The 71,753-nt window shown below is 43.8% G+C and overlaps 3 protein-coding genes and 1 pseudogene across 6 annotated transcripts; all 4 read left to right on the top strand.

Moving 5' to 3' along the window:
* Nucleotides 1-20,042: 20,042 nt before the first annotated feature.
* LOC117834502 (disease resistance protein PIK6-NP) lies at nt 20,043-23,099 on the top strand. The gene is made up of 3 exons (XM_072290305.1): nt 20,043-20,153; nt 21,237-22,199; nt 22,308-23,099. Exons 1-3 carry the CDS (start codon nt 20,043-20,045, stop codon nt 23,097-23,099), a joined length of 1,866 nt encoding a protein of 621 aa, XP_072146406.1.
* A 13,808-nt stretch (nt 23,100-36,907) lies between these two features.
* On the top strand, nt 36,908-44,612 carry LOC117833123 (disease resistance protein Pik-2). 4 transcript variants are annotated; one of them, XM_034712519.2, is made up of 5 exons: nt 36,908-37,386; nt 37,533-37,619; nt 37,710-38,748; nt 39,804-40,556; nt 42,341-44,612. In XM_034712519.2, exons 3-5 carry the CDS (start codon nt 37,735-37,737, stop codon nt 44,402-44,404), a joined length of 3,831 nt encoding a protein of 1,276 aa, XP_034568410.1. In that variant the 5' UTR covers nt 36,908-37,386; nt 37,533-37,619; nt 37,710-37,734; the 3' UTR covers nt 44,405-44,612. The 4 variants fall into 4 exon arrangements, with proteins under 4 accessions (XP_034568410.1, XP_034568408.1, XP_034568409.1 ...); XM_034712517.2 differs by having other exon boundaries at nt 36,908-37,433; XM_034712518.2 differs by having other exon boundaries at nt 36,908-37,438.
* A 5,143-nt stretch (nt 44,613-49,755) lies between these two features.
* LOC117833312 (disease resistance protein Pik-2-like) lies at nt 49,756-57,576 on the top strand (annotated as a pseudogene).
* A 5,086-nt stretch (nt 57,577-62,662) lies between these two features.
* Nucleotides 62,663-70,450, top strand: LOC117833313 (disease resistance protein Pik-2). Its single transcript, XM_034712760.2, has 6 exons — nt 62,663-63,149; nt 63,237-63,290; nt 63,382-64,420; nt 65,481-66,233; nt 68,018-70,074; nt 70,168-70,450. Exons 3-5 carry the CDS (start codon nt 63,407-63,409, stop codon nt 70,061-70,063), a joined length of 3,813 nt encoding a protein of 1,270 aa, XP_034568651.1. The 5' UTR covers nt 62,663-63,149; nt 63,237-63,290; nt 63,382-63,406; the 3' UTR covers nt 70,064-70,074; nt 70,168-70,450.
* Nucleotides 70,451-71,753: the final 1,303 nt, after the last annotated feature.

Genomic DNA, 71,753 nt, shown 5'->3' with positions numbered 1-71,753 from the left:
CTCCGAAAAATGGCAGAGTGCCATGCAATCCGAAATAGAGTCCATGGGAGACAATCAAGTTTGGAACTTGGTTGACCCGCCTGATGGTGTTAAAGCCATAGAGTGCAAGTAGATCTATAAGAAGAAAAAGGACATGGATGGAAATGTTCACATCTACAAAGCACGACTTGTCGCAAAAGGTTTTCGACAAGTTCAAGGAGTTGACTACGACGAGACCTTCTCGCCCGTAGTGATGCTTAAGTCCATTCGGATTATTCTAGCTATAGCTGCATATTTCGATTATGAGATATGGCAGATGGATGTCAAGACAGCTTTCCTGAATGGAAACCTAGCTGAGGACGTGTATATGATACAGCCCGAGGGTTTTGTCGATCCGAAAAATGCTGGAAAGGTATGCAAGCTTCAGAGATCCATTTATGGATTGAAGCAAGCATCTAGGAGTTGGAACATTCGTTTTGATGAAGTGGTCAAAGGGTTTGACTTCACCAAGAACGAAGAAGAGTATTGTGTTTACAAGAAGGTTAGTGGGAGCTCTGTAGTATTTCTAATCTTATATGTGGATGACATATTACTGATTGGAAATAACATTCCTATGCTTGAGTCCGTAAAGACTTCACTGAAAAATAGTTTTTCGATGAAGGACTTAGGGGAAGCGGCATATATTCTGGGTATTAAGATCTATAGAGATAGATCGAGAAGGCTTATAGGTTTAAGCCAAGATACTTACATTGACAAAGTGTTAAAGCGGTTCAGCAGTTAGTTCGGTTAACCGAGGGGGAGAATCGAATAAATCGAGAAAAGTTTGGTTTGTGCATATCTGGAAGCGAACTAATACCGATCTTTTCGGTTTTTCGGTTCGGTCCTTGGTCAATTATGCCCAGGCCTACCGTACATGCTACCATGTGAACTTATAGCCCTATGTTGGATGATGCGCTCGGCTAAGGTCGCAGATAAAATGTTATCCCAATGACAAAATGTTTCTGATAAATATTCATTAGGTGGTTCAGTACGGCACCTTTTTTTATTTGTGATCATAATTCATAAACTCCCTCTGATCATTCTAGAAAGATAAAAAAATAAGTGTCGTGCCACATGAAAGTAGAGAATTACACAATTGGAGTCTTCAACAATTATAAGATAATCAAAATTATATGAGAGAACTGTGTCCATAAGAGGAAAAAGTGTACCATGCAACTGCGTCCCATGTGCTGATCACATAGTTGTTGCGTCTTCATAGCTGTTGATTTCTTCAACCAAGTGAACATCTTGTACGACACTGATAGAGTTCTGCACACCAGCTACATGCCCAACAATGTCAGCAGGACCTAAGTAACATATCTGCCCTCTTTGAGAGAGGAATGTGGTCTCAACTACAAACCTCCTGATTTGGTTTACAAGAGTTTGAACTGGTGACAATAAATCCTTTTTCCAGGTTTGAGTACAGGTGGGCTGATGGGGTGCAGATCAAGAAACCTATTGAGGTTTCGATGCCCAAATATGTGGAGTACTTGATGGACTGGATAGAGGCCCAGCTTGATGATGAATCCATCTTCCCTCAGAAAATCGGTACTTCAACAACAAATTTGAATTTGATACTATCTGGTTAAGAAACCATAAGGCAATTCAACTACAGTACCTCATTTATGTGGATCAATTGCCTTCAACCGTTCATGCAGGAACCCCTTTTCCACAAAATTTCAAGGAAGTTGTGAAGACAATATTCAAGCGCCTTTTCCGTGTTTATGCCCATATTTACCACACACACTTTCAGAAGATTGTGAGCTTTAAGGAAAAGGCCCACCTTAACACCTGCTTCAAGCATTTTACGTTTTTCACCTGGGTATGCTGCCTCTTGCTTATCCTCTTAATCCTTCTGCCTTTTTTTGAAGAAAATGTTGGAGCTCTGCCTTTCAATTAAGTAGGAGAGAGTTTTAAAAAACAGGTTTTATTTCTAAGATACAAAAGAGAAAGGTGCTCCCACACACTGGCTGCTCCAACACAGAGCACTCATGGTAAAATATTTTTAGTGAATGATGCGTTTCATTTGTTCAAAAGAAACCTAAAGAATTTCAAAATGATATGCAAGTATAGAAAAGTTATTGAAAACTTTCATTCTTTGAATTTTCGAACCTACCATTTCGTTATGCATGTTGTTTGGCATGTATGCCGTTTTGTCAGTGAGTGACATTTTTCTAACAGAATTGTTCTTGGTGTAAGCCAAAAATGTTGATGGATTGAATTGATCAATTAATTCTTGTCCTTTCCTTTTCTGAATCAGTTCCGTTCTTTGTGCAGGAATTCAAGTTGATCGACAAGGCTGAGCTTGCACCGCCTTTTGATCTAATTGAGTCCATTGTTTCGGTTTGCTGAAAAGGCATCAATGATTGTTTGGATCATTATCGTACGTTCTTTTTTCTTGTTATAGTCAAGTGTGTAGAAAGAGTAAGGGAAACGCCAAAAGATGGCCAACGAAGTTTGGCGCCTGCTCTAAGAGCGAGACCAGACCATGCTTTGTCTTGTGAACTCCTGGACAAACTATTTGAGGCTATCCACTTGGGTGACTCTCTTAATCATGCTGATGTACCCTGTTTGCAACTAGCAGGAATTTCTCTATACTTAAAGAAAGAAAAAAAAAACTTTCCTCGTTCCATGTCTAACTTCAGGGATACATCTCCAACAAAGAATGAGTTATTTCCTCTCATATCAATGTATATCAAGCTGTAGTTCACTGGTAGAGAATTGGCCTTTAGTCCCGGTTGGTAGGGTGCATATCTCTCGGATATCCATCCGGGATAAACCAACAGGGACAAAAGGGGGGTCTTTAGTCCCGGGTCTTTTAACCGGGAGTAAAGGACCCCCTTTAGTCCCGGTTGGTGTCACCAACCGGGACTAAAGGGCCTGCCACGCCAGGCGCGGACAGGCCCTTTAGTCCCGGTTGGTGACACCAACCGGGACTAAAGGGGTCCCCTTTAGTCCCGACTCGATTCCAACCGGGACTAAATGGCGCTTGCATGGCACTGCCGTGACGCCTGAATTTTTCATGCATGCATCACGTATACGTAGTACCGCGGCCCTTTTAATTTGTTAACCTTGTAGTTGAGATTTTTTTAGAACAAAATCAACTAGTATTTAAACGAATGGGATTTATAATTATACAATTACTATATATATACACAATCCTTATACACAATTCATATACACAATTCAACTAGCTTAGTACAAATCGATCATAATTAGCGCGTATTATATATACAAATAAATCAAAGTATCTTCCTACAATCTTCCCGTCGTGGTGTTGCTGATCGGAGTGTCTAATTGTCGTCCATCGTAATAAAATTCTCCTCTTGGATTTACCACCTCGTCCATTATGAATCCAATGAGACCTTCACATATTGCCGCTACTCTTTCTTCCTTCAAGAGTCCTTGTTGAATATTTAACATCTATAATTTGGAAATTTGTGAATGTTACATGAACAAATACATATAAGGAGCTAGAAAATAATTAACTAGTAATATATTTATTTTACGTACTTTAAAGTTGTGCGGCGTCATCTTCGGTCCCTTGGGTCCCAAAAAACTATGCATGTGCTCACAGATGTAGTAGCCACATAGATTATTCCCGGGTTCCTGTCTTAAGCACTTCAGTGTGGAAAAAAATAAGTTATGAAATATTCGTGTTATACAATGTAATAAATGTGCAGACTGCATACGTACCGGGAAGTCTGTGTTCCATGTAAGATTTTCTTTGAATGGACCTTTGTGTGTCCTTATGAATTGTTTCCATGCGCTGCGGATTAGAATAATGAATGACATAGTGTAACAGGGATAAAATTTAGGAAATAAATTTTTGCATAGAGATAAAGGTCCAGAATTATTACAAGCCTAGCATGTCTTGCAGTTCTTGGTAGTCCACCGGATCTTTCCTTAACGAATCAAAGATAGTGACGTGGCTTCTTTCAGGCTCAATTATAATAAGGATCCAGTGGAAGCTGCGTGCGTAAAATGTTCATGCATATTAGAGCTAACTAACATGTAGAGATAAGGAAAAAGACATCGAAAGTAGACGGTATACACACACTTACTTGAAGTTGTATGGAAGTAGTATGAAATCCTTGAATGTTTGTTTGTGTAGGAAATTGTATATTTCCGCAAAGGTTTTTTCCGGCGCTAATTGTATCTGTTGTTGGTTAACTACAGATGGATCCATGAAGCCTACATGTAGGTACGCCTCTCGGCGGCATGTCTGAATTAGCATCCTACATGAAATGGAAGATGAAGTTAGTACGGTGACGCACGCCAAAATTTACATGTAGAGATAATAAACGGACACTTACAGAATCCAAGCGCTGATCAGAGAGACGTCCAGGGCATCATGATGGTACACTTCGTATATATCCTTGAAGTCTAGCCACAGCACTTTCTCCCCTTCACCGTGAAAATCTATCGGTTTTACCTTCATGCCGATTATCTGTTGGAGGTATGCCCTAGAGGCAATCATAGAGATGATGATATTCCATTTGTATCCATGATTTGTATATTGTGTTCATTGAATATCCATTAAAGGCTACTTGAATTGATTTGCAATTATGTGAATTGTATGTGAAACTCTTTACTTGTATGGTTATTCTAAAGTTGTCCCTGGTCGGAGTTCATGTGAGGACACACATGAATATTAGACTAGCACATGTATTAGTTGATGACTATGTTTCACAAGTCATGGACATGGAGATGTTGAACTAATAATGTGGACACATGTGGAGACATGTGTTAGGACTGACCCAACACGAGAAGTAGTTCTCTCTTTAAACAACATATACGCTTTGTCCTTAGACCTGAGATTGTCGCATGTATTCTAGATGTGGATTGACCTACTTAGGGGCTATCAAACGCTACACCGTAACAGGGTAGTTATAAAGGTAGCTTTCGGGTTTGTCAAGAAGCATGCTATGAGACATGGTCAATCAAGATGGGATTTGCCCCTCTCTGATTGAGAGTGATATCTCCGGGCCCCTCGAGTGATCGGATCCGAAAATGCATGGCCATGCTACGTACGGTTAAGAGTTAACCTACAATAGGATTCCGAATCACAGGATCGAGAAAGAGCGGTCGGCTTGAAGCTAGACCAAATATCGTGAGGCAAAGGGAATAGCATGTATATTATGTTGTGATGGTTCGTCTGATATGATCTTCGTATGCGTATAGGAGTTGGCACGTCTTGCTAGAGGCCGCTACCGACTATTGGGCCGAGTAGGAGTACTCGGGCCATGTCTATACGTATCCGAACCCATAGGGTCGCACACTTAAGGGGCTGGAAGCCCAATTCGGATTTGATCCGAGTTGGATTAGGTTTAGGAGTGCTAATGGGCCTCGGATCCAGAGGCCCATCAGGAACCTCTATAAATAGAGGGGTGGGGGCGCCCTAGGGTTTAGACCTTTTGGCTGAACAGACTTGCCGCGCCTCCCACGCCCTCGCCTGTTGCAACTCGCGGATCTAGCAGTCCGGCTTGCGACGCTTCCTCCCTGCACGTGTGGATACCTTGGAGGTGTTGCGCCTGCAGCACTTGGACGAGCCATCGACGAGCCGCCGACGAGCCACGACGAGCCGACGACGAGCCGTGGCACCGGAGGCGATCTTGCTGTGCACGTGGACGAGCTGCTGAGGAGCTGCTGGACGTGATCGACTACGTACGACTACGTTGATCGACTACGTACGACTACGTGATCGTCTTCACTGCACCGACGCATATCTACATCTTCCGCACCAGTAGTGCGTCGAGTGGTAATCCCGTGATCCTTATACGGCAGTTCTTCCTGGTTATACGCGGTAGAAATTTTGATTTGCGCTAGTGTAGCCTACCTCGTATCCCAACATTATCTCCCTCGAGTCGGCGGATGCCATCATGTACCATTGATGGAATTCGTACATCTTTGTTGATAGCTTCCGTACCAATGAAGGCTTTACTAGAGGTTTGCCTAGCTCATAAGGCCACTTCGGGTCAGGGGGCGGTGCAGTTGGCGTCTCAACTTGCCCTATGCATTCATCAAGTCCCAGACCTGTTTCTTCCATGAACTTCAATACATTTGCTTGTTGATCCAAGGGTATTGCTTTTACCCGTTGAGCATCTTTTTTTGATAAATGGCTAAGGTCGGGGACTGGACCGCTGGAGGATGATTTTCCTTTCCTTTTATCCTTTTCATCAGCCTTTACTAGAGCCCGTTCATAGTTTGACAAGAGTGGTATCCTTTTCTTGGCTCCTTCTTCCATCCTGATAAAAAATTTTAAATCTCGCCGACTTACTGGCGGTGGCTCCATCTCCCTTGCCTTTTTTAATTCGGCTTGTTTCTTGAACCACTCACTGGCCTCTCGTTGGATTTTTGCCCACTGTTCTTCATGAGATATTGCCTCCCAGCGTTCCTTACGAGCCACTTCAGGCTCCTTTGTTTTTTTCTTTCTCTGTCTTTGCTTGGGAGGCGGTGCTCGTGACTTCTTTAGTGGTGCTGCAGGTTCCTTCAAGGGGGCCGCTCTTGGTGCCGGCGACGGTGATCGGGGAGGGGTGTTGTTATTGTCATCGTCGCTCCCAGCACCAGGATGTGGTGGAGATGGAGACCTTGATATAGATGGAAGGGACGGTCCTGGAGCAGGAGATGCCGGTCTCAAGGTATGAGGAGAAGGTCGCTGCTGGGGATCTACGGGGAGCGGTCTTGAGGTCTGAGGAGATGGCTCCGTGCCGGGAATAATGATGTAGCGTTTCTTCCATAGAATGATCCCATGAAGCGCATCTGCCAATGTCTTTTCCCCGTCGCCTCCCGGGAAGTCGAGCTCTAGACCTTCATACTGGGGATCAACTATTTGCTCGACGCAGACGCTGGCGTAGCCTGTTGGAATGTCCATGCCATGACTGCTCTGCCCTGCCAGGGTTGCTAACGCACTCCCGTACGCTACCTGTACATATAGCAAAAGTAAACAGGTTGAACTCCGATCTCGAGGCCTGGATCAATTGACAAGATTGCATAAATATTATGTATAAGTATACCTTAATAGTGAGGTTGCCGACCGGTGCATGCAGCTCACATGAGGTCCGTTGCGTGATGGCATCCACGGGGAACCGTTGCTCCTCCACGGGTAACCTGGGCGTCTGCGCATCGGGGACCCCTGTAGAAGCACAACTGCTCCCGAGGCGTTGAGAAGGGCTGGCGGTGTTAGGATTCGGCATTGCTCCAGATTGGGCCAACTCCGCAACTGCGTCGGCCACCCGCCGATTGATTTCATCAATCATTCTTTGTTCTAGCATCTGCCGCCAGCTCTCCTCGATCTGTTCCTTTCTTCGCTTCCGGCTTCTGTAAGAGGCGCTGTCGCCTCGGAAAGCGAACTTCCACGGAACCACCCCGAACCCCCGGCAATATCCTGGGTGCTCTGGATTACCGAGGGCCAATGTGAGCTCATCATTTTCTCGGTCCACCCTCAACCTCCCAGCCTTGGAATCTTCAATGTTCTTCATGAGATGTTCGGCCTTCTCACGTATTGTGTCATTGAAAATCAACGTCCCATCCTCTTGGCTTAGGGAGCCTCCATGAGCGTAGTACCAGTTCTTTGATCGTTCGGGCCATTCAATAGTTGCAGGTACGATTCCCCGTTCGATCAGATCTTGTTCCATCTTCCTCCACTTGGGAATTGCTGAGCCATACCCACCTCGCCCCAAATGATGGTGGTAGCCCTTCTGACTAGCATTTGTTGTGTTGGTCGTGATCTTTTTCACACCTTCTTCACTCCTCTTGTATTCAACAAATGCATCCCAGTGGTCCCTCAACTTTGGCCACACGTTGAAGTCCGGAGTTTTGCCCTTCTTGATGTAGTGGGTATCCAGCATCTTCTTGAATGTCTGGAATTGAGTAGCCATCTTCTTAAGCGTCCACGCTTTGACATCCTTCTCACTATATCCTTCGAGGAATGTGAAATGTCTCTTCACGTCTTCCCACAGCATATTCTTTTCTATCTCTGGAAGGGCGTACGGATTATCACTTCTGCCCTTCCATTCTCTGATGCTGATAGGCACGTTGTCCCGGACGATTGCCCCGATTTGACTCACGTACTTCTTTGCTACTTTCTCGGGAGCAACCGGCCTGCCCTCTTCTGTAACTTCAGTGATGACAAGCCTCCCTTCGATCACCTTTGTACGACCTCGGGTCTTTTGCCCTTGTGTCGATCCGGAGGGCTAACAGTTCAAGATTCGTTAATTAGTACGTAGTAGTAGCGGTGGCGTGAAACAATACAAGAATGGTTGTATATACCTCGCCGGAACCTTCCGCCACGGCAAGTTGTTGCTGCGGCTGTTGCTCTTCATTCCCATCGGCGGACATGTTGAGGAACATGTCCGCCTGGGTGCCCTCTTCATCCGTGTATGATAGTGGAACGTTGTCGCCACTACCATCACCAACGATTATCTGCTCCATGATATACCTTGCGGTCTCATCGTCTGCCATTTCAACTATTGATGGAAACATACATGGAATCATACATGACAGTCATAGAAATCGTCTTACTACAAATTTGTACAAAGTCCTACAAAGTCCGGAATCATACATGTATATAATGAAATCATAAAATAACATGAATCGTACAAAGTCCGGAATATTTATACAAATTTCTATGAATTTTGACGAATTTCTACAAATTTCTACGAATTTCTACGAATTTCTACGAATTTCTACGAATTTCTATGAATTTCTACAAATTTCTACGAATTTCTATGAATTTCTACAAATTTCTACGAATTTCTACGAATTTTGACGAATTTCTACGAATTTCTACGAATTGTGACGAATTTCTACGAATTTTGACGAATTTCTACAAATTTCTACGAATTTCTACGAATTTGTAACAATATCCACGTGCGGTGCCTAGGTTGTGACGGCGGCGATCAGAGCGGCGGAGGCGGGACGGCGGCGGTCAGGGCGGCGGTACGGCGGAGGCAGGGACGGTTCACCGGAACCACGGGCGGAGCCTACTAGGTTGTGTTGGGCGGCGGGACGGCGGCGATCACGGTGGCGATCACGGCGGCTACTCGGCGGAGGGGACGGCGGTGCATCCTACGAATTTCTAACTTCATTTTCTCTGTATCAACTCTAACTTAACAAACTAACTAGAAATCTAACTTAACAAACTAACTAGAAATCTAAAAATCTAACTTAACAAAATTAGAAATCTAAAAATCTAACTTAACAAAATTAGAAATCTATCTAAAAATAAAACTTAATTTTCTAACTTAAAAAGAAAACCCTCCCGGCGCTGCCAGCCAGCGCGGCAGCGGACCTCTCGCGCGCGGGGCGGCGGGACGGCGGCGGCCGGGGCGGCGGGACGGCGGCGGCCAGGCGGCGCGCTGGACGGCGGCGGCCGGGGCGGCGAGGACGGCAGCTGCCGAGGCGACGAGGACGACGGCGGCCGAGGCGACGACGACGACGGCGGCGTAGGCGGGACGGCGACGAGACGACGACGAGGGGCGACGAGGGGCGATGAGGATGGAGCCGGCGACGAGGATGTGGAGCCGGTGGCCGGAGGCGACGAGGTGGCCGGGGGCCGGGCGCGTCGACGGACGAGGAGGGGATCGAGGCGGGCCGGCCGGGGGATGAAGACGGCGCAATGGGGGACGTCAACGGCGCAATGGGGGACGACGACGGCGGCGGCCGGCGAGGGAGGCGGACGGGCAGCGACGGCGGAGAACGCGCGGGACTTGACGAAATTTTAGCTAAGTATGTAACTGGCGGGGGGTAGAAGGGAGTACAGTGCCTTTTAACCCCCCCTTTTATCCCGGTTCGTAATGGGACCCGGGACAAAAGAGCCTTTTATCCCGGGTCCCGTCACCAACCGGGATAAAAGGGGGGCCTTTTATCCCGGTTGCAGTTGGCAACCGGGATAAAAGGGTACGTTCGGGCGGGAGACGAAACGTACCCTTTTATCCCGGTTGACGTTTGCAACCGGGATAAAAGGGGGGCCTTTTGTCCCGGTTGCTGTTACCACCCGAGACAAAAGGTCTTTTTTCCTATTTTTCTTCTCCCACCTATTTTTTGGAAATGGATTTTATTTTACCTTTTCACTGCATTTCTGGATGAAAAACAAAACCTTCACAGATTTTGTACATGCAAAAATATATTTAATTAACGAGTAAATTGACAATAAGTATGAATTAATCATTAATTCTATACCAACTCATTTAGCCTGTAAAATATTTATTTTACTGCATTGCTGTGATCAAGAAATTATTCAATTAAATTATTTCAATGCGCAGAAAAATCCATGTTAGTATGTGGTTAACAATGTTCATGTTTATCTAAAAAATCTTCACCTAACAAATTTAATAACACATGAAATCATACATAGGGTAAATTACAAATTGTATCAATTAATACACAAAGGTCATGTACATTTAACGCATTATAATACAACGTTGTAAAATTTCTTCTTCACGAAAGTTCCTTGATCATGATCGCGGCGTAAGTACGGAGCCTCTTCTTTGGATAGCAGGATGCTTGGATCAACTTCAACGGCGAATGGAGGCATGCCATCAAACTGATCATAATCATCTGATTGGTCTGTTTTATCCTTGACTCCCACGATTTTTCTTTTACCTGGAAGAACTATGTGGCACTTTGGCTCCCATGTGTCTTCTGGATTCCTCTTGGGTTTGCTGCACATGTCCTTCACATAGAACACCTGATGCACATCATTGGCAAGTACGAATGGGTCATCACTGTATCCAGTCTTGCTCAGATCTACTATTGTCATTCCGTACTGATCTTTGGTGACGGCAGTTAGCTTCACCCAATTGCAAAGAAATAGAGGGATGTACAGCGGTCCGTATTCGAGTTCCCATATCTCCTGTATGAAACTATAATACGACTCCTTGCTATTATTTCTGTCCATGGCATCTATGCGGACACCACTATTCTGGTTCGTGCTTTTCTGGTCCTGGACTCTCGTGTAAAATGTGTAACCATTTATCTCATAGCCTTGGAATTTGGCGATTGTGGTAGCAGGTCCCCTGGCTAACCAGGCAAGCTGTGGGTGAATCTCAGAGTTACCCATAAGTTGTTGGCGCACCCAGGAGGGAAAAGTTTCCATGTGATGACGGGTAAGCCAAGCATCGGATTTGGTCGGGTTTTTGGAAGCTACCATCTGCCTGTGCTGCTCGATATACGGAGACACAAAGGATGACTGTTGTAGAACAGTGTAGTGTGCCTTGTTGAACAAATCAGTATCATTGCTCAAACTTGATTTCCTTGCAAGGGTGCCCATTCCTCGGAGCCTCCCCTCGTGGCGTGAAGTTGGAACCCCAATCGAGTCAATTGAATCAATAAAATTAACACAAAACTCGATCACCTCCTCTGTTCCATATCCCGTGGCGATGCTTCCTTCTGGACGGGCACGATTAAGAACATTGTTTTTTAGGACTGCCATGAACCTCTCGAAAGGCCACATATTGTGCAGGTATACATGTCCGAGAATACCAATCTCTTTTACTAGGTGAACCAGTAAGTGCGTCATAATATTGAAGAAGGATGGTGGAAATAACAACTCAAAACTGACAAGACATTGCACCACATCGTTCTGTAGCTTTGATAGCTTGGATGGATCGATTGCCTTCTGCGAAATCGTATTGAGAAACGCGCATAGTTTTACGAGCGGTAACCGGACATTTTCTGGTAGAACACCCCTCAGTGCAACCGGAAGCAACTGGGTCATCAACATGTGGCAGTCATGAGCCTTGAGATTTGTAAACTTCTTTTGTTTCATATTTATTATTCCCTTTATATTCGAGGAGTACCCAGACGGGACCTTCATACTGTTGAAGCATTCAAACATGCTATCCTTCTCTTCCTTGCTGAGAGTGTAACTGGCAGGACGTAAGTAGTGCTGTCCATTATCTCTCTTTTTCGGATGTAGGTCATCTCGTTGCCCCATGGCTTTCAGGTCCTGTCGTGCTTCCAATGTATCTTTTGAGGTTCCATAAACACCCATGAAGCCTAGCACGTTCACGCAAAGATTCTTCGTCAGGTGCATCACGTGTATTGCGTTGCGAACCTCTAGGATTTCCCAATAAGGTAGCTCCCAAAATATTGATTTTTTTTCTTCCACATGGGTGCATGTCCGTTATCGTCGTTCGGAACAGGTTGGCTACCAAGTCCCTTTCCGAAGACTACATATACATCCTTCATCATCTCGAACACACGCTTTCCATTACGGTGTGCAGGTTTTTTACGATGGTCTGGCGCCCCTTTGAAATGCATCCCGCTCTTTCTCAGCTGGTGGTGAGCAGGGAGAAATCGACGATGACCCATATAGACGACCTTCTTACAGTGCTTCAAGTACATGCTGTCTGTGTCATCTAAACAGTGGGTGCATGCCCGATATCCCTTATTTGTCTGTCCTGAAAGGTTACTCAATGCAGGCCAATCGTTGATGGTTACGAACAACAGTGCTCGTAGATTAAAGATCTCTTGTCTATCCTCATCCCACACACGTACACCTTCTTCCTTCTAGAGCTGTAAAAGGTCATCAACCAACGGCCTTAGGTACACGTCAATGTCGTTGCCGGGTTGTTTTGGGCCTTGGATAAGCGCTGGCATCATAATGAACTTCCGCTTCATGCACAGCCAAGGAGGAAGGTTGAACATACAAAGGGTCACAGGCCAAGTACTATGACCACTACTCAACTCATCGAATGGATTGAATCCATCAGTGCTTAAACCAAACCTTATGTTCCTTGCTTCACTTTCAAAGTCTGGGAATGTTCTATCAATTGATCTCCACTGTGCCCCATCTGCGGGGTGTCTCAGCATCTCATCTTCCTTACGGTCTTCTTTGTGCCATCGCATCAACTTAGCATTCACCTTGTTCCTGAACAAGCGCTTCAAGCGTGGTATTATAGGGAAATACCACATCACCTTCGCGGGAACTCTCTTCTTGGGAGACTGCCCCTCGACATCACCAGGATCATCTCGCCTGATCTTATACCGCAGGGCTTCGCAGACGGGACAAGCATCCAATTTCTCGTATTCATCACCACGATAGAGGATACAATCATTAGGGCATGCGTGTATCTTCTGAACATCCAATCCGAGAGGGCAAATAATCTGTTTAGCTTCATATGTTGTGGACGGTAATTCATTATTCTCGGGGAGAATCTTCTTGACAATGTTCAACATCCCCTGAAATGCCTTATCGGACACACCATTTTTTTCCTTCCATTGCACAAATTCTAGTGTCGTACCTAGTTTTTTATGGCCCTGCTGGCAACCTGGGTACAACAATTTTTGGTGATCATCTATCATGCGCTGCAACTTTGCTGCTTCCTTCTCAGTTTCGCAATCTTTGTATGCATGTCGTATCACCTGACCAAGGTCATCAGTAGGGTCATTTTCTGCAAACTCATCTTCATCAGCCTCGCCCATTGTAGTACCTGCAAAAGCTTGGCCTGCAACACAGTCCGGAATGGTGTCATCTTCCTCCTCCTCCTCGCCATCTTCCATTACAACCCCTAGTTCACCGTGCTTGGTCCAAACCAAATAGTTAGGCATGAAACCGTATTTAAACAAGTGGCTGTGAATAGTCCCCTAGGAATCCTTTGAATACTCCTTCCTGTTATTGCATTGGAAGCATGGACAACATATGAACCCATTCTCTGGCTTGTTCGCTTTTGCCACTTCGAGAAAATAATGCAAGCCATCAATAAACGCCTTGCTCTGCCTGTCTGCTTTATACATCCATTGCCGGTCCATCTGCATCGTATTACGCATGAAAATGGATTACACTTGACAATGGATTACGCGTGAAAATCGATTAAAGATCCAAACAACATGGTACAATACAACAACATGAAGATCCAAATACACATATTTAAATTAAAGTCCCAAACAACATGATACAATACAACAAGCCATCCACTGGTTATTATCAAGGAGGACTTTAAGCATCCTTGGACGGTGAAGACGAAGGTTCCGCTGACCCAACCTCATCCTTAGGTTTATTTGTGCCGCCTGAAACGGTAGTACTAAGTGGACGTGAAACACCCGGGACTGAGGGTGGAGCATAACGACCACCAAAAGGAGGTTCCTAACCCGCGGCAACAGCTTCTTCATGACGTTGCTGCAAATAACGAAGCATTGCTTTTTCCAGCGCGCTCTTTTTCTTCGGCTTATGCTGAGGGCCAACTATGATTGGAACCTTGCCATAATAGGAACCACGATCGCCCCCACCATCGCCACTTCCTCCAGTAGCAGAAGCCATCTATTGACAAAAATTATTATCTTAACACTGCATAAGTTGTTCAACTTCAAGACCGTGATCATCTCGCGAGGATGTCCTCAACTGGGTGGCACCGGTATTCGTCATGAAAGAGGTTAGATGCTACGGAAAAGGGGACACGGTCACGATGTCCGTATCCATTCTTTCTCGTAGAATCGAACCTCCTTCTTGACATACGTTGCTGCTCGGCGGAAAACATCCTCGGAGAGATGAACATGGTATGCAAGTTCAACAAGTAGCAGAAGTCATCTATGTACAAAAATTCTTTCCTTACCACTACAGAAGTTGTTGAACTTGAAGACCGTGTTCATTTCGCGAGAATGTCCTCAGCTGGGCGGCACCGCACTTCGTCATGAAAGAGGTTAGATGCTACGGAAAAGGGGACACGGTCACGATGTCCGTATCCACTCTTTCTCGTAGAATCGAACCTCCTTCTTGACATACGTTGCTACTCGGCGGAGAACATCTTAGTAGAAATGAACACGGTATGCAAGTTCAACAAGTAGTAGAAGTCATCTATGTACAAAAATTCTTTCATTGCCACTACAGAAGTTGTTGAACTTGAAGACCGTGTTCATTTCGCGAGGATGTCCTCAGCTGGGCGGCACCGCACTTTGTCATGAAAGAGGTTAAATGCTACGGAAAAGGGGACACGGTCACGATGTCCGTATCCACTCTTTCTCGTAGAATCGAACCTCCTTCTTGACATACGTTGCTGCTCGGCGGAGAACACTCTCGCCGAAATGAACACGTTATGCAAGTTCAACAAGTATATGGATTTAAAAAACCATATTGAATTTGATAAGATAAACAGTCTAGACAAGGTAGCATCATTTTTAAACCACTGAAATAATGCATACTATATATGACACATCAATCTCCCTCACATTCTAGCTCAAAATACCTCTCCATTTTTCTACTTCATCATCACATTGTAGCAAATAATCTTTCCATCTCCAAAGCATAAATCAAAGCATAACACGAGGATGAAGTAGCAAACCTTCGCAACACTTGTGTTGGCTGAGTCAAATTCCCACGAAAATGAGGGAAAAAACTTCGGGCAGCACCTCCCTTGCTTTGGCACCACCGGAGAGTAGGTGAAGCTCAACTCTCTATCAATGTGCTGGACTGGCTCGGGCTGGAGGAAGAAGAAAGTCTCTGTCTCGGGATATAGTGGGGGATGAGTTTTTATCCCGGTTAAAAACTCCAACCGAGACAAAAGGAAACACCTTTTATCCCGGTTGGAAGTTTAGTCCCGGTTGGATCCTCCAACCGGGATAAAAGGTGAACCCTTTTATCCCGGTTGGAGGATCCAACCGGGACTAACCTTTTTATCCCGGTTGGTGCCTCCAACCGGGATAAAAGGGTCCCGCCACCGACGCCCCCCAGCTAGCCGTTGCAACCGGGACTAAAGGGGGGCCTTTAGTCCCGGTTGCAATTACCAACCGGGAGTAATGCTCCCCTCCAATTTTCCCCACCCCGGCGCACCCCCTTTTGTCCCGGGCCAACTTTAAACCGGGATAAAAGGGGTCGGATCGAAAGCCAATTCTCTACTAGTGGTTGGATCTGTATGAACATTAGGGTTGGTAGAACTGCTATTTAGTGTGATATACAATTCCATTTTTTCTGTTCCTATTATTTTACTAAGATATAAGTAATAAAATTTAGTGGAAGGACTAAAATTTGAAGAACCAGGGGATGTCCGTCTAGAACATTTCCTGAAAAAGAGCAATAATGTTCGACATGAATACATTTTATTTGGCAAATAAAAACTAAAAAAAATGTTACCCTCGACTGAACGTTAAGCAGGAAGCACCAAGAGATTTTCCCCAATTTTGACTTCATATCCGGTGTAGCTTTTTTTTAAGGAAAAAAGGACAATGCTTCAACCTTTTGCATCATCCAATGCATATGTAGGTTTGATTACTAACTATGATGGAATGTTGACATATCATGTTGGGGGCTAGATATGATTGGTCCACTACCAACAGCGCCCGGAGGATTCAACCGAGTACTGGTGGCAATCAACAAGTTTATACTAAGTGGATCAAGTGAAGACAATAACCTGCCCCAAGGCAGACAGGGTACTCGACTTCCTCGACAAAATTGTCCATCACTGCAGCTTCCCCAATCACATTATCATAGACCTGGGCTCCAACTTCAACAACCACAAGTTCTAGGAGTACTGTGAGAATAGCGGGATTGACATCAGGTATCTTTGTCACTCATCCACGGCCCAATGGCCAGGTTGAGCACGCCAGCGGGATGTTACCGGAGGCTCTCAAGAAAAGATTACATGATACTGGGAATACCAAAGGGGGCAAGTAGCTTAAGGAGCTACCCAATGTCCTCTGGGAGCTTCGCACTCAGCCGTGCAAGCCTATAGGGCAGTCGTCTTACTTCCTAGTCTATGGATTAGAAGTCGTCCTCCCCGCCAACATCATGTGAAAAATCTCTAGTAGTCAAGCAGTACAAGGAGGGTGTAGCAGAATAAACAAGGCGTCTAGACTTGGACAGCCTTGAAGAAGTTTGCTATGCAGCACTCATCTAGTTGGCAAGGTACCTTGAAAGAATCCGCCGCTATCATGATCACAACATCAAAGAACATTCGTTCAGCGTAGGCGATATGGTCCTCAAGCGTATCCAAGACACCAAGGGACTGCACAAGCTAAATTCGCCATGGGAGGATCCTTTCATCGTCTCCAAGGTCATTGGACCCGGGTCATATAGGCTTCAACCTCTCTAGCAAAGACGTCAACAACTCGTGGAACATTGAGCAACTTTGTCGATTCTATCCTTAGTTTACATATTCATGTAAATTGACCATCGGCCCCAGTTGGATAATTACAATTTAATAAAGCAGATTTATGTTTTGTCGTAAAACGCCTACTTCTGCTTGATTGCGACTTGCTGAGACAAGTTCGCAGAGCTATTCAGCTCCCCGGGTACAATCACCCAACTCGTAGCTTGTAATCACAAGTCTGTACAAGGCTATTCAGCCTTTGGGACAACATCGCCCACTTACGGCTTGTAAAAAGCAAGTCAGCAAAAGTATTTTGTGAGTTGTTCATCTCATTGGACAAGTTTGTCCTCTCGGCGTTCTTCAGAAAAGAAGTCGCTGGCAATTTGGGAGTCATTTAGACTACCCGAGCTAATCCTACCAAGACAAGTTTGTCTAGCTGCAACTTGTAATAACAAGTTTGTAGTTCCAGGTGTTGGGGACCGCCCCACAACGCACCCTGAACGAGGCTAGTAGAAACCTTTTCTCTGGACCGGCTCTAACCTCGTCACTTTCCCCTTTTACGAAGCTAACGGTCAGCCGAAGCTAAATGGTGCGAAGACCCCCATTCTATGATTTTGCAGGTGAAGGTTCCCAAAGTCGAAGCCCTCACGGATGTTCTGGCGGTTTGACTTCGGAGGAGTTCCATAAACAAAACCCGAGGTTAGCTGTCTTCGACTGAAGAAGGCAGAAAGCACACGACGGCTTGCTCGGCCTCGACGAAGCTTACGATTGGGGAAGGAAGTGACCTAGGCAGCCCTGGGACCACCTTACTGTGGGACAATTTTGTAATAAGAGTCTTCAGGAGGGTTAAAAGTGTAATTCCATTATGAAAGTGACATTTTGAGTAGAGGTCAAGTTACTGTCCAGTACGGAATATACTTAGGATGTAGTTGTTGAGTGTGGGTATAACGGGAATGCGGAAATGTAACTTTATGGCCCTATAAAGGGAGGTGAACCGTCCCCCCTAAAATGGTCATTATTCATTGATAGGATAGCTACTAAAACACTTGCTTGAGCAGTAATTGCCTTTGTGTATTGTAACACCCCAACTGTTGTTTAGTCGAGTCCCAACACCACGCTTTCGAGAGCACAGCATCTGAACAACCCAGAGAGGTTGCAAAGATAGGCTCCAGTCAAAGAAATCCTAAAGAGTCTACTTGTCTAAGAAGTATGACTACCCAGATGCCCTGAGTACTCGCACTCCGCAGAAAGGAGTCGCATCCTAAAGTACTCTACATCGCGTATCTGAGGAGGCTCATAAGAGTAGCCTTGTGCGCAGAAACTTACGACTACCACACGAGCAGTCATCAGGGTAGTTCGTGAGATGCACTAAAAACAACAAGTCGACAACAACAAAATTGCAACAAAGACCTTAAATAATTTACATTTCATTCATATCATGTTTATATTACAATGAGTTGATGCTCATTTTTTTACATAAGATTACTCAAGGTTTAACTGACTAGCTACCTCTTTGGCGATAGGAGCCACCTCCTGAAGGTACTGCTCGAACTGCTCATCAGAACAGTCTTCTGCAATCCCTTCCACAATAGGGGCTAGGTCCGCCTACGGGTAAAAGGATTTTACAAAAGCTAGCAACTGACTAGAGACCGACTCGGCTATCTTCTGGATGTAGCCGATAATCTTGGTAGGCACCTCCTTGAGTACCTTTGACAGAGGGTAGGGCTCCACGCCTTCGACAGGGGGCTCTACCATGTCTGCAATGGGCTGACCTGCTTCAGTCAGCTCCTTCAGAGCAAGCTTTGTGGCTGCCAGCTCAGCCTCATGCTCCTGGATGGTCTTCATGGTGTTCACCAAGTCAACTTCTCCATCTGCGCGCATCTTCCTCTCCTTCTCTAGGTGATACTCCAAATTCTCATATAGAGCAGACAATTTGTCGTGTTGGTCCATCACCCGGTAGGAGGAGTTTTGCCAATTAGTGGCTCGGCCTTGGAGATCTTCTTTGGTTTTCTTGAGCACTGCAGGAAAACACAAAAAACAATTCAGTATTGTCAAGCGCAATCAGCACTCGGAGACCAACAAGAGATGCTTCAACGTTTTGTTGCACTTCCGAAGGCAGTCTTTCTCCTCCGCGAACTGTTGTACGACGTTATGGTACTTGGAGGCTTGGCCATCATATTTCATCAGCAGCTAGGAGGAGTACTCCCGCTCCTTGGCAAGATCCTGCTCAAGTGCTTGAGCTCGCATTATGGTGTCTCCATAGCCCTGGAGCATCTCAGACTTTCGGCGGGAGCGTTTGATTAAATACTGCAAAATAGAGCAAGTACTCGCGTCAAGATACGAGTACTAATCTCAAGTTGTGGACGAAGCAGAAGGAAGCTTACCGCTGCGTATTCGCCTACACGGTGGTACATATCTATCATCATGGCCTTCCTCTCTGTGGTGAGTAGTGGGTCGGAAATGAGTTGGATGTCCTCGAGGTTCACCTCCTCAGCTGTCCATGGTTCCTTGTGCTTTATGGCAAAAATGGCTCGGCCTGCCCATCTCGCAGTTGCGAGCGACGGCAGCCGTCCATCGGATCCGATGGCTGAGCACATGGATCAGAGGATCAAAACCTGTAGCTGCCACCCCCTCCCCCGGGAAAACCCTAGCTCGATCTCTCCACTCTCTCCGCCGCTCCCCTTCTCTCCCGACACCGAGCACCCTGCTGCCGCCTCCGGGATCCCACCGTTGCAGCCATAGGCTCCGCCGCGGGCCCTCTGGTCGGAGGATGCGTGCGACTAGGTCCCATATGCCTCCGTCCAAGGGCTCTTCTGGGGTGCTGTAACAGTGGTCGGGCGGGCGCACTGATGCGCGGTGGCAGGTGGCAGCTCTGGCTGATAATGTCGGCAGTAGCCAAGGCTGACGGCTGTTCAAAGTCTGAGGCGGTCTGGGCGCGGCGGATCTGAAGCCGCGGGTGTACGGGATAGTGGCCCGGAGGCACGCTGGTCCGGCTGCGGCATGGCGCGTGCAGCAACTCAAGCCGTGTGTGTCTTGCTAATGCGGCAGCCGGTTGGGGAGCTAGTCATTGTCCACGCGCGGCGAGTTCATGCCTCACATGACGGCAACCAGGTAAGTCCGTTAACCCTAGGGTTAGGGTTCTTCTGATTTGGGATTTGATTCGAATTTGGGGTTTCTTCTTATTTATCCGAGATTCTGTGGATTCCCCCCTTCTACTTGCTTATGCGCATTCAACTTTGCAAATCGAATACTAATTGCGCGAGTTTTGGGTTAACATTGCGAATTTGAGAAGAACCGATGAACACTAACCCTAATTACTCAAATTAGACATTAATAGGGCTTAATTTGGGTCTAACCGGCTAATTTAAACATGTAATTAGGCACACTAAGATCTAATCTGGCACTAAAGTAACTTAACAGATCAAGTAATTGAACAGAAAATTGATCTTTAACTTCGAACCGAACTAGAGTAAGTCCTAATTGCATCGGTAAAACTAATTGCACATCAAAAATTGATCTAAAACAGATTGAGGACTTGAACTGAGGAGCTTATGGTTCATGTTTAGATGCATTAGGCTTAACTGATACCAAATGTAGAAATCTACATTGCTTAAACATGACTTAAAAATACAACTCAGACATGATCTTAACACCTAAAACTTGAACACATCCGAGAACGAGTAAGAAATGACTGAGAACGAGTTAGGGTAATGACCAGCGGCGACAGTAGGTCCGGATATGGTCATCGCAGTGGTCAGTGAAGAAGCAGCCAGAGTGGATGTAGGTCGTAGGTGTTGGCGACGTCCTTCTGGCCTCCACCTTGTCCGTCCCGGTACAACGACGGCTAGGAGGTCGCAGCGGTGGCGGTCTTCCAGTTGCTCCAGCGCTGCCTAGATCAAGTAGGCGTGTGAGGTGTGCGTGGGCGGTTTAGAAGTCTCAGCTTAACCTAAACCGAGCCAGGCACCCCTTTTTATTGTGGCGCGGGCGATCGGGGGGCCGCAACCAAGTCTCGGTTGTACCTCCGATCAAGGCGCGATGGTGGGCGCGAGGATGAGCGGATCATGGGAGTTTTCTCTTTTTATCCGTTCCTTTTATCCCAGCCTTTTGACCACCCAAAATTTCCAACAGTATTTTATACCTAATTAAATTACTTTGGAGTACTGAGAAACTTAAACTGTTCCTTACCAATATCAGGTATTTGGGGAGGCTAGAGGTTTGGTTGACCACAAAAATCCTGAGTTGGTCAAAGAAGCAAAACAAATACTAAAGAAGTGTGGTGGACTTCCCCTTGCAATAGTAGTCATTGGTGGCTTCTTGGCAAACCGACCAAAGACCGGAGCTGAGTGGAGAAAATTGAATGAGAATATCAGTGCCGAGTTGGAGATGAATCCAGAGCTTGGGATGATAAGAACTATCCTTGAAAAAAGTTACGATGGTTTACCCTATGAACTCAAGTCTTGTTTCTTATATCTGTCTTTCTTCCCTGAAGACCACACCATTAGTCAGAGGCGTTTGGTGCGCCGATGGACAGCAGAAGGTTACTCAAGCGAGAGGCATGGGAGGTCTGCCAATGCAATGGCTGAAAACTACATCGCAGAACTCAAAAGCAGGAGCATGATTTTACCATTTCAACAATCAGTTCGCAGTAGAAAATCAATTGACTCTTGCAAGGTCCATGATCTTATCCGTGACATTGCTATCTCAAAGTCAATGGAAGAAAACCTTGTTTCTACACTGGAGGAAGGATGTTCCTTGAGTACCCATGGCACTATTCGTTATCTTGCAATAAGCAGCAACTGGAAAGGAGATCAGGGTGAGTTAGAGAGAATAGTTGATTTGTCACGATTACGATCACTAACCGTGTTTGGGAATTTCAGAGCATTTTACATTTCTGACAAGATGAGGTTTCTACGAGTGCTCGACTTAGAAGGCATGTATCTACATTACCATCAGCTTGATCATATTTGGAAGATTCTTCACCTAAAATACCTTTCTCTACGAGGATGTATTCGTATTGATCTACTGCCAGATTCATTGGGCAACCTGAGACAGCTCCAAGTACTAGACGTCAAAGGTACATACGTAATGGCTCTGCCCAAAACCATCATCAAGCTTCGGAAGCTACAATACATCCATGCTGGTTGGAGATCGGATTATGTAATAGAGAAAAAGGACAGTTTAACGAGGAGGTGTCTTTGGGCGGCGGGTCAATGTGTAACATGTTGCGTACCTCTTCTTTGAGACATTGATGGCCCTCTCCGTAAGGCCCTTACAAGGAGTGATGCATGCACTTTGGCTTGCTGCGTGGCATTCCCTGTTGGCATGACAGGAGTTGATGAAGAAAGAGGCGCTATGGTGCCAAGGGGGACAATAAAACTGAAAGAGTTGCACACATTGCGGGAAGTGAATGTCGGAAGGGGAAATGCTGTTCTACAGGACATCAAAATGCTCACGGGGTTAGGAGTTGGCGGAATCAGCAGGAAAAATGGCCCAGCTTTTCGCGCTGCCATTTCCAATCTCAGCAGGCTGGAATCACTATCTGTGAGTTCGGCAGGGAAGCCAGGTTTGCATGGCTGCTTGGATGATATATCCCCGCCTCCAGAAATCCTGCAGAGCCTCAAGCTCTACGGCAATCTGGAAACGTTGCCGGAATGGATCAAGAAGCTCCCGCATCTCGTGAAGTTGAAACTAGTGAGCACCTGGCTATTGGTGCACGATGCTGCTATGGAATTCCTTGGGAAACTGTCAAAGCTGGAAATTCTAAGCTTGTCTCGTCAATCGTTTCAGGGTGAAGAACTTCGTTTCCGATCTCAGGAGACTGGAAGAGCTTTCGGAAGCCTCAGGGTGCTCATGCTTGCAAACATACGGTACATCAAATCGGTAAAGTTTGAAGAAGGAATAATGCCCAAACTTGAGCTGCTGCAGGTCACAGGGAGAGTAAATAATGAGATTGGATTTTCTGGGCTAGAATTTCTCCAAAGCATCAACGAGGTCCAGCTCAGTGTTTACATTCACTGGGATTTAGTGTATTGTACCATGCATTGGAAGCAGATGTAAATGTCTTCCCACATCCTCCTCAAGGTAAAGATTTTTTCTTATGTTCCTTTTTATATTTGTATGCACAAACTTATCTTATTTTACATATGTGTAGGCAAGTACTATGTTGTAGATGCAGGCTATCCTAATCGTCCGGGGTATCTGGCTCCATACAAGGGTGAAAGGTACCACTTACCCGAGTGGCATCGAGGTATGGAACCAAATACTCCAAAAGAGAAGTTCAACCATATACACTCATCTGTTCGTAATGTTATTGAGCGGTCATTTGGAGTATTAAAAATCAAATGGCAAATCCTTTACAAGATGCCCGGTTATTCCATGGTCACACAAAAGAAGATTGTTGCTGCTGCTATGGTTCTACACAATTTCATACGTGAACATGCTAGCGTTGATGTGGACTTTGCTAATTTTGATAGAGATCCTACCTACATGCCTACTATTCCGGAAAGATACAACAAGTATGCCGTGTCTCAACATGCCTCCGATGGATCAACTTCGGAATCAAGCTTTGTGACTATGGACACCTTTCGTGATAGTATGGCTACATCAATTGCCCTAACGTGGAATTAGTGCAATGATTATTGTAACGACCTTAATTTGGAACTATGAATTTATTTCGAAATTTTAATTTTTTGGAACATGTAATTTATTATTATTTTGGACATGTACTTTCATTTTATATTTGTGATAAGTAGTTCAAGTCGAACCAGGGGCAAGAAAGACAATCTACCCTCAAACTCCTCCTTTTTGGAGCTAGGGACACCCTCCCAGCCAAACACCCTCACCAGACAGCTCCAACTCCACCCAGAGCTGGCTCCACCTGGAGTTCTGGAGTGGAGCAGCTCCACCCAGAGTTAGAGTCATGCCAAATAGGACCTTAGAAAGGAAAATAGCTGCTCTAGATTCTAAGACGATGGATAAGATACGGGAGGAAGAAACACAGGAAGAAAGGCGCAAGAAAGGTGAACTGAAGAAGAAAATCCAGGAACAGCTTGCTCGGAATAGAAACGAACCAATTGTGAAGGTGTACTGAGTCTCGTACAAGTTTGCACTTTTGCCATTTCGGGCGACTCTGATCTGTAACCTCTTTGTAGAATTAATGACTCATTCAAACTTATTATAAATATACTTGCTAATTTAACATATTTTTCATGTTCGAAATATGTAAAGTTTTTATTTTTTCTTTAACAAAACTAGTTGAAAACTTATATAAATTTGTGTGTTTGTGTGTTTAAATTAGTTAAGGTGAAGATTTTTTTATCAATATGAACAATGTTAACCACATACATCAATTGAATTTTTCGCGCGTTGAAATTATTTAATTGAATAATTTTTTGATGATAGTGATGCAGCAAAATAATTATTTTAGTAACTAAAAAAACTAGTATAGAATTAATGACTCATTCAAACTTATTGTAAATATACTTACTAATTTAATATATTTTTACATGTTCGAAATATGTAAAGTTCTTATTTTTTCCTTCCTAAAATCCAATAAAAATATATATAAAATCTATTTGCAAAAAAACAGGTGGGAGACGAAAAATGGAAAAATGACCTTTTGTTGCCCTGGTGCCGTTGTCGCCCTGGTGCCGTCGTCGCCCGCCGTCTCCGACGCCTGCCGCCTCCACCGTCAACCTCCGCCCCGACTGTTCGTCGTCCACCGAGCGCCACCCCGCATTGCCGCTGTCGAACTCCGCCGCCCCGCCGTCACCCGCCCCGCCACCCACCGGACTCAGTACAGGCGCCGCGCGCGGCGCGCCCGCTTCCGGCCGGGGCCCTTGCTGTCGCAAGCCCCCTGCTTGCTGATGCAAGGGCCCCTTTTTATTTTTTAGTTAGAAAAATTATTAGGAAATTACTTTGATTAGAAGAAATTAGTAGAAAATTAGAGGAAATTACTATGATTAGTAGAAAATCAATACAATATCAGTAGGAAATTACTATGATTAGTAGAAAATCAGTAGAAATTACTATAATTTACTTCACATGCTTAGATGCTGAGTATAATTTTGTATACATTTTGTATACTTTTGAAAAATTACTATGTTTTAGTATAAATGTTTTGAAAATTAGTGGAAATTTGTAGAAATGCTTACTTATTTAGTACAAATTCTTAGTATAATTTTGTATACATTTAGTATAATTTTTAGTACATTGCTATGATTTAGTACAAATGCTTCGAAAATTAGTTGAAATTAGTAGAAATTTGTAGAAATTTGGTAGAAATTCATCGAAATAGTAGAAATGTGTAGAAATTTGGCAAAAATGCTTAGAAATTAGTAGAAATTTGGCAGACAATCTAAGAAATGATTAGAAAGTTGTAGAAACACTTCAAATTAGATAGAAAATCTTAAATTTAGTTGGAATTAGTAGAAATTTGGTATAAAGTCTTAGAAATTAGTAGAAATTTGTAGAAACACTTCAAATTTGGTAGAAATTCTTAGAAATTAGTAGAAATTTGTAGAAGCACTTCAAATTTGGTAGAAATTCTTAGAAATTAGTAGAAATTTTTAGAAACACTTCAAATTAGGTAGAATTAAGTAGGAATTAGTAGAAACTTGTAGAAACACTTCAAATTTTGTAGAATTTTTTGGAATTTAGTAGAAATTTGTAGAAACACTTCATCTAGGTTTCATTCAAGACATTTTGTGTAAGTTTCATCCAAGACTTTCATGTAACTTTCTTGTAAGTTTTCATGTAAGTTTCATTCAAGACATTTAATGTAAGTTTCATTCAAGACATTCATATAAATTTCTTATAAGGTTTCATGTAAGTTTCATTTCGTGTATGGTTTCATGTGTACATTTCAATCAGTTTGTTTTTTTCATGGTTGTTCTATGATTTTATGTATATACCTTAACGTACATATATGTATGATTTCATGTGTGTTTAAAGTAGTTGAGATGGCAGACGACGAGACCGCAAGGTATATAATGGAGCAGATTATTGCTGGTGGTAGTGGCTCCAACCTTCCCGTAACGTACACCGATGAAGAGGGTAGTCAGGAGGACATGTTCCTCACCATGTCCAACGATGGCAATGAAGAGCCCAAGCCTGAGCAAAACCTTACCGTGACGGAAGGTTCTGACGAGGTATATATCATTTCCATTATTTTACCCCATCTATAATGTCTTATTTATTATTACTATGTACTAATTAACGAATTTTGAGCTGTTAGCCCTCTAGATCGATGAATTGTCAGAAGCCCCGAGGTCGTACAAAGGTGGAGGGAAGGCTTATCATCACAGAAGTCACAGAAGAGGGCAAACCAGTTGCTCCCAAAAAGGTGGAAAAAAGTACGTGAGTCAGATCGGGGCAATCGTAAGGGACAACTTGCCCATCAACATTAGGGAACAAAAGGGCAAAAGAAATGATCCATATGCGCTCCCGGATACACAAAAGAATATGCTGTGGGAAGATGTGAAGAAACACTTCACAATTCCGAAGGATGTAATGAAGATGATGTGAAAGTGTGGATGCTGAAGAAGATGGCCACCCAATTTCATACATTCAAGAAGATGTTGGATGCCACCTTCATCAAGAAGGGCCGAACTCCAGATTTCAATGAGTGGCCAAAGTTGAGGGACCACTGGAAGACATTTGTCGAACACAAGATGAGTGAAGACGGTGCAAATAGGGTTCGCACCAACCTTGCAAATGCTAGCAAGAAATACCATCATTGTCTAGGGCGAGGTGGTTACGGCACTGCAATTCCCAGATGGCGCAATATGGAACAAGGCCTGATCGATCAGAGTATCATACCAGCAACTCTTGATTGGCCCGATCAATCAAAAAATTGATATTACGCTCATGGAGGCACCTTGAGCCAAGAGGATGGGACACTGGTCTTCAATGAGACAATACTCAGAATGACGAAAGGCTTATCAAGAACATTGAAGATGCTAAGGCTGGGAGGTTGAAAGTGGATCGAGAGAATGATGAGCTCACATTGGCCCTCGGGAATCCCGAGCACCCAGGACATTGCCGAGGGTACGGGGTCGTTCTGTGGAAGTTCGCTTTTTGAGGTGACATTGACTCGTACAGAACCCGCAAGGGAAGAAAGGAACAGTAACAAAAGAGTTGGCGGCGCATGTTGAAATACAAAGTGCATTCACAAGAAGTAAGAATGCAAGAGGAAATCAATTGTCGAGTGGCCCTGGCAGTTGCCGAGTTGGCCCAATCTGGAGCAATTCTGGATCCTAACATCATCAGCCCTTCTCAACGCCTTAGGAGCAGCTGTGCTTCCACAGGGGTTCCCGATCCGTAGACGCCAAGATTACCTGTGGACGAGCAACGGTTCCCTATGGATGCTATTTTGCAACGCACCTCATGTGAGCTGCATAGACCGTTCGGCAACATGACCATTAAGGTATACTTATACATAATATTTATGCAATCTTCTCAATCCATCCACACATCGGGAGTTTATAACTTCTTTATTTCTGCTATATGTACAGGTGGCGTACGGAAGTGCCTTACCAATCCTGGCAGGACAAACAAGCCATGGCATGGAGATTCCAGCGTCGGCCTAGAGCAGCTCGTTGATAGCCAATATGGAGGCCTAGAGCTCGACCTCCCAGGAGGCGATCGGGAAAGAAAACTAGAAGATGCACTTCACGGGATCATTCTATGGTACAAATGCTACATCATCATCCCCGGCATGAAGGTATCACCGCTCCCCATGGATCCCCAACAGCGACCAACTCCGCAAAGCTCAGGACCGTCATCTCCACCACAGCCTACTCCAGGATCATCATCTCCAGCACAACCTATTCCAGGATCGTCGTCACCACTGGGATCGTCGCTTCCTGCTCGATCACGGTCTCCATCTCTAGCACATCCTGGTGGTGCGAGCGACGATGACAACAACACCCCTTCCCGATCACTATCGTTCGGACTAAGAGCCGCATCAAGCAAGGAACCTGTAGCACCACTGCCTTCCAAGCGAAGACAACGAAAGAAGAAAACAAAGGAGTCTGAAGTGACTCCTAAGGAACGCTGGGCCGAAATCCAAGCAGAATGCAAGTAGTGGTTCAGGAAAAAGGCTAAAAAAAGCAAAGGAGATGGAGCCACCACCAGTAGATCGAAGAGAATTAATTTTTTTTAAAAAGATGCCAGAAGCAGTGAAGAAGACAATGCCACTGCTATCGATCAACGAACGGGCGTTACTCAAGGCTGATGAGAGGCAAAAAAGGAAAGGAAAGTTGTCTTCTAGTGGTACTGTCCCCCACCTCGGGCATCTACTAGAAAAAGGCGTTAAAAGGATAGCAGCAATGCCCTTGGATCAATAAGTACAAGTAGTGAAATTCATGCAAGAAATAGGAATGTCCCTTATTAAATGTTTAGGGCAAGTTGAGATGTCAGCTGCATAGCTAGTTGTACCGAAATGGACCTTTGAGCTAGGCAAGTCTCTGGTAAGGCCTGAGTTGGTATGGAAGCTATCAACGAAGATGTACGAATTGCATGAATGGTACATGAAGTAGTCTGCCGACGAGAGGGAAATGTTCGGGCTTAAGGTAAAATCGATAGATTTTTTCGGCGAAGGCGAGAAAGTTTTGTGGCTGCAATTCAAGGATATATATGAAGTGTACCATCAGGATGCCCTTGATGTTTCTCTCATTAGTGCCTGGGCTTCATAAGTATCCGTTTATCTATATGTAAATTTTGGCTCATATCATTATTTTTTGTGCATGTGTCACCCTACTAACTTCGTCTTCCATTTTATGTAGGATGCTAATTCAAACGTGCTGACGAGAATCATACTTCCATATTGGCTTCATGGATCCTTCCCTAGTTAACCAAAACCAGATACAAGATTTTCCAGAGAAAACGTTGGCGGAAGTATACAATCTCCTCGACAAACAATATTAGAAGAGTTACATACTACTGCCATATAACTTTGAGTAAGTTTGGACATGCTGTCTATTTTTGTTTTCTTTTTCCTTACCTGATTAATGTTAATTAGCTCTAATATGAACATTTAGGTACACATATTCCACTGGATCCTCCAAGTAATTGAGTCTGATAGAAGCCACATCACTGTTTACGATTCGTTGAGGAAAAAACCGACGGAGTACCAAGACATTCAATACATGCTACACTTGTAATAATTCTGGACCTTTATCTCTATGCAAAAGTTTTTTTCCTAATTTTTCACCTAACACTGTATATTTCATTATTTTAATCCGTAGCGTATGGAAACAATTCCTCAAGAAACACAAAGGTCCATTCAAAGAAGAACTTACATGGAACACATAATTTCCGGTACGTATGAAATTTGCACATTTTGTACATTCTATAGCACGAATATTTCATAACTTATTTTTCTTCCCCACTAAAGTGCTTAAGATAGGAACCCGAGAATAATCTATGTGGCTACTACGTCTGTGAGAACATGCACAGTTTTGTGGGACCCAACAAGTGCTGGATGATGACGCATGACTATATAGTACGTAAAATAAAACTATTTATAATTAATTATTTTCTAGCTTCTTATATTAAATTGTTCGTGTAACATTCACATATTTTCAAATTTACAGATGTATAATATTCAACAAAAACTCTTGGAGAAGGAAAGAATACAGGCAATATGTGAAGGTCTCATGGGATTCCTGGTGGACGAGGTGGTAAATCCACAAGGAGAATTTAATTAAGATGGATGAAAATTAGACGCACCGAGCAACACCTCGACGGGAGATCCTAGGAATGATCGGGACAAATTTTTGTGTGTGTATATATATACTAATTGCATAAATATTATAGTTTGATTTGTATAATATATGCTAAGAATTGTATATATACTAAGAGTTGTATATATACTAAGAATTGTATATATAGTAATTCTATAAATACTAGTTTTATTTGTATAAATACTAGTTTGATTCCATTACTAAAAAAATTATTAACTACTAAAGGGTAATTAAAGGGGTACGTGATGCATGAAATTATAGGCGCCATGCATGCCCTTTAGTCCTGGTTGGTAAAACCAACGAGGACTAAAGGGGCCCATCCCGTGCCTACCATGGCAGCCCCTTTAGTCCCGGTTGGACTAAAGGGGGGCTTTAGTCCCAGTTGAACGACCCAGGACTAAAGATCCCCCCTTTGTCTCAAAAAATTTATCCCGAATGGTTTTTCGGTAGATTTGGCCCCTACCAATTGGGATAAAAGATGAGTTTTCTACCAGTGTTAGTTTCTTCCAACAACGACGCAAAATTGACTCCAATTCAAGTAGCAGCAGAACATGAAATCCGGCGAGATTCAAAGTGACTCATCTGCGCTATCGAGTAGATTGATCTTGGAGATTGATGATGATAAGATCCTTCAAGCTCGCCCGATGATCTCGACAATCACCCCTACCTAGCGCACCATATGTTGGTGTTTTATACCCGGCAACCTACCGAGGGGTATCCCGATGTAGTAGATTGGTTGGAGAGGGATCGTCGGATCTGGAACTTGATGGTAAAAGTGAGGACACAAGACACATATTTGTACAGGTTCGGGCTTCCAAAGTAGCATAATACCCTACATCCTGTTTCGGGTGTTGTATATTGCACCCTATACTTGGTTGTCGTTTGGTGTCGAGGATTTGGTCCTCTTAGTTCACGTTGATCCTGAGGTGGTTCTCTATCTGCCGATCTAGGTACCCTTGCCCTCCTTTATATACTCCAGGGGCGGGATTACTAGTCAATTACAAGGTAGGAGTCCTAGTAGAATTACATGGTATGAGTCCTAGTAGGATTGCAGGTGAATTCTAGTAGAATTCTGCCTTCTTCCTTCCTTGCGGGTGCTAGGGATCTATCCTCGACAATTAGTGCTTGGATAGGCCTAGAGAGTGAGTGCAAGGAGTTGCTACCTTGTGATTGGTTCAAGGAGTGAACCACCATTGTAAGCTTGGTGCGCTAGCGCCTTGGTGCCTTGGTGGCTCGCCGGCAAGTCTTCGACCCTTCACCTTGGTGTGGAGCGGCGATGACGATCGTGTTTAGGGGATGAGGAGACCCCTTCCTCCGTGGAGAAGCTCCATAGTGGAGACGACATCAAGGCGACTGGAAGAGAGGGAGTGGTGAGCCTTATCTTTGTGGCGAGCTTCTCATCCGGCTTGGCGAGAGCCTTTGTGGCGAGACCAAGACCTTGACTGGAACAGACTTGGTGACTGGTACCATATCCTTGGTGGAGCTCCAACGTGGACTAGGGATGGCATTTGCCTACCGATACCACGGGATAAATCGTCGTACCGAGTTTGCATCCTTCCTAACCCACTCCTTTATATTTTTACAATTCTTAGTTGTAACTTTAATGACTTTACTTACTAGAGTAGTATCTTCATAGCAAGGGATCTAGGTTGTAACGCTACTAGAAAAATGACCTTTCGTCCCGAGACTCAGTGCTAGTTGCATTTTGGCCAAGTGCTAATATGAGCATTAGTACCGAGCCTAAGGGATAGTCGCCGAGGAGGCCCTCGTAACCACCTTTAGTACCGGGTGGAGCCTCCACCCGGTACTAAAGGCCCTAAGCCACATTAGTACTGGGTAGGGGCTCCGCCCAGTACTAAATCTCCTATCTGGACCCCACCCACCCCCCCACCCCCGCGCGCTGCTCCTTATCCCTTCCTCCTCTTCTCTCCTCTACACTGTCTCCTCCTCCTCCTTCTCTACTGCCTCCCCTCCCCCCTCCACTCGCCCCTCACCGGCGGTGAGTAGCAGCGGCGGGGCGAGGTGAGGTGGCAGTGGCAGGGCGGGGCGGAGGGCGGGTGGGAGGCGGTGGCGGGTGGCGGAGGGGCCGGGGCCCAGTGCGGATTTTTTTAAATTTTTTAATACCCTTTAGTACCGAATTGCCATTACGGGTTGCACAATCGGTACTAAAGGGGTTCCCAACCGGTACTAAAGGCGTTTTCTCTAGTAGTGTAAAACTCTTTGTGGGTGATAAGTGTCACTAGATCAAATATAAATATACATCTAGATAGTATGATCTAGTTTATATTTGGATGCATTTTAGTGGAAGCCATAGTTTAAGATTTCAAGTTTGCCTAATTCACCCCTTCCCCCTCTTAGGCTACGAGCACCGATTCCTTACACTCCACAAGGCAAATTGCATTTAAGTTGTTGTCCAGGACCATATGTAGAGCAGTACAGGGTAGCTGAGCCATCGTTATTCTCTCAGCTCAGTCAAATCTAATTAAGACCCGATGGTGAAGAGCCTAGAGATTGATGCCTGATGCGAATTATTGAGCTAGCTATGGACCCCAGATGCAATATCATCCGGTCTTGCCTGTCTTTCTCCACTTTAAGGGCTATTTTGGGAACCCCAAACCCAGCGGGGATCCGGGCCTTTTCCTCGGGCTGGAAGCCCGCGCGGAAATTTTTCATGGGCTGAAATCCCCTGCTGTTTGGAAGCCTAGGCCACGGGGCTGTGGCGACCCGACCCTCGTGTTTTCCCTAGGCGGTGCTCCACCATCTCGTCACAATGGGAAGCCGTTTTCCGTCTCGTTGTCGTGAGGCTAGCGCTAGTGTCTAGGCGCCGCCGCTCCACCTCCCTGCTCCCTCTTTGATCCCCGTCTAGGTGCCGCTGCTCCGCCTCCCCGTCAAGGCGCCACTGCTCCATCTCCCCGTCAAGGCGCCGCCTGTCCGACTCCCATTACTACCTGCAACGGCACCTCCACCTCCACCTCGGCCGCCTTCTCTGCATCAACCACAGTGCCTCCACCTCATCTTCCTCCTTGGCATATGTGTGTTCTCCCTCATCTCATGATGTGAGTTCTTGTAGTTAACATCTCGATTCACCTATCCAAGATCCAGTCCTACAAGGTACTGAACCCACATAGCAAGGGTCCTTGTGTAAGGAACAAAGAAGTGCTTGAGTTCTTGACACCTTGGTATCTACTTTGTGGTAGATGCTTATGCACTAGAGCATGTAGTACCTGTCGGATTTATAAGCCCGGCAGTCCACCAGGGGGTTACCTAAGTGGTTGATTTGTAGGTGAGGGCGATTGTGAAACCAAGAACTCGAAGGTGATCGCGAGAACACAAAGGGGATGCAAGGGCTTTAGACAGGTTCGGATCTCTGAAGAGTAATACCCTACGTCCTGTATGCGTGGATCGTATTGCTGGTATGAGATCAGGTCATGTACCCTCAGGGGTGCCCTTGGCCGCCTTATATTGGCTGACGACCAAGGATTACAAATCGATTTGAATCTAATCTACTCGGTATTTACATGGAAAGCAATCTGAGTCGGACTACAAAACGTGCCACGATATCCGGGCAGACTTGGACTGTCTATTTGCCTTAACGTATACTCCAAGTAACTTCATGTCCTCGGCCCGCATGCCCTGATCGAACAGGCCCACTTGTCAGGTCCGGCCAGTATCCTAGTCGGTGGGGACCCATGGGTACCCATATCCCTCGCTTCTAGCACACCTCTAGCTGCCTTAATAGCATAGATGATTCCCATGTTCATGTGTGATGCATATAACTTGTGGAAACAGAAAACTGCAATCCGTGAAAATTTGCATAGTTGAATAAACAATAAAAAAGAGAAAATATTGGTTCAGTCAGGAAGGCTAGCAAGTAGAATTTCCAACACCCAGCTCTGTTTTCATGTTTTGATATGTTGCATACCCGACTAAACAAAGAGAAAGGTCAAAATTTGCTAGATATGCAGCTATGTACTAGCAAAAAAATAAAGAAGAAAAAACATTAGAGATTCTCCAGATGTCATATCTCTGGATGCATATTTATGCTTTACCTAAGAAATTTTTTCCGTGCTTCATTATCAGTTCTTTGGTTCCTTTCGAATGGGATGCAAATTGGCTAATACCACCCCTGTTAGTTAGCAGTTAATTACTAGTTTTATATGTAGTGCTGAACATGGAACAAGAGGCTGGTAAAGTGATTATGATATAGTGAACACTTGTTTGGTCGCGCATCATCATTATAGTGAAGAAACATCTGATCCTCAAATCCACCCTTTTATAATGTCAATATTTATACATGTGACATTACGCCATAGGCATATGAAAATGTGTCTGATTTAGTTTTCTCACCACCACGAAGCAGCCTGAGTAGCTCTGTACTGCAGTTCTGAGTGCATCTTTCTGCAGAAATGCTAGCCACCGTTAAACTAGGACCAACACGTTGCATTTCCCACTGCTGATGCTGCCCTGCCTGATCATACCTCAACAGAGTCATATAGCTTCTTGATCGCCCCATAATCTGTTGTAGTGAGAAGTTTAGTTACAAGTATAGTTCAGAATGAAGTGTAGTTCACTCTATACCAATGCATTAGCGATGGCTTACTATTTCAATGAAAGGTAGCTAGTGCTCGTAGCACTCGGGGCTTGTGCATCAGTTACGAGTACTGGTATAAGTTGTCTGCAGAATTGGTGTTTCATTTTTTGCCTACTATTACATTGTGCACAATTGTCATGAGGTTCTATTATTGATATAATTGCAGATATCTTATGGATCACACCAGAGAGGTGCTTCTTGAGGGATTGACTAACTTCTCTCACTACGGGAAACCTTAAATTTGCCGAGTGTATTTTTTTTGCCGAGTGTTTTTTTGCGAGCACTCGGCAAACAAGCTCTTTACCGAGTGCCAAGCCAAAAACACTTGGCAAAAAAAAAACACTCGGCAAATCGAGGCTTTGCCGAGTGTCAAATAAAAAACACTCGGCAAAGCCCCCTCTTTGCCGAGTGTCAAAAAAAACACTCGGCAAACAGGGGGGTTTGCCTAGTGTTTTTTTTGACACTCGGCAAAAAAATAATTTTTTTTCCGTTTTTCGCCATGAAATTTTTTCTACTCCCCACATACAACATGTGGTACTCCATGTTAAAATTTGGTATATTTTTGGATTTATTTGCTATATTTATTTAATTAATTGAATTTCAAGGAAATTTTTGGTATAAGTCAAATTTGAACTGCAAATGATTCAAATTATGGAACAAAATGAGTAGAAAAATGATATTCATATTATTTGGCCCTATTTGAGACCTGACCCATGAAATGACAAGAAATTTTGAACATCTTGTTCAGGAAACACGACCACGAACGTGTGGTAGTGGTATTTTTAAATTATAAAAAAAACAAGCAAAGTCTGAAAATCATGAGATTTGTCAAGATGTGATGATATCATAGGTGGAGGCTATGGAAAAAAATTGAGAATGTTTTGCACATTTCGTCACATACGATGTTTACAAACCGAAGCATCTCAGAAGAAGATTAGTAACGTTGAGAAGGATTGCATAAGATTTGGAGTCAAAATGACGGTCGAGTTTTAATTTGACTACAAAACTTTTTGTATAGTCAATAGAGAATATATATTGGTTCGTGTGAAAATTTGGTATTTTTTTGAAATGGTTGGATATTTTTTAAATTTTTTTCAAAATAAGTTTGCCGAGTGTCCTACGTAGGACACTCGGCAAAGAAACCCTTTACCGAGTGTCCACGCAGGACACTCGGCGAACTTATTTTATTCCCAACCCCGCACCGGCCGCACCTTATCCCCGCACTCGAACTCCTCCCGAACCGCACGCGCGTACTCCTCCCGAACCTTCCTCTCTCCCCCCGCCCCTGGCCCCGCGCCGCCCGCCGCCCCCCGCCCCGCCGCCCGCCGCCCGCCGCCCGGCCGCCCGCCGCCCCGCCGCCCCGCCCGCCGCCCGCCGCCCCGCCGCCCCGCCCGCCGCCCGCCGCCCCGCCGCGCCCCGCCCCGACGCCCGGCCCCTCCTCCCTCTCCGGCCGCCGCCCCGGCCCCTCCTCTCCCTTTCTCCGGCCACCGCCCCGCCCATCTTCTCCGGATCCGGCCGGATCCGGCCACCGCACAGGCCCTCCTCCCCGGATCCGGTGAGCGCGGACTTCGTGGTGGTGGCTCCGGATCCCTCGCCTCCCTCTCCAGGTAACTCCCTCCACTCCTCCGCTCTTCCCCTCTCTCGCAAACGGTTCAGGATGTGGTGGTGGTGGCGGAGCGGTGGCGGTGGTGGCGGCGGCGGAGCTGGCGGTGGTGGCGGCGGCGGAGCTGGCGGTGGTGGCGGCGGCGGAGCAGGATGTGGTGGCGGCGGTGGAGCTGGCGGTGGTGGCGGCGGTGGAGCAGGATGTGGTGGCGGCGGCGCAGCTGGCGGTGGTGGCGGCGGCGGAGCAGGATGTGGTGGCGGCGGCGCAGCTGGCGGTGGTGGCGGCGGCGCAGCTGGCGGTGGTGGCGGCGGCGCAGCTGGCGGTGGTGGCGGCAAAGGATGTTTTTTTTTTTTCAAAAATTTGTTGCCGAGTGTTTTCTCGGCACTCGGCAGAGACTTTGCCGAGTGCCCGACGCAAAACACTCGGCAAATAAGTGTTTGCCGACTGTAAAATTGCCGTGTGCCGTTTGCCGAGTGTTACACTCGGCAAACGGTTCGCCGAGGGTTTTTTGCCCTTCGCCGAGTGACAGGGGCACTCGGCAATTTCACTGTCTCCCGTAGTGTCTAATTAGGTACTGTCCTGTCATCTATCATTACAGTATGCGTTAGTTATGATCCTGTCAGTTACTAACAAAAATATCCTTAATTTATTGAATCATCTGCATTTGTGTGAGACGAATTACATGGTTTTAATACAACTGGTCAGCAGTCTTTTCATCCTTGGCATATATTTGATTTGTAATGTCAGCTTCACTTAGCTCCTTGCCACAATTTCAGTTTTGTTTTATTCCATTGCCGCAGAATATTTTAGATTATCTCCAAACGGCAACGGGTGGTGGAGGAGGCCTGGGAAAGCGCCACCCAGAGAATCCATTGGCCAGTGAAATCCCCTCCGGGGCTTCCCTTCCACGGGCTAGCTGCTGAATTGGCCTTGTGTTGCTCTTTTGCTCTGATATATATGGACCAGTAATCAGGCCGGCTGCAGGATCATCGGCTCTGCCACAAATCCAAGGAGAAATACAGCTAGCTGCAGAGCTAGATTCCTTTGGCCACCCTTTATTATCCATGTAAGGAATGGAGAGGAAATTGGCAGGCGGCTGCTAACCGACCCCAACAAGTGCTCGTGTGCAAAATCCCTACTGACCATTTAAGCACCCTGCAAAGTCCATTAGAGGTATCTAGAGTCCACTGCTCCCAGCCAGCATGGGGTACTTCTGAGGAGTGACTGGTGACTACCAAGCCACCACAGAGTGTGAGCGGCGACAGGCCGACCGGGTGCAAGAGAAGTGGCCGCGTAGCTCGTCGGCGAGGGCGGCGCCGCCATCTCGGTGCCTACTGCCTTGGAATCACGCATCCACACCATTTGGCCTCAACCTTGCTGGCTTGCCGGGTCACGTCAGGCCGTGTGAGTGTGGGCCGTCCCGTGAGCTTGAGCCTCGCCGGATCAAAGCAGTAGAGTGCTGTATTTACTTTCAAAGATCTTCAGTTTCTCACAGATTGTACTGTTCAGTTGAGTATTATTTGTAATTACAGCAATAATGTATTTTGCAGCATATTTACCTTGTGAGTGCTGTTGATCACCCGGTGTGCGTTCCCTAGATCTGCCCCTGCCTTGGTTGTGCGTTCACCAAAATTCAGGTACTTGCCATCTTGCTGGGTGGCATCAACGCCTGTCCATCTATCCTTTCTGCCTCGGAGTTTTGGCTTCTAAATTTGAGCCTTGTATAGATCCACGGAGAAACACAGCAGAACGATGGAGGCGACGGCGCTGAGTGTGGGCAAGTCCGTGCTGAATGGAACGCTCGGCTACGCGAAATCTGCCTTTGCAGAGGAGGTAGCCTTGCAGCTCGGTATCCAGCGAGACCATGCGTTCGTCTCGGATGAGCTTGAGATGATGCAGTCTTTCATGATGGAGGCACACGAGGAGCGAGACGAAAACAAGGTGGTGAAGACCTGGGTGAAGCAGGTCCGTGACACGGCCTATGATGTCGAGGACAGTCTCCAAGATTTTGCTGTCCGTGTGGCGAGGCCATCTTGGTGGCGATTCCCTCGCACGCTGCTCGAGCGGCGCCGTGTGGCCATGAAGATGAAGGAGCTCAGGGCCAAGGTCGAGGACGTGAGCCAGAGGAATGTGCGCTACCGCCTCATCAACGGCTCTGGATCCAAGGCCACAGCTGCCACTGAGCAATCAAGCAACATTGCTGCAGCCATATTCGGTGTTGATGAGGCAAGGCGTGCCGCAAAGGAGGAGAATCAGAGAGTGGATCTCGTCCAACTGATCAACAAGGAGGGTGATGACCTTAGAGTCATTGCGGTGTGGGGAACAGGTGGAGATATCGGCCAAACGTCCATCATCAGGGCGGCTTACAAGAATCCAGACACCCAAAGCAAATTTCCCAGCCGAGCATGGGTGAGGGTGACTCATCCATTCAGTTCAGAAGGCTTTGTCCGGAGCTTAGTGAACCAATTTCTTGCAGTGGAAGGATTTAAAGATATATTAGACACAGAGAAGACCGCGCACGATTTAGTTCAGGAGTTCGATGGATATGTGAAGGAGAAGAGGTTTCTCATTGTGCTTACTGACCTCTGCACCATTGAAGAGTGGGACCAGATCGAAAAATGCCTGCCAAACAACAACAAAGGAAGCCGAATCATAGTGTCAACAACACAAGTTGAAGTTGCAAGCTTATGTGCAGGGCAAGATAGCCAAGCCTCAGAGCTAAAGCAATTGTCTGCTGATCACACGCTTTATGCATTCTATGACAAGGTAATACTTATATTTTTATTTTTAGTAACATTCTATGACATCGTTATTCTGGTTCAGTTATCCGCGTATCAAGGATTATATTATTTTCCAACAGCATTTAAGCAATTGCAGTGTAATGAAGTACTTCCTCGATTCAAATTATAGGTCGTTTTGGCTTTTATAAATACATAGAGTTTGGTATGTATCTAGACATAACCATTTAGGTGCATAGCAAAAATCATGTATCTAAAAAAGCCAAAACGATTTACAATTTGAAACGGAGGGAATATAAGCTTCCTTGCTTAACTGTAAATTTTGAAGCTTTATTTTAATTATATAAATCTCTAAAGCAATTGTCCCATCTGTGCTTGAAAAGCAACATCCCACTGTGAATGTGAAAAATAATACCTTGTTAAATCCTACAGGATATTCCAGCAGATTTAATGAATGGATATACTAGCAAAATTGTGAAATCACTGCATTTGCTAACTGAAAATCTATACGAAGGGGAAAGATACTGAATCTGTTCATTGCTATAGTCTATGTTGATCGCAGCATCTCTTGAGGGGAGGATAAACATAACTTGGGATTCATCGTTGAATATTAGATGAAGAAGTTATAATTTACGGCTTCTTCATTAGCTAATATAAACACAGCCACTAAACTCTTAAATATTTAGATAGGAGGACACCAAGATATTTCTATCAATAGAGAGCATCGTTTAAACTACAGATTACTGAGTAATAACTGGGTGGGTTTTAGGATTTCAGAGGGAGGTGGATCATTTGAAACCATAACCCTTTACCCCTGATATCTTCAACTATGACCTTAGTCATTTATGTTAGGACTTCAGCTTATAGATATTAAAAACTTAAGCACGGCAGCAAGGCTAGATTTCTGTTATCTGTAATTTTCATACCTTGTTAAATTGATTTATGGCCAGTAGTCACTGACTGCATGATTACATAAAAGGTTATATAGTACTTTGGTTATAGGTACACATAACCTTAAAAAAGAAAAAGAAGAAGATAAAGTTTAAAGGTTGCTTCCAATAATTGTACTTTCTGTTTGTTCAGGGTTCTCAAAATGAAATGGTTTCTATGGATCCAGTATCTAACTTAGATGTGGCCACTACCAGTACAAATGCCCAAACAGTAGCCCCTAGTGAGATAACAGAGAATCAGTGTAAGGATGTTGATGAAATGAAGGTGGACAAAAAGAGCCTCACTCGCATCAGAACGGGTGTTGGTTCTTTGGAGGAATCTCAACTGATTGGGCGAGAGAAACAAATATCCAAAATTATAGGATTAATCTCAAACAAGACTAGCCAACAGAGTCAGGTGATCTCTGTTTGGGGAATGGGTGGTCTTGGAAAAACCACTCTAGCCAATGGCATTTATCAAAGCCCAAAGTTAATTGACATGTTTGAGAAGCATGCTTTTGTCACAATCATGCGTCCTTTCAATCTTGCAGATCTACTTAGAAGTTTAGTCGGACGATTACAGGAAGAGTCTTCTAAGAAGGAAGAACTGTTGAACAATAGACCCAGCAAGACCGAATCATTAGCAATGATGGGGGTTGAAGCCTTGACTAAAGAGTTGAAAAGACTTTTAGAAAAGAAGAGCTGCTTGATTGTTCTGGACGATCTGTCATCCATTGAAGAATGGGACCATATCATACAAGGGTTTTCTTGGATGGAAAAAACAACCCGAATAATTGTGACTACAAGGGAGGAAAGCATTGCAAAGCATTGTTCCGGGAAATATGGAATAGTACACAACCTTGAAGTTCTAAAAGAAGAGGATGCACTTAACCTCTTCAGCTTAAAGGTAATATAATAGAAACCTTGTCACTTTTGCTTGATTTTAAATAGCATTATTACTACAACAGTCTAGCATTTCGTAGAGATTAAAGATGGTCCTGTCGACAACAGAGAACATATGGGAACATGCAAATTTTTTGACATTTGTGTATCATTTGAACAACTGAACCAAGATGATCGATACATTGATATTCAACAGGCTGTTGCCATCCCAATTATTGCCTCTAATGACCTATACATCCATGATTCATATATAACGTTATTTTTGCCTCCCAGTATATCAATGACGCCCGTTCTCCCTTTTAGAAAACACAAGACCACAAACACCACCAGAACACAGCAAAAATATGTTTTGTCCTCTTGTTGAACACAGTAGAGAATGCATTAATTTCTTTTGTCCTTATTTGTTTAATTCCCTTTCCTACTCATTTATCCATTTGAAACCACAAAATAGTTCTCATTTTTCTGAGGATCTTAAGGGAAGGTACTTTTGTTATTATATTAGGTGACTTTTCCAATATTAGTAGTTTCCAATAGCACTGTCAACTATCTATTTTATTTTTTCTTTGTTTCATTATAAAATATATTTACAATTGACTATGAAGATAATATTATTTAAAAACTATTAATTACCCCCACCCACCAAAACACTGAAAACGTCCACAGATCGGGTAGTAGTATTCGTTACTTCATTACGTTGCTAAAGAAAAGTATTAAATGTCTATGGGTCTTCGTAGCCATGTTAATAACTTGGAGATTTTTACAATGGTTAAAAAATTTTGAATCTAGCATAATAACAATCTGAGATATTACTATGAAAAGAACATGATGTCATATGTATTTCAAGTAACGCAGCCTACATTTGTTTTGAGTTGTTGCTACGTGGTGTGTCATATTTCACTTTGAGTGAATGTCCCTGTATATTTTTTATCCTTACTATTAGGGACTAGGACTACATATATGTCACTCAAGCATTTTAGGGGTTTCCACCACCTGATTTTCAGCTATCCAATTTCAAGATATTAACTCAACTTAGATCTAGCTTCATACTAACAAAAGGATCAAGTGTTATACTCGGGTATCAAATAGTTGAATTTTTATTACACTCTTATTACTTGAAAATTATAAAAAAAACATGAATGTAACTTATGGGTAGACTAGCCCTAATTCAAAATTAAACTGATTATAATTATATTGTATAAACAAAAGTCAATTGTCATTTTGAGGTCTCAAAACATATAAATTTCTTAACTTATATACATATCAACCCTAAAGCATAAGTTGTGGAATAAAACTGCGGGACCGAATTCTGGTGTTGAAGCCATCTAAAACACTGAGGAGAAACTTAGTAGTTCTATAGTATTACGGAAATTTCCTTAAAACATAGCTTCAGCTCTACTGTAAACCGATCTCGTATACCTCAGATCATCATATTCATATATGTTAGATTAAAGGAAACTAACAGCTCTCATCAAAGGGGGTCTACTACAGAAAAAAATTAAAAGAATAATGGGCAAGTTTTATGAAAGGCAACTCCCAAGAAAGTTCATGAAGTTGTGAGAATTTTCGGCAATATTTTATAAAAGAATAATGGACAAGTTTCAGCCAAACTTACAAAAAAAATTTATATATCACCAAGTTTCACAGGAAAACTGTTGTTTCAATATGTGTTTATCACTGTGCACAACCAATTGTGCGCCTATCACTAGCAAACAAAATATCAACAAGTAATGCACAATTATTTATTTTTTGGATTGGAGTACTAAAATACTTAAATTGCATTAAAATCAGGTATTTGGGAAGGCTGCAGATTTTGTTAAGCAGAATCCAGAGTTTGTTGAAGAAGCAAACCAAAACTTGAAGAAGTATGGTGGACTTCCCCTTGTGAAGGCAACAGATTTGATTAAGAAGAATCCCGAGTTGTTTGAAGAAACAAAAAAAATCCTAAAAAAGTGTGGTGGACTTCCCCTTGCAATAGTTGCAATAGGTGGCTACTTGGCAAGCCATCCAAAGACTAGAGCTGAGTGGAGAAAGTTGAATGAAAATATCAGTGCTGAGTTAGAGATGAATCCAGAGCTTGGGATGATAAGAACTGTCCTTCAGACAAGTTATGATGGTTTACCCTATGAACTCAAGTCATGTTTCTTATATCTCTCCATTTTTCCTGAGGACCACATCATTAGCCAGAGACGTTTGGTGCATCGATGGACAGTAGAAGGGTACTCACACGAGAGGCGTGGCAAGTCTGCCAATGAAATGGCTGAAAATTACTTTACACAACTCAAATACAGAAGCATGATTTTACCATTTCAACAATCAGTTCGCAGTAGAAAATCAATTGACTCTTGCAAAGTCCATGATCTCATCCGTGACATTGCCATCTCAAAGTCAGTGGAGGAAAACCTTGTTTTTAGACTGGAGGAAGGTTGTGGCTCGAGTACCCATGGCGCAATTCGTCATCTTGCAATAAGCAGCAACTGGAAAGGAGATCAGAGTGAGTTAGAGAGAATAGTTGATCTGTCACGATTACGATCACTAACCGTGTTCGGCGAATTCAGACCATTTTACATTTCTGACAAGATGAGGCTTCTACGAGTGCTCGACTTAGAAGATATAGATGATCTAAAATACCATCAGCTTGATCATATTTGGAAGCTTGTTCACCTAAAATACCTTTCTCTACGAGGATGTAGTGGTATTGATCTACTGCCAGATTTATTGGGCAACCTGAGACAGCTCCAAGTGCTAGACGTCAGAGGTACATGGGTATTGGCTCTGCCCAAAACCATCATCAAGCTTCGGAAGCTACAGTACATCTATGCTGGTCCGAAAAGAGATTATGTAATAGAGGAAAAGAACAGTTTAACCAGGAGGTGTCTTTGGGGGGCGGGTCAATGTGCAACATGTTGCGTACCTGTTCATTGGGACATTGATGCATGCACTTTCGCTTGCTGCGTGCGATTCCCTGCTGTCATGATGGGGTTTTATGAAGAAATAGGCGCTATGGTGCCAAGGGGGACAAGAAAACTGAAAGAGTTGCACACATTGCGGGAAGTGAATGTCGGAAGGGGAAATGCCGTTCTACAGGACATCAAAATGCTCACTGGATTGCGCAAGTTAGGAGTCACCGGCATCAACAGGAAGAATGGCCCAGCTTTTCGCGCTGCCATTTCCAAGCTCAGCAGGCTGGAATCACTATCTGTGAGTTCGTCAGGGAAGCCAGGTTTGCATGGCTGCTTGGATGCTATATCCCCGCCTCCAGAAAACCTGCAGAGCCTCAAGCTCTATGGCAATATGGAAACGTTGCCGCAATGGATCAAGCAGCTCCCGCATCTCGTGAAGTTGAAACTAGTGAGCACCAGGCTATTGGAGCACGATGATGCTATGGAATTCCTTGGGAAACTGTCAAAGCTGGAAATTCTAAGCTTGTCTCGTCAATCGTTTCAGGGTGAAGAACTTCGTTTCCGATCTCAGCAGACTGGAAGAGCTTTCGGAAGCCTCAGGGTGCTCATGCTTGCAAACATGCTGGACATCAAATCGGTAAAGTTTGAACAAGGAATAATGCCCAAACTTGAGCGGCTGCAGGTCACAGGGGCAGCAAATAATGAGATTGGATTTTCTGGGCTAGAATTTCTCCAAAGCATCAACGAGGTCCAGCTCAGTGTTTACATTAGCTGGGATTATGGAAGGATAATAGCTGCTAAAGATACTAAGACCAGGGAAAAGATAGAGGAGGAAGAAAGACAGGAACAAAGGCGCAAGAAAGGTGAACTGAAGAAGAAAGTCCAGGAACAGCTTGCTCGGAATAGAAACGAACCAATTCTGACGTTTGACGACAATACTACGTGGTGGTAGTATAAATTATAGGCTATTTTTTAATATAGGTAAAATTGTAATTAGCACGACATATATTATTCGCTGCTCCCTCGTCTGAAGGAGCTCGCCGCCGGCGGCTATGAAGAACAACGGGAAGAACAGATACTAGAAAGCAGGATCGTTGGAGTGCAGTAGAACATTCACATTCTCTTAAAACGAAAGAAGGAACTGATGAAGGTTTACAGTACGTTTACCACACAGTATGTTCGATTCGATACTAGCATTTCTTTGCAGGCAAATTCTCCTTGAACGGGAAACGGCTCGATTCACGCGTACCTCTCGTTTAGAGAGCGAGCGATCGGATCAAGCACCGAAAGAAAGAACAGTATGTTCATCAATCTCTGGATAGCACGAGGAGCACCAGCCGAGAATCCGAGATCAACCTCAACGCAGGACGGGCCTGGTCGGGTCCTCGTGGTCGCCGGCGGGGCTGCAGGAGAAGACGTCGACGGGCGCTGCCATCGATGTCCTCCGGTCCGGACCTGCACCTGTCGAGGAACAGCATGACGACGGTGATGTCGTCGTGGAAGTGCCGCTGGTGGCCCTTCTCGATAGTCCGGATCTTCTCGTACCTGACCTCCTTCTTCCTCGCTGCCTCCAGCTGCGGAGTCGCCGCCACCAGCCCAGTGCGCGTGCGAGCGATTGGAAATGAAGAGACAATGAGCAAAAGGAAAGAAGATAACCTACCCCTGTACTACCCATACTCTCATGCATACTACCTAGCTTAAGGTTTTAGTAGTATACAATTAATCTCAACCATCGGATCCTTATATACGAGTCCTTTTCGAACAGTAGTATAAGGTAGTATTGTATACCGCAAAGATCTTTTTCACTTTTGCCATTTCGGGCGACTCTGATCTGTAACCTCTTTATATACTTTGCGGTTGCGGCAGGTTCGAGCACACCTACCAGGCTGAAGATCAGCGGGGCTGCCTTGCAGCAGCTGCCAGCCGCAAGGGGTACCTAGTGGGTGGTTAAAAATGAACCGTTCAACCTATTTCTACTTACTTTCTTCTGTTATTACGAAGATGTTTGTACATGACGAGAATTCCATGATATTATTTGTAGGTCCCATCCAAACACTTGTTTATAAATGAGTGGCCAAAGTTCATTTCCTTATGTTGTTAGCATACAATTGCACATTATCATGGTTTGCATTTTTTTGGGGTTCATGATGGAAAGATTAGGCTACTAAATTTTTGACATGACGTTAGCTAAAGTTTAAAAAGTGTGAGGTAGTTCATGAGATGAATGGAATGGTAGGCTCGACGCTAGTGAGGCTTAAGCATGTCGTTTGTGGGCCTAGTGATTTCATCTAGCCACCCAGGCACCCACCCACACACTCTGCTGTGTAGATGAAATCACTAGGTCCAATTTTGAACTAAGAAAGAAGTCCAATACCTTGCAATCTGCTATTGTTTTCTAACTTGACTTTTTTTAGTTATCTAACTTGAATTTGATCTAGCCAAATTAAACTCAAAATTCAACCAAATAAATTACTTGATCTTACCAGGTCAGGTTTAAAGAATTGATGGTGTCAAATTGTGTTATCGATAATTAGTATTTATCACTAAGCCAGCAAAACAAGGTGGAACTAGTCCAATTTGCTGCTCTTTCCTAGATCGGCTCTCCAACGGTCGCCGCTTCATTTTCTCAAAACAGTCTTGTTTATTTGTTTTTCCTCCAATGATCCTCCTTGCAATTATGCTTCGACTTTTCAATTTTTCCTCCCTGCGCTCTCATCTGTTACTGTTCTACTAATCAGGATAACAAGCACTTAATCATGATATGTTATATAATCAAATAAAAAATACACTTCATTTATTTATACTTTGTAAATGTAGGGCCTAATTTATGTTTAGCACCAGGACCTCTAAATCTTAGGTACGGCCCTACTTATGGATTGTTAAAAACTAGACCAAGCTGGCTTCTTTGGATCAGCTAAAGCTTTTAAAAGTCATAATGCACAAATGTACTGAAAAGTTTTAGGAAAGATTGCTTGTAAGATTGTAAAAGCTAGATCAAAACTTAATTAGGTCGGCTAGAGTTTTTGGAAGCCTGAAGTTGATCCAAACGGGGTCTTAAACTAGCTATTTTCAAGGAGCACAATTATACGCGCTAGTTGTTTGTAGTGCTCATGATCGGATTCGTTGGAGGGGCTCAAAGAGCACACAAGCGTTGTACGGAAGATGTCCAGCAAAGCGTTCCGTCTTGTTTTCCTGAATTTCAAAATAGTATGGTACCAAGTATCATCCATTTCAAGGTCCTGTTTAGCTAAGTTTCATCTAAACTTTTGTGCTTGAGAAGCAGATGCCAAGAGCTTATCACCACCTCAGCTCTTATCCACACTACTTTGTTCTCATTCCACCTGCTCATCCGATAGACATCATCATACCGGTGAAGTGTTCAACGAATTCACGTCGCTTTCCCTCATGTACCTCTCAAGGAAGCTTTGCCGCTGAAAATCCACCACAAAATTTGGTGAGTCTTCTTGACATTTTCGGCATTTGGCGATCGGCTGTTGGGCAAAAAAAGGGGGGCTGATGAAAGGTCTCGAACTTTTATCAATTTGTGCCTGGATGGTTAAACCGATCAACCTAATTGTTCAGAGTTTGGTAGTCCAAAATGCTGAGCCAGTTTCAAGCTGTTGTTGCTTGCTTTCATTCTTGAAGGATTAGAACTTGACTACGAGGAGCTTTCTGCGATCGTGCATCTTTACTCATGCTTGGTGTTGCGCCGATCTCCGTGTAGTAGAATAAAAAAAGAAGAAAGGGAACTTGGAGGAGTGGTTGCAGTGTTACCATGTCCAAAGCAGGCTGTAACCTTCTCAAATTTTTTTTTGCATGTAATCAAACATGGTGTATCTTTACAGCCCGTCTCAACAACTAGTACACTCCACAACATAAAATAAATGCTACTGTACCTTTACAGCCTGACCAAAGGCTACTCAGCACTCAGGCCACCATCAATCAAATAAGCAGTATGATTATCACCAGAGTGTGTGAGTACTTTGCCTACATCGAACGCCTCACTGAGCTCTTTGGGCATCTTTGGCTTGGTGAATTGCAAAATAATGGATTCAAGTGCATGCATGCGGGGGAAGGGAAACTTTGCTCCCAACCACCGCAAGGCTATAGGACATCGATCCGTCCAAACCAGCTCCTCTCTCTGTTACACTTTGAGCTGTCGATACGTTGAGTGTGCTTCACATGGGCACAGTCACTTGATCTGGATTCGTTCTAGGACCATACGCCAAGAGTGCAGCTGTGGCGGCAGCTCAGTCACTGTGTAGAGTCATCAGGCCAGATGTGTGAGGTGAGCATCAGGTCTGCCACAACTTGGTAAAGAGAAATTGGCAAGGCAGAACTAGGTGTTGCTTCTGTAGCTCTAGTGAGACGATTCAACATTTATTTTTTGACTGTCATTTGGCCAGATCAATTTGGACTGTTGTTTATATCACATTTGATATTCAACCGCCTACCAATGTATTGAATTTGTTTGGTTCTTGGCTTAGAAACTATTTCTGTAAAGCTTAGAAATCAGGGTGCATCGGGTCTTTGTTGGGCTATTTGGTTAAGTAGGAATGATGTAGTGCTCAAAAGATCCAAGCCTAACTCTCTTATGCAAATAATCTTCAGGGGATATACTGAATAAGATGGTGGTCGCTGCTATCTAATGAGGAAGAGAAGGTCACCTTGAAACAAAGCTGTCGCAATTTGGAGATCGCTATCATGGAAATCTTCAGCAAGTTTGGGTGGAGTTCCAGGAATAGGATTGAGGCCTAGTGTCTGTCATCTTCTGTTTGGATGAAACTTTGTGTAAGGCCTTGTGGCAGATGGTGGTCTAAGAACTGCATTTTGTTTCATGTGGTCGTAGACATTCGCAAGACCGGATATTTCCCTAATCTAAAAAAACATGGAGAACCACACCTTGCAGAGCTATGGAGGCGACGGCACTGAGTGTGGGCAAGTATGTGCTGAATGGAGCATCACTTGGCTACGCGAAATCTTCCTTGGCAGAGGAGGTGGCCTTGCAGGTTGCAGCTTGGTGTCCAGCGAGACCAGGCATTCATCAGTGATGAGCTCGAGAAGACGGTCCTGCATTTTAGCCTGGTGCTACACTAAAGCATAATGCAAACGGAACACCTTTCTGAAACGAAGTATACATGGATATTGTCCATTCACTACCGGAAACAGTAAATTCGCCGAGTGTAAAAAGTGTGCCGAGTGCATTTTTTCGGCACTCGGCAAACACCGTCTTTGCTGAGTGTATACAACGAGGCACTCGGCGAACATAATACACTCGGCAAATAGGAGGTTTGCTGAGTGCAAAAAAAAAGGCACTCGGCAAACGACTCCTGGACACTCGGCAAATAAGCCACACTCGGTAAATCAACAGCGCGTGCATCGCACGTGCGTCGTCCGTTACCGGGTTGGGCCGGCCGTTAGACCTTTGCCGAGTACCTGCCCGCCGACACTCGGCAAATGGTCAAATAAAAACGGCGGGTGGGGCTTCTTCGCCGAGTGCCACGTGGCAGGCACTCGGCGATCCATGCATTTTCGCCGAGTGTTCTCCGGAGTACACTCGGCACACTGATAAATCTTCGCCGAGTGTCCTTAAGAATACACTCGGCACACTTTACGGATTCGCCGAGTGTCGGCCATCAGGCACTCGGCAAATCCTCCGTTGCCGTGACAGACCGTTAACGTCTTTGTGCCGAGTGTTTAATTTTGCCGAGTGTATTTTGGCACTCGGCAAAAGGTTTGCCGAGTGCCCGACGATCGACACTCGGCAAACAGCCTGTTTGCCGAGGAAAACTTTGCCGACTAGACTTCGCCGAGTGTTACACTCAGCAAACCATTTGCCGAGTGTAATTGGGCCTTCGCCGAGTGCCTGGGGCACTCGGCAAAATAACTGTTTCCGGTAGTGATTGGGTTTGTCTGTTTCTTTGTTGTAAGATTGTTTTAGGTTGTATGCAGAACCCTTTTGGAGTTTACTCAGCTTGTATGCCATGGACCATGGTTTGTATAGCGAACATTTCAACCTTTGTAGAAGGTGCTTGGGTTATGCAATTTTATCTTGTGCGCAACTATATTTCTAGGACAGTTGTGTTACGTGTATGTAGAGGTTGGTCCAACAAAAACTAGTACTAATTAGTTAAGTCTTCGGTAGCATCGTCGGCCAGTTAGCTCTTTAAGTATCTTATTGTTGCCAGTGTACCGCCCCATGTGACATAGTGACATCTGCTAATCAATCGCTTTGGATCTAACTGATTGAAAAAATCTACTCCCGAGGGAGTACTTAATTATTTGCTCATGCATCTTATGCTGTGATGCATCTGTCCCTAGGGCAATAATAAAGCGGTTTGTTTCAAAGACCGTTTTTTTTTAAAAAAAAGAGAGATGGTGAGTTTCCTTTGGCAGGCGGAAATCGGCAGGCGGCTGCTAACCGACCCCAACAAGTGCTTGTGTGCAAAATCCCTACTGACCATTTAAGCACCCTGCAAAGTCCATTAGAGGTATCTAGAGTCCACTGCTCCCAGCCAGCATGGGGTACTCCTGAGGAGTAACTGGTGACTACCAAGCCACCACAGAGTGTGAGCGGCGACAGGCCGACCGGGTGCAAGACAGCAAGAGTAGTGGCCGCGTAGCTCGTCGGCGAGGGCGGCGCCGCCATCTCGGTGCCTACTGCCTTGGAATCACGCATCCACACCATTTGGCCTCAACCTTGCTGGCATGCCGCGTCACGTCAGGGCGTGTGAGCTTGAGCCAGCTCGCCGGATCAAAGCAGTAGAGTGCTGTATTTACTTCCACGCCACAAGATCTCATAGGCCACAGAAGGTATATACTTTCAAAGATCTTCAGTTTCTCACAGATTGTATTATTTGTATTTACAGCAAGAATGTATTTTGCAGCATATTTACCTTGTGAGTGCTGTTGATCACCCGGTGTGCGTTCCCTAGATCTGCCCCTGCCTTGGTTGTGCGTTCACCAAAATTCAGGTACTTGCCATCTTGCTGGGTCAACGCCTGTCCATCTATCCTTTTCTGCCTCGGAGTTTTAGGGTGTGTTTGGTTGCATGCATTACATGATGCATGCATGGATGAATCCTGGATGGGGTGGTTCAACCAATTTGCTTGTACCATATGGTTCACTCTAATTAGTAGAATAATGTATTAAGTGGGATAGCCTCATCCTGGATGAGTTGGTCCAATTCACCCAACCAAACAAAATGATCATTATTATTTTAAATCATTTCATATATGAATCAAATGATACAACCAACCAAACACACCATTAGCTTCTAAATTTGAGCCTTGTATAGATCTACGGAGAAACACAGCAGAACGATGGAGGCGACGGCGCTGAGTGTGGGCAAGTCCGTGCTGAATGGAGCACTCGGCTACGCGAAATCTGCCTTCGCAGAGGAGGTAGCCTTGCAGCTCGGTATCCAGCGTGATCATGCGTTCGTCTCGGATGAGCTTGAGATGATGCAGTCTTTCATGATGGAGGCACACGAGGAGCGAGACGACAACAAAGTGGTGAAGATCTGGGTGAAGCAGGTCCGTGACACGGCCTATGACGTTGAGGACAGTCTCCAAGATTTTGCTGTCCGTGTGGAGAGGCCATCTTGGTGGCGATTCCCTCGCACGCTGCTCGAGCGGCGCCGTGTGGCCAAGAAGATGAAGGAGCTCAGGGCCAAGGTTGAGGATGTGAGCCAGAGGAATGTGCGGTACCGCCTCATCAAGGGCTCTGGATCCAAGGCCACAGCTGCCACTGTGCAATCAAGCATCATTGCTGCAGCCATATTCGGTGTTGATGATGCAAGGCGTGCCGCAAAGGAGAATCAGAGAGTGGATCTCGTCCAACTGATCAACAAGGAGGATGATGACCTTAGAGTCATTGCGGTGTGGGGAACAGGTGGTGATATCGGCCAAACATCCATCATCAGGGCGGCTTACAAGAATCCAGACACCCAAAGAAAATTTCCCAGCCGAGCATGGGTGAGGGTGACTCATCCATTCAGTTCAGAAGGCTTTGTCCGGAGCTTAGTGAACCAATTTCTTGCAGTGGAAGGATTTAAAGATATATTAGACACAGAGAAGACCGCGCACGATTTAGTTCAGGAGTTCGATGGATATGTGAAGGAGAAGAGGTTTCTCATTGTGCTTACTGACCTCTGCACCATTGAAGAGTGGGACCAGATCGAAAAATGCCTGCCAAACAACAACAAAGGAAGCCGAATCATAGTGTCAACAACACAAGTTGAAGTTGCAAGCTTATGTGCAGGGCAAGATAGCCAAGCCTCGGAGCTAAAGCAGCTGTCTGCTGATCACACGCTTTATGCATTCTATGACAAGGTAATACTTTTATTTTTATTTTTAGTAGCATTCTATGACAACATTATTCTAGTTCAGTTATCGGCGTATCAAGGATTATATTATTTTCCAATAGCATTTAAGAAATTGCCTGAAAAGGGAATTGCTAAAGGTACTAGATTGGCTAACACATTAATATGCAAATTTACAGTGTAATGAAATACTTCCTCTATTTCAAATTATAGGTCGTTTTGGCTTTTATAAATACATAGATTTTGCTATGTATCTAGAGGTGCATAGCAAAAATCATGTATCTAAAAAAGCCAAAACGACCTACAATTTGAAACGGAGGGAGTATAAGCCTCCTTGCTTAACTATAAATTTTGAAGCTTTATTTTAGTTACATAAATCTCTAAAGCAATTGTCCCATCTGTTCTTGGAAAGCAATCTCCCAATGTCAATGTGAAAAATAATACCTTGTTAAATCCTACAGGATATTCCAGCAGATTTAATGAATGGATATACTAGAAAAATTGTGAAATCCCTGCATTTGCTAACTGAAAACCTATATGAAGGGGAAAGATACTGAATCCGTGCATTGCTGTAGTCTATGTTGATCGCAGCATCTCTTGAGGGGAGGATAAACATAACTTGGGATTCGTCGTTGAATTTTAGATAAGAAATTATAATTTACAGCTTCTTCAACAGCTAATATAAACACAGCTACTAAACTCTTAAAAATTTAGATAGGAGGACACCAAGATATTTCTATCAATAGGGAGCATCATTTAAACTACAGATTACTGAGTAATAACTGGGTGGGTTTTAGGATTTCAGAGGGAGGTGGATCATTTGAAACCATAACCCTTTACCCCTGATGTCTTCAACTATGACCTTATGTTAGGACTTCGGCTTATAAATATTAAAAACTTAAGCACTGCAGCGAGGTCAGATATCTGTTATCTGTAATTTTCATACCTTGTTAAATTGATTTATGACCAAAAGTCACTGACTGCACGATTACATAAAAGGTTATATAGTACTTTGGTTATAGGTACATAACCTTAAAAAAATAACAAGAAGAAGAAGAAGTTCAAAGGTTGCTTCCAATAATTGTACTTTCTGTTTGTTCAGGGTTCTCAAAAGGAAATGGTTTCCGTGAATCCAGTATCTAGCTCAGATGTGGCCACTACCAGTACAAATGCTCAAATAGTGGCCACTAGTGAGATAACAGATGATCAGTGTAAGGATGTTGAGGAAACGAAGGTGGACAAAAAGAGCCTCACTCGCATCAGAACAGGTGTTGGTTCTTTGGAGGAATCTGAACTTATTGGGCGAGAGAAAGAAATATCCAAAATTATAGGATTAATCTCAAACAAGGCTAGCCAACAGAGTCAGGTGATCTCTATTTGGGGAATGGGTGGTCTTGGAAAAACCACTCTAGCCAATGGCATTTATCAAAGCCCAAAGTTAAGTGACATGTTTGAGAAGCATGCTTTTGTCACAATCATGCGTCCTTTCAATCCTGCAGATCTACTTAGACTTAGAAGTTTAGTCGGACGATTACAGGAAGAGTCTTCTAAGAAGGAAGAACTGTTGAACAATAGACCCAGCGAGACCGAATCATTAGCAATGATGGAGGTTAAAGCCTTGACTAAAGAGTTGAAAAGGATTTTAGAAAAGAAGAGCTGCTTGATTGTTCTGGACGATCTGTCATCCATTGAAGAATGGGACCATATAATACAAGGGTTTTCTTAGATGGAAAAAACAACCCGAATAATTGTGACTACAAGGGAGGAAAGCATTGCAAAGCATTGTTCCAGGAAATATGGAATAGTACACAACCTTGAAGTTCTAAAAGAAGAGGATGCACTTAACCTCTTCAGCTTAAAGGTAATATAATAGAAACCTTGTCACTTGCTTGATTTTTAATAGCATTATTACTACAACAGTCTAGCATTTTGTAGAGATTAAAGATGGTCCTGTCGACAACAGGGAACAGATGGGAACATGCAAATTGTTTGACATTTGTTTATCATTTGAACAACTGAACCAAGATGATCCATACATAGATTGATATTCAACAGGCTGTTGCCATCCCAATTATTGCCGCTATTGACCTATACATCCATGATTCAGATATAACGTAATTTTTGCCTCCCAGTATATCAATGATGCCCGTTCTCCGTTTTAGAAAACACAAGACCACAAACACCAAAAGAACATAGCAAAAATGTGTTTTGTCCTCTTGTTGAACACAGTAGAGAATGCTTTAATTTCTTTTGTCCTTATTTGTTTAATTCCCTTTCATACTCATTTAGCCATGTGAAACAACAAAATAGTTCTCATTTTTCTGAGGATCTTAAGGGAAGGTACTTTTGTCATTTTATTAGGTGACTTTTCCAAAATTAGGAGTTTCCAATAGCAAAAATGTGTTTTGTCCTCTTGTTGAACACAGTAGAGAATGCTTTAATTTATTTTGTCCTTATTTGTTTCAGCAATATTTTATAAAAGAATAATGGACAAGTTTCAGCCAAACTTACAAAAAAAATTATATATCACCAAGTTTCACAGGAAAACTATTGTTTCAATATGTGTTTATCACTGTGCACAACCAATTGTGCGCCTATCACTAGCAAACAAAATATCAACAAGTAATGCACAATTATGTAATTTTTTGGATTGGAGTACTAAAATACTTAAATTGCATTAAAATCAGGTATTTGGGAAGGCTGCAGATTTTGTTAAGCAAAATCCAGAGTTTGTTGAAGAAGCAAACCAAAACTCGAAGAAGTATGGTGGACTTCCCCATGTGAAGGCAACAGATTTGATTAAGAAGAATCCGGAGTTGTTTGAAGAAACAAAAAAAATCATAAAAAAGTGTGGTGGACTTACCCTTGCAATAGTTACAATAGGTGGCTACTTGGCAAGCCGGCCAAAGACTAGAGCTGAGTGGAGAAAGTTGAATGAAAATATTAGTGCTGAGTTAGAGATGAATCCAGAGCTTGGGATGATAAGAACCGTCCTTCAGACAAGTTATGATGGTTTACCCTATGAACTCAAGTCATGTTTCTTATATCTATCCATTTTTCCTAAGGACCACATCATTAGCCAGAGACGTTTGGTGCATCGATGGACAGTAGAAGGGTACTCACACGAGAGGCGTGGTAAGTCTGCCAATGAAATGGCTGAAAATTACTTTACACAACTCAAATACAGAAGCATGATTTTACCATTTCAACAATCAGTTCACAGTAGAAAATCAATTGACCCTTGCAAAGTCCATGATCTCATCCGTAACATTGCCATCTCAAAGTCAATGGAGGAAAACCTTGTTTTTAGACTGGAGGAAGGATGTGGCTTGAGTACCCATGGCGCAATTCGTCATCTTGCAATAAGCAGCAATTGGAAAGGAGATCAGAGTGAGTTAGAGAGAATAGTTAATCTGTCACGATTACGATCATTAACCGTGTTCGGAGAATTCAGACCATTTTACATTTCTGACGAGATGAGGCTTCTACGAGTGCTCGACTTAGAAGATATAGATGATCTAAAATACCATAAGCTTCATCATATTTGGAAGCTTGTTCACCTAAAATACCTTTCTCTACGAGGATGTAGTGGTATTGATCTACTACCAGATTTATTGGGCAACCTGAGACAGCTCCAAGTGCTAGACGTCAGAGGTACATGGGTAATGGCTCTGCCCAAAACCATCATCAAGCTTCGGAAGCTACAGTACATCCACGCTGGTCGGAGAACAGAGTATGTAACAGAGGCAAAGGACAGTTTAACGAGAAGGTGTCTTTGGGGGGCGGGTCAATGTGCAACATGTTGCGTACCTCTTCTTCGGGACATTGATGGCCCTTTCCATAAGGCCCTTACAAGGCGTGATGCATGCACTTTCGCTTGCTGCGTGAAATTCCCTGCTGTCATGACAGGAGTTGATGAAGAAAGAGGCGCTATAGTGCCAAGGGGGACAAGAAAACTGAAAGAGTTGCACACATTGCGGGAAGTGAATGTCGGAAGGGGAAATGCTGTTCTACAGGACATCAAAATGCTCACGGGATTGCGCAAGTTAGGAGTCACCGGCATCAACAGGAAGAATGGCCCAGCTTTTCGCGCTGCCATTTCCAAGCTCAGCAGGCTGGAATCACTATCTGTGAGTTCGTCAGGGAAGCCAGGTTTGCATGGCTGCTTGGATGCTATATCCCCGCCTCCAGAAAACCTGCAGAGCCTCAAGCTCTATGGCAATATGGAAACGTTGCCGCAATGGATCAAGCAGCTCCCGCATCTTGTGAAGTTGAAACTAGTGAGCACCAGGCTATTGGAGCACGATGATGCTATGGAATTCCTTGGGAAACTGTCAAAGCTGGAAATTCTAAGCTTGTCTCGTCAATCGTTTCAGGGTGAAGAACTTCGTTTCCGATCTCAGCAGACTGGAAGAGCTTTCGGAAGCCTCAGGGTGCTCATGCTTGCAAACATACAGTACATCAAATCGGTAAAGTTTGAAGAAGGAATAATGCCCAAACTTGAGCGGCTGCAGGTCACAGGGGTAGTAAATAATGAGATTGGATTTTCTGGGCTAGATATTCTCCAAAGCATCAACGAGGTCCAGCTCAGTGTTCACATTTACTGGGATTATAGAAGGATAGGAGCTGCTAAAGATCCTGAGACCAGGGAAAAGATAGAGGAAGTAAGACAGGAAGAAAGGCGCAAGAAAGGTGAACTGAAGAAGAAAATCCAGGAACAGCTTGCTCGGAATAGAAACGAACCAATTCTGACGTTTGACAATACTACCACCTGGTTGTAATGTAGAGTGCAGGCTGTTTTTTGGTATGGGTAGCACGACATATAATATTCGCTGCTCACTCGTCTGAAGGAGCTCGCCGCCGGCGGCTATGAAGAACACCGGGAAGAACAGATACTAGAAAGCAGGATCGTTGGAGTGCAGTAGAACATTCACATTCTCTTAAAACGAAAGAAGGAACTGATGAAGGTTTACAGTACGTTTACCACACAGTATGTTCGATTCGATACTAGCATTTCTTTGCAGGCAAATTCTCCTTGAACGGGAAACGGCTCGATTCACGCGTACCTCTCGTTTAGAGAGCGAGCGATCGGATCAAGCACCGAAAGAAAGAACAGTATGTTCATCAATCTCTGGATAGCACGAGGACCACCAGCCGAGAATCCGAGATCAACCTCAACGCAGGACGGGTCTGGTCGGGTCCTCGTGGTCGCCGGCGGGGCTGTAGGAGAAGACGTCGACGTGCGCTGCCGTCGATGTCCTCCGGTCCGGACCTGCACCTGTCGAGGAACAGCATGACGACGGTGATGTCGTCGTGGAAGTGCCGCCGGTGGCCCTTCTCGATGGTCCGGATCTTCTCGTACCTGACCTCCTTCTTCCTCGCTGCCTCCAGCTGTGGACTCGCCGCCACCAGCCCAGTGCGCGTGCGAACGATTGGAAATGAAGAGACGATGAGCAAAAGGAAAGAAGATAACCTACCCTGTACTACCCATACACTCATGCATACTACCTAGCTTAAGGTTTTAGTAGTATACAATTAATCTCAACCATCGGATCCTTATATACGAGTTCTTTTCGAACAGTAGTATAAGTTAGTATTGTATACCGTAAAAGACATATCTTTTGCACTTTTGCCATTTCGGACGACTCTGATCTGTAACCTCTTTATATACTTTGCGGTTGCAGCAGGTTCGAGCACACCTACCAGGCTGAAGATCAGCGGGGCTGCCTTGCAGCAGCTGCCAGCCGCAAGGGGTACCTAGTGGGTGGTTAAAAATGAACCGTTCAACCTATTTCTACTTACTTTCTTATGTTATTACGAAGATGTTTGTACATGACGAGAATTCCATGATATTATTTGTAGGTCCCATCCAAACACTTGTTTATAAATGAGTGGCCAAAGTTCATTTCCTTTTGATGTTAGCATACAATTGCACATTATCATGGTTTGCATTTTTTTGGTTCATGATGGAAAGATTAGGCTACTAAATTTTCGACATGACGTTAGCTAAAGTTTATGAAGTGTGAGCTAGTTTATAAGATGAATGGAATGGTAGGCTCGACGCTAGTGAGGCTCAAGCATATCGTTTGTGGGCCTAGTGATTTCATCTAGCCACCCAGGCATCCACCCACACACTCTACTGTGTAGATGAAATCACTAGGTCCAATTTTGAACTAAGAAAGAAGTCCAATATCTTGCAATCGCTATTATTTTCTAACTTGACTTTTTTTTAGTTATCTAACTTGAATTTGATCTAGCCAAATTAAACTCAAAATTCAACCAAATAAATTACTTGATCTTACCGGGTCAGGTTTAAGAATTGATGGTATCAAATTTTGTTCACTAGTAGAGAATTGGCTTTCGATGCGCCCCCTTTTATCCCGGTTTAAAGTTGGCCCGGGACAAAAGGGGGTGTGCCACGGTAGGCAAAAATGGAGGGGAGAGTTAGTCCCGGTTGGTAATTGCAACCGGGACGAAAGGCCCCCCTTTAGTCCCGGTTGCAACGGCTAGCTGGGGGGCGTCGGTGGCGGCACCATTTTATCCCTTTTATCCCGGTTGGAGCCTCCAACCGGGACAAAAAGTTTCAACCGGGACAAAAGGTGTTCCTTTTTGTCTCGGTTGGAGTTTTTAACTGGGATAAAAACTCATCCCCATTATATACGGCCAAGACAGAGGACTTTCTTCCTCCTCCAGCCCGAGCCAGTCCAGCACATTGACAGAGAGAGCTGAGCTTCACCTACTCTCCGGTGGTGCCGAAGCAAGGGAGGTGCTGCCCGAAGTTTTTTCCCTCATTTTCGTGGGAATTTCACTCGGCCAATACAAGTGTTGTGAAGGTTTGCTACTTCATCCTCGTGTTATGCTTTGATTTATGCTTTGGAGATGGAAAGATTATTTGCTAGAATGTGATGATGAAGTAGAAAATGGAGAGGTATTTTGAGCTAGAATGTGAGGGAGATTGATGTGTCATATATATAGTATGCATTATTGCAGTGGTTTAAGAATGATGCTACCTTGTCTAGACGGTTTATGTTATCAAATTCAATATGGTTTTTCAAATCCATACTTGTTGAACTTGCATACCGTGTTCATCTCTGCGATGATGTTCTCTGCCGAGCAGCAACATATGTGAAGAAGGAGGTTCGATTCTACGAGAAAGAGTGGATACGGACATCATGACCGTGTCCCCTTTTCCGTAGTATCTAACCTCTTTCATGACGAAGTGCGGTGCCGCCCAGTTGAGAACATGCTCGCGAGATGATCACGGTCTTCAAGTTCAACAACTTCTGCAGTGGTAAGGAAACAATTTTTGTACATAGATGACTTCTGCTACTTGTTGAACTTATCAAATTCAATAAGGTTTTTCAAATCCATACTTGTTGAACTTGCATACCGTGGTCATCTCGCATAGGATGTTCTCCGCCAAGCAGCAACGTATGTCAAGAAGGAGGTTCGATTCTACGAGAAAGAGTGGATACGGACATCGTGACCGTGTCCCCTTTTCCGTAGCATCTAACCTCTTTCATGACGAAGTGCGGTGCCGCCCAGTTGAGGACATGCTCGCGAGATGATCACGGTCTTCAAGTTCAATAACTTATGCAGTGTTAAGGTAATAATTTTTGTACATAGATGGCTTCTGCTACTGGAGGAAGTGGCGATGGTGGGGGCGATCGTGGTTCCTATTTCGGCAAGGGGAAAATCATAGTTGACCCTCAGCATAAGCCGAAGAAAAAGAGCGCGCTGGAAAAAGCAATGCTTTGTTATTTGCAGCAACGTCATGAAGAAGCTGTTGCCGCGGGTCAGGAACCTCCTTTTGGTGGTCGTTATGCTCCACCCTCAGTCCCGGGTGTTTCACGTCCACTTAGTACTACAGTTTCAGGCGGCACAAATAAACCTAAGGATGAGGTTGGGTCAGCGGAGCCTTCGTCTTCACCGTCCAAGGATGCTTAAAGTCCTCCTAGATAATAACCAGTGGATGGCTTGTTGTATTGTATCATGTTGTTTGGAACTTTAATTTAAATATGTGTATTTGGATCTTCATGTTGTTGTATTGTACCATGTTGTTTGGATCTTTAATCGATTTTCACGCGTAATCCATTGTCAAGTGTAATCCATTTTTATGCGTAATACGATGCAGATGGACCGGCAATGGATGTATAATGCAGATAGGTGGAGCAAGGCGTTTATTGATGGCTTGCATTATTTTCTCGAAGTGGCCAAAGCGAACAAGCCAGGGAATAGGTTCGTATGTTGTCCATGCTTCCAATGCAATAACAAGAAGGAGTATTCAAAGGATTACTGGGGGACTATTCACAGCCACTTGTTTAAATACGGTTTCATGCCTAACTATTTGATTTGGACCAAGCACGGTGAACTAGGGGTCGTAATGGAAGATGGCGAGGAGGAGGAGGAAGATGACACACCATTCCAGACTGGGTTGCAGGCCAAGCTTTTGCAGGTACTACAATGGGCGAGGCTGATGAAGATAAGTTTGCAGAAAATGGCCCTACTGATGACCTTGGTCAGGTGATACGAGATGCATACAGAGATTGTGAAACTGAGAAGGAAACAGCAAAGTTGCAGCGCATGATAGATGATCACCAAAAATTGTTGTACCCAGGTTGTCAGCAGGGCCATAAAAAACTAGGTACGACACTAGAATTTGTGCAATGGAAGGCAAAAAATGGTGTGTCCGATAAGGCATTTCAGGGGATGTTGAACATTGTCAAGAAGATTCTCCCCGAGAATAATGAATTACCGTCCACAACATATGAAGCTAAACAGATTGTTTGCCCTCTCGGATTGGATGTTCAGAAGATACACGCATGCCCTAATGACTGTATCCTCTATCGTGGTGATGAATACGAGAAATTGGATGCTTGTCCCGTCTGCGAAGCCCTATGGTATAAGATCAGGCGAGATGATCCTGGTGATGTCGAGGGGTAGTCTCCCAAGAAGAGAGTTCCCGCGAAGGTGATGTGGTATTTCCCTATAATACCACGCTTGAAGCGTTTGTTCAGGAACAAGGTGAATGCTAAGTTGATGCGATGGCACAAAGAAGACCGTAAGGAAGATGAGATGCTGAGACACCCCGCAGATGGGGCACAGTGGAGATCAATTGATAGAACATTCCCAAAAGGAGAATTTTATTATGATGGACGACAATTAGACACTCCGATGAGCAACACCACGACGGGAAGATTGTAGACATATACTTTGATTTATTTGTATATATAATACGCGCTAATTATGATCGATTTGTTCTAAGCTAGTTGAATTGTGTATATGAATTGTGTATAAGAATTGTGTATATATATAGTAATTGTATAATTACAAATCCTATTCGTTTAAATACTAGTTGATTTCGTTCTAAAAAAATCTCAACTACTAAAGGTTAACAAAAGGGCCGCGGTACTACGTACGTGATGCATGCATGAAAAATTCAGGCACCAGGCAGTGCCATGCAGGGCGCCATTTAGTCCCGGTTGGAATCCAGCCGGGACTAAAGGGCCTGTCCCGCGCCTGGCGTGGACCTTTACTCCCGGTTAAAAGACCCGGGACTAAAGACCCCCCTTTTATCCCGGTTGGTTTATCCCAGATGGATTTTCGGGAGATATGCACCCTACCAACCGGGACTAAAGGCCAATTCTCTACCAGTGGTTATTGATAATTAGTATTTATCACTAAGCCAGCAAAATAAGGTGGAACTAGTACAATTTGCTGCTTTTTCCTAGATCGGCTCTCCAACGGTCGCCGCTTCATTTTCTCAAAACAGCCTTGTTTATTTTTTTTCCTCCAAGATCCTCCTGTCAATTATACTTCCACTTTTCAATTTTTCCTCCCTGCGCTCTCATCTGTTACTGTTCTACTAATCAGGACAACAAGCACTTAATCATGATATGTTATATAATCAAATAAAAAATACACTTCATTTACTTATACTTGTAAATGAAGGGCCTAATTTATGTTTAGCACAAGGACCTCTAAATCTTAGGTACGGCCTACTTATGGATTGTTAAAAGCTAGACCAAGCTGGCTTCTTTGGATCAGCTAGAGCTTTTAAAAGTCATAATGCACAAATGTACTGAAAATTTTTAGGAAAGATTGCTTGTAAGGTTGTAAAAGCTAGATCAAAACTTAATTAGGTCGGCTAGAGTTTTTGGAAGCCTGAAGTTGATCCAAACGGGGTCTTAAACTAGCTATTTTCAAGGAGCACAATTATACGCGCTAGTTGTTTGTAGTGCTCATGACCGGATTCGTTGGAGGGGCTCAAAGAGCACACAAGCGTTGTACGGAAGATGTCCAGCAAAGCGTTCCGTCTTGTTTTCCTGAATTTCAAAATAGTATGGTACCAAGTATCATCCATTTCAAGGTCCTGTTTAGCTAAGTTTCATCTAAACTTTTGTGCTTGAGATGCAGATGCCAAGAGCTTATCACCACCTCAGCTCTTATCCACACTACTTTGTTCTTATTCCACATGCTCATCCGATAGACAGCATCAGCACCCGTGAAGTGTTCAACGAATTCACGTCGCTTTCCCTCATGTACCTCTCACAGGAAGCTTTGCCGCTGAAAATCCACCACAAAATTTGGTGAGTCTTCTTGACGTGTTCGGCATTTGGCGACCGGCAGTTGGGCACAAAAAAGGGGGCTGATGAAAGGCCTCGAACTTTTGTCAATTTGTGCCTGGATGGTTACACCGATCAACCTAATCGACGCACCTTTTCTCTTTTAGAAATTGTATGTGTTGGAGATCTTGGTGGTAGGACATATGGATCGTATTTCTTGGGATTTGTTTGGCAAACCAACGAAAAGACGTGAATGGACTGAATGAAATATAATATGGTTCTTACACCTACTGATAAAGTTGAACATAGAATATGGCGGATCACATTGACTCCTCACCAGCTTATGTTAGGAACTAGGGTAGTTGGTTCGTTAAGTATCTCATTGTTGCCAATGTACCGCCCCATGTAGGTTAAGTATATTATGGTTGCTACCCAATCGCTTTGGATGTAACTGAATGAAAAAATCTACCCCCTCCACCCCAAATTACTATTCGTTAGCTAAAACAAATAGTAATTTGACCCCGAGGGAGTGACTGGTGACTACCAAGACACCACAGAGTGTGAGCGGCGACAGGCCGACCGGGTGCAAGAGTAGTGGCCGCATAGCTCGTCGGCGAGGGCGGCACCGCCATCTCGGTGCCTACTGCCTTGGAATCACGCTTCCACCATTTGGCCTCAACCTTGCTGGCTTGCCGGGTCACGTCAGGGCGTGCGTGTGTGGGCCGTCCCGTGACCTTGAGCCTCGCCGGATCAAAGCAGTAGAGTGCTGTATTTACTTCCACGCCACAAGATCTCATAGGCCACAGAAGGTATACTTTCAAAGATCTTCAGTTTCTCACAGATTGTACTGTTCAGTTGAGTATTATTTGTCATTACAGCAAGAATGTATTTTGCAGCATATTTACCTCTAGATCTGCCCCTGCCTTGGTTGTGCGTTCACCAAAATTCAGGTACTTGCCATCTTACTGGGTGGCATCAACGCCTGTCCATCTATCCTTTTCTGCCTCGGAGTTTTAGCTTCTAAATTTGAGCCTTGTATAGATCCACGGAGAAACACAGCAGAACGATGGAGGCGACGGCGCTGAGTGTGGGCAAGTCCGTGCTGAATGGAGCGGTCGGCTACGCGAAATCTGCCTTCGCAGAGGAGGTAGCCTTGCAGCTCGGTATCCAGCGAGATCATGCGTTCGTCTCGGATGAGCTTGAGATGATGCAGTCTTTCCTGATGGAGGCACACGAGGAGCGAGGCGACAACAAGGTGGTGAAGACCTGGGTGAAGCAGGTCCGTGACACGGCCTATGACGTCGAGGACAGTCTCCAAGATTTTGCTGTCCGTGTGGAGAGGCCATCTTGGTGGCGATTCCCTCGCACGCTGCTCGAGCGGCGCCGTGTGGCCAAGAAGATGAAGGAGCTCAGGGCCAAGGTTGAGGATGTGAGCCAGAGGAATGTTCGGTACCGCCTCATCAAGGGCTCCGGATCCAAGGCCACAGCTGCCACTGAGCAATCAAGCATCATTGCTGCAGCCATATTCGGTGTTGATGATGCAAGGCGTGCCGCAAAGGAGGAGAGTCAGAGAGTGGATCTCGTCCAACTGATCAACAAGGAGGGTGATGACCTTAGAGTCATTGCGGTGTGGGGAACAGGTGGAGATATCGGCCAAACGTCCATCATCAGGGCGGCTTACAAGAATCCAGACACCCAAAGCAAATTTCCCAGCCGAGCATGGGTGAGGGTGACTCATCCATTCAGTTCAAAAGGCTTTGTCCAGAGCTTAGTGAACCAATTTCTTGCATTGGAAGGATTTAAAGATATATTGGACATAGAGAAAACCGCGCGCAATTTAGTTCAGGAGTTCGATGGATATGTGAAGGAGAAGAGGTTTCTCATTGTACTTACTGACCTCTGCACCATTGAAGAGTGGGACCAGATCGAAAAATGCCTGCCAAACAACAACAAAGGAAGCCGAATCATAGTGTCAACAACACAAGTTGAAGTTGCAAGCTTATGTGCAGGGCAAGATAGCCAAGCCTCAGAGCTAAAGCAATTGTCTGCTGATCACACGCTTTATGCATTCTATGACAAGGTAATACTTATATTTTTATTTTTAGTAACATTCTGTGACATCGTTATTCTGGTTCAGTTATCCACGTATCAAGGATTATATTATTTTCCAACAGCATTTAAGCAGTTGCAGTGTAATGAAGTACTTCCTCTGTTTCAAATTATAGGTCGTTTTGGCTTTTATAAATACATAGAGTTTGGTATGTATCTAGGCATAACCCTTTAGGTGCATAGCAAAAATCTCTAAAGCAATATAAGCTTCCTTGCTTAACTGTAAATTTTGAAACGGAGGGAATATAAGCTTCCTTGCTTAACTGTAAATTTTGAAGCTTTATTTTAATTATATAAATCTCGAAAGCAATTGTCCCATCTGTGCTTGAAAAGCAACATCCCACTGTCAATGTGAAAAATAATACCTTGTTAAATCTTAGATGGATATTCCAGCAGATTTAATGAATGGATATACTAGAAAAATTGTGAAATCACTGCATTTGCTAACTGAAAATCTATATGAAGGGGAAAGATACTGAATCTGTTCATTGCTGTAGTCTATGTTGATCGCAGCATCTCTTGAGGGGAGGATAAACATAACTTGGGATTCATCGTTGAATATTAGATGAAGAAGTTATAATTTACGGCTTCTTCAACAGCTAATATAAACACAGCCACTAAACTCTTAAATATTTAGATAGGAGGACACCAAGATATTTCTATCAATAGGGAGCGTCGTTTAAACTACATATTACTGAGTAATAACTGGATGGGTTTTATGATTTCAGATGGAGGTGGATCATTTGAAACCATTACCCTTTACCCCTGATGTCTTCAACTATGACCTTAGTCATTTATGTTAGGACTTCGGCTTATAGATATTAAAAACTTAAGCACCGCAGCGAGGCCAGATTTTTGTTATCTGTAATTTTCATACCTTGTTAAATTGATTTATGACCAATAGTCACTCACTGCATGATTACATAAAAGGTTATATAGTACTTTTGTTATAGGTACACATAACCTTAAAAAATAAAAAGAAGATGAAGTTTAAAGGTTGCTTCCAATAATTGTACTTTCTGTTTGTTCAGGGTTCTCAAAATGAAATGGTTTCTATGGATCTAGTATCTAACTCAGATGTGGCCACTACCAGTACAAATGCCCAAACAGTGGCCCCTAGTGAGATAACAGAGAATCAGTGTAAGGATGTTGATGAAACGAAGGTGGACAAAAAGAGCCTCACTCGCATCAGAACGGGTGTTGGTTCTTTGGAGGAATCTCAACTGATTGGTCGAGAGAAAGAAATATTCAAAATTATAGGATTAATCTCAAACAAGGCTAGCCAACAGAGTCAGGTGATCTCTGTTTGGGGAATGGGTGGTCTTGGAAAAACCACTCTAGCCAATGGCATTTATCAAAGCCCAAAGTTAAGTGACATGTTTGAGAAGCATGCTTTTGTCACAATCATGCGTCCTTTCAATCCTGCAGATCTACTTAGAAGTTTAGTCGGGCGATTACAAGAAGAGTCTTCTAAGAAGGAAGAACTGTTGAACAATAGACCCAAAAGGACCGAATCATTAGCAATGATGGAGGTTGAAGCCTTGACTAAAGAGTTGAAAAGGCTTTTAGAAAAGAAGAGCTGCTTGATTGTTCTGGACGATCTATCATCCATTGAAGAATGGGACCATATAATACAAGGGTTTTCTTGGATGGAAAAAACATCCCGAATAATTGTGACTACAAGGGAGGAAAGCATTGCAAAACATTGTTCCAGGAAATATGGAATAATACACAACCTTGAAGTTCTAAAAGAAGAGGACGCACTTAACCTCTTCAGCTTAAAGGTAATATAATAGAAACCTTGTCACTTTTGCTTGATTTTAAATAGCATTATTACTACAACAGTCTAGCATTTCGTAGAGATTAAAGATGGTCCTGTCAACAACAGGGAACATATGGGAACATGCAAATTGTTTGACATTTGTTTATCATTTGAACAACTGAACCAAGATGATCAATACATTGATATTCAACAGGCTGTTGCCATCCCAATTATTGCCGCTAATCACCTATACATCCATGATTCAGATATAACGTAATTTTGACCTCCCAGTATATCAATGATGCACATTCTCCCTTTTAGAAAACAAGACCACAAACACCACCAGAACACAGCAAAAATGTGTTTTGTCCTCTTGTTGAACACGGTAGAGAATGCTTTAATTTCTTTTGTCCTTATTTGTTTAATTCCCTTTCATAGTCATTTATCCATGTGAAACAACAAAATAGTTCTCATTTATGTTAGGATCTTAAGGGAAGGTACTTTTGTCATTATATTAAGTGACTTTTCCAATATTAGGAGTTTCCAATAGCACTGTCAACTATCTTTTTTATTTTTTGTTTGTTTCATTAATGAAAAGTATTTACAATTGACTATGAAGATAATATTATTTAAAAACTATTAATTACCCCCACCAACTAAAACACTGAAAACATCCACGGATCGTGTAGTAGTATTCATTGCTTCATTTGGTTGCTAAAGTATTAAATTTCTATGGGTCTTTGCAGCAATGTTAATAACTTGGGGATTTTTACAATGGTTAAAATTTTTTGAATCTAGCATAATAACAATTTGAGAAGAACATGATGTCATATGTATATTAAATTATTTTCAAGTAGCGCAGCCTACATTTGTTTTGAGTTGTTGCTACGTGGTGTGTCATATTTCACTTTGAGTGAATGTCCTTGTATATTTTTTATCCTTAATATTACGACTAGGACTATATATATGTCACTCAAGCATTTTTTATCCTTACTATTAGGACTAGGACTATATTTTCAGCTATCCAATTTCAAGATATTAACTCAACTTAGATCTAACTTCATACTAACAAAAGGATCAAGTGTTATATTCAGGTATCTAATAGTTGAATTTTTATTACACTCTTATTACTTGAAAATTATAAAAAAACGCGAATGTAACTTATGGGTAGAGTAGCCCTAATTCAAAATTAAACTGATTATAATTATATGGTATAAACAAAAGTCAGTTGTCATCTTGAGGCCTCAAAACATATAAATTTCTTAACTTATATCCATATAACCCCTAAAGCATAAGTGTTGGTATAAAACTCTGGGACCAAATTCTGGTGTTGAAGCCATCTAAAACACTAAGGTGAAACTTAGTAGTTCCCTAGTATTTAGGAAATTTCCTTAAAACATAGCTTCAACTCTACTGTAAACCGATCTCGTATACCTCAGATCATCATATTCATATATGTTAGATTAAAGGAAACTAACAGCTCTCATCACAGATGGTCTACTACAGAAAAAAATTAAAAGAATAATGGGCACGTTTTATGAAAGGCAACTCCCAAGAAAGTTCGTGAAGTTGTGGGAATTTTCAGCAATATTTTATAAAAGAATAATGGACAAGTTTCAGCCAAACTTACAAAAAAAATTTATATATCACCAAGTTTCACACGAAAACTGTTGTTTCAATATGTGTTTATCACTGTGCACAACCAATCGTGCGCCTATCACTAGCAAACAAAATATCAACAAGTAATGCACAATTATTTATTTTCTGGATTAGAGTACTAAAATACTTAAATTGCATTAAAATTAGGTATTTGGGAAGGCTGCAGATTTTGTTAAGCAGAATCCAGAGTTCGTTGAAGAAGCAAACCAAAACTTGAAGAAGTATGGTGGACTTCCCCTTGTGAAGGCAACAGATTTGATTAAGAAGAATCCTGAGTTGTTTGAAGAAACAAAAAAAATCCTAAAGAAGTGTGGTGGACTTCCCCTTGCAATAGTTACAATAGGTGGCTACTTGGCAAGCCGGCCAAAGACTAGAGCTGAGTGGAGAAAGTTGAATGAAAATATCAGTGCTGAGTTAGAGATGAATCCAGAGCTTGGGATGATAAGAACCGTCCTTCAGACAAGTTATGATGGTTTACCCTATGAACTCAAGTCATGTTTCTTATATCTGTCCATTTTTCCTGAGGACCACATCATTAGCCAGAGGCGTTTGGTGCATCGATGGACAGCAGAAGGGTACTCACACGAGAGGCGTGGCAAGTCTGCCAATGAAATGGCTGAAAATTACTTTACACAACTCAAATACAGAAGCATGATTTTACCATTTCAACAATCAGTTCGCAGTAGAAAATCAATTGACTCTTGCAAAGTCCATGATCTCATCCGTGACATTGCCATCTCAAAGTCAATGGAGGAAAACCTTGTTTTTAGACTGGAGGAAGGATGTGGCTTGAGTACCCTAGGCGCAATTCGTCATCTTGCAATAAGCAGCAACTGGAAAGGAGATCAGAGTGAGTTAGAGAGAATAGTTGATCTGTCACGATTACGATCACTAACCGTGTTCGGAGAATTCAGACCATTTTACATTTCTGACAAGATGAGGCTTCTACGAGTGCTCGACTTAGAAGATATAGATGATCTAAAATACCATCAGCTTGATCATATTTGGAAGCTTATTCAACTCAAATACCTTTCTCTACGAGGATGTTTTCGTATTGATCTACTGCCAGATTCATTGGGCAACCTGAGACAGCTCCAAGTGCTAGACGTCAGAGGTACACGGGTAAGGGCTCTGCCCAAAACCATCATCAAGCTTTGGAAGCTACAGTACATCCACGCTGGTCGGAGAACAGATTATGTAACAGAGGCAAAGGACAGTTTAACGAGAAGGTGTCTTTGGGGGGCGGGTCAATGTGCAACATGTTGCGTACCACTTCTTGGGGACATTCATGGCCCTCTCCATAAGGCCCTCACAAGGCGTGATGCATGCACTTTCGCTTGCTGCGTGAAATTCCCTGCTGTCATGATGGGGGTTGATGAAGAAAGAAGCGTTACGGTGCCATGGGGGACCAGAAAACTGAAAGAGTTGCACACATTGAGGGAAGTGAATGTTGGAAGGGGAAATGCCGTTCTACAGGACATCAAAAGGCTCACTGGATTGCGCAAGTTAGGAGTCACCGGCATCAACAGGAAGAATGGCCCGGCTTTTCGTGCCGCTGTTTCCAATCTCAGCAGGCTGGAATCGCTGTCGGTGCGTTCAGCAGGGAAGCGAGGTTTGCGTGGCTGCTTGGATGGAATATCCTCCCCTCCGGAAAACCTGCAGAGCCTCAAGCTCTACGGCAATCTGGAAACGTTGCCGGAATGGATCAAGGAGCTCCCGCATCTCGTGAAGTTGAAACTAGCGAGGACCAGGCTATTGGAGCACGATGCTGCTATGGAATTCCTTGGGAACCTAGCGAAGCTGGAAATTCTAGTTCTGTCTTGGCACTGGTCATTGCTTCAGGGTGAAGAACTTGATTTCAAATCATCGCAGGCTGGAATAGCTTTTGGAAGCCTCAGGGTGCTCAGTTTTGGAGTAATAAGCAAGGTCAAATCGGTAAAGTTTGAGCAAGGAGCAATGCCCAAACTTGAGTGGCTGCAGGTCACAGGGGTTGCAAATAATGAGATTTGCTTTTCTGGGCTAGATATTCTCCAAAGCATCAACGAAGTCCAGCTCGATGTTTATATGTACTGGCGTGGAGAAATAATAACCATCAACGAGGAAGCTAGGCGCAAGAAAGGTGAACTGAAGAAGAAAATCCAGGAACAGCTTGCTCGGAATCCAAACCAACCCATTGTGAGGGTGGTGGACTGAGTCTCGTGCAGGTCTGTATTTCTGCCATTTTGAGCAACTCTGATCTGTAACCTCTTTATATAGAATATAGATACACAAGAACACAAGGACATCCTTTGTGGCAGGATCGATCATTCGTGCAAGGCTGAAGATCAGCGGCCCAGGTGGCCAGGTGGGTTCTCAATTTGGTACGTGCGTACCAGTGTCCATGCCGCCCTTCCCGGGTGCTCCTACTACTCCCGCAAGGGGTGCCTGCGGATGGTTACGAATGAACCCTCCAACCTGTTTCTACTTTACTTTCTGGTGTTATATGAAGATGTTTTTACGTGACAAGAATCCATTGATATTAATTATTTTTATGGCCCATCCAAACACTTGTTTATAAATGAGTGGCCAAAGTTGATTTCCTTTTGTTGTTAGCATACAATTGCAGATTATCATAGTTTGTGTTGACGCTTTTTTAGGCCAACACATGAACGCACATGATCGTGTAGCTCGCGGAGGGGCTCACTGCAGCACCTCGGTGCAGGCCAATCTGACCGGTTACAACGACCGGTCTGACCGGTTGTCGGGAAGACCGACGGTAGATCGATGAACACTCGCCCGAGAGGGATCCTGTCAGGGCAGGCGCATGTAGGGTTGTTATAGGGCCGGCAGGCCACCTAGAACACCTTCAAACGTCGTCGAGATGAAGGAAGAATAGCAGATTGGGATTGGAAAAGTTAAGGCAAAAGAAGAAAAGAAAAGATGCAAAATATTAGATTGGTTTTTGTCGAAACTTTAAAAATTAGGATGGAGAATCACTTCACAGAATTAGGAGAAGCTACTTTTTCATTTTGTACGTTGAGAATGGCAATTCGTTCCCCTTGGGAAGCATGTTCTTTATAATTTTTATTAACTCATCAAAACCCTTGTCAGAAACTCCATTTTTTATCTTCCATTGCACCATTTCTAGTGTGGTACCCAACTTGTTATGCCCATGTTTGCAATCTGGGTACAACAATTTCTCATGATCATCTAACATACGCTCGAACTTCTTTGACTCCTTCACATTCTCGCAGTCTTCCTTTGCATGTCACAACACCTGACCTAAATCATCGGTAGGATATTCTTCTGCAATCATCTCTTCTTCAGCCTCGCCCATTGCAGCATCTGCAAAGGTACCTCCTTGAGTCCAGTTAGGAATGTAGTTATCATCTTCTTCATCATCATCATCTTCATCATAACTCCTCTTTCCCGTGCTTGGTCCAAACAAAATAGTTAGGCATCAACCCCAAACTATATATGTGGGTGTAAATAGTCTGGATGAGTAATCCTTCTCATTTTTGCAAATTCAGCATGGAAAATAAATGAAACCATATGACAACTTGTTGAACTCTGCCAGATCGAGAAAACCACGCAAACCATTAATATACTCCATGGAGCATTTATCCGTGTTGTACATCCATTGCCGATCTACCTACAAAGTATTACCGAACCAAAGATATTCTGATCATCCATAGAATTATACATGAAGCATAACAAATATGATACAAATATGATACAAATACCATTAAATTCAAATGTTGCTGAAATTTTAGACAGAAATACACACATTTAAATTTCAAACCCAAACAACATAATACACTATAACAAACCATCAACTGAGTACTATCTGGGAGGACTTTAAGCATCCCTAGGCGGCGAAGACGAAGGTTTCAGTGACCCAGCC

This window comes from Setaria viridis, chromosome 8, assembly GCF_005286985.2.
Source record: "Setaria viridis chromosome 8, Setaria_viridis_v4.0, whole genome shotgun sequence".
In the NCBI taxonomy this organism is placed as follows: Eukaryota; Viridiplantae; Streptophyta; class Magnoliopsida; order Poales; family Poaceae; genus Setaria; species Setaria viridis.
This window is presented reverse-complemented; position numbering and strand designations above follow the sequence as displayed.

Excerpts from the sequence above, each read along its gene's own strand:
- LOC117833123 (XM_034712519.2), top strand. The coding sequence starts at position 37,735 with ATGGAGGCGACGGCGCTGAGTGTGGGCAAGTCCGTGCTGAATGGAACG. Across the intron at positions 38,749-39,803 it reads TTTATGCATTCTATGACAAG|GGTTCTCAAAATGAAATGGT; the intron begins GTAATACTTATA and ends CTGTTTGTTCAG. Across the intron at positions 40,557-42,340 it reads TTAACCTCTTCAGCTTAAAG|GTATTTGGGAAGGCTGCAGA; the intron begins GTAATATAATAG and ends CATTAAAATCAG.
- LOC117834502 (XM_072290305.1), top strand. The coding sequence starts at position 20,043 with ATGGCGCGTGCAGCAACTCAAGCCGTGTGTGTCTTGCTAATGCGGCAG. Across the intron at positions 20,154-21,236 it reads CCTCACATGACGGCAACCAG|GTATTTGGGGAGGCTAGAGG; the intron begins GTAAGTCCGTTA and ends TACCAATATCAG. Across the intron at positions 22,200-22,307 it reads CTGGTTGGAGATCGGATTAT|GCCCTTACAAGGAGTGATGC; the intron begins GTAATAGAGAAA and ends CCTCTCCGTAAG.
- LOC117833313 (XM_034712760.2), top strand. The coding sequence starts at position 63,407 with ATGGAGGCGACGGCGCTGAGTGTGGGCAAGTCCGTGCTGAATGGAGCG. Across the intron at positions 64,421-65,480 it reads TTTATGCATTCTATGACAAG|GGTTCTCAAAATGAAATGGT; the intron begins GTAATACTTATA and ends CTGTTTGTTCAG. Across the intron at positions 66,234-68,017 it reads TTAACCTCTTCAGCTTAAAG|GTATTTGGGAAGGCTGCAGA; the intron begins GTAATATAATAG and ends CATTAAAATTAG.